Source organism: Caenorhabditis briggsae, assembly GCF_000004555.2.
Source record: "Caenorhabditis briggsae complete genome, chrIII, whole genome shotgun sequence".
Lineage (NCBI taxonomy): Eukaryota > Metazoa > Nematoda > Chromadorea > Rhabditida > Rhabditidae > Caenorhabditis > Caenorhabditis briggsae.
This window is the reverse complement of record NC_013490.2, coordinates 2808612-2879205: the sequence shown is the minus strand read 5'-3', so window position 1 is coordinate 2879205 and position 70594 is coordinate 2808612. Positions and strand designations below refer to the sequence as shown.

The 70594-nt window shown below is 36.7% G+C and overlaps 9 protein-coding genes across 9 annotated transcripts in view; 8 read left to right on the top strand and 1 right to left on the bottom strand.

Moving 5' to 3' along the window:
• CBG22485 overlaps positions 1-1930 on the top strand; it is a gene marked incomplete at both ends in the record, with an annotated part of 9153 nt that extends 7223 nt beyond the window's left edge. Inside the window, 3 exons of the mRNA XM_045243507.1 lie at positions 465-582; positions 804-1406; positions 1682-1930. Of these exons, the coding sequence (XP_045097582.1) occupies positions 465-582; positions 804-1406; positions 1682-1930 (970 nt within the window). The remainder of the gene's footprint in view (positions 1-464; positions 583-803; positions 1407-1681) is intronic.
• A 3192-nt stretch (positions 1931-5122) lies between these two features.
• CBG25828 lies at positions 5123-6676 on the top strand (the record flags this gene model as incomplete). The annotated part of the gene is made up of 3 exons (XM_045243505.1): positions 5123-5247; positions 6306-6392; positions 6565-6676. The coding sequence occupies 3 exons, from the start codon at positions 5123-5125 to the stop codon at positions 6674-6676; spliced, it is 324 nt and encodes a 107-aa protein (XP_045100522.1).
• Positions 6677-17662: 10986 nt separating this feature from the next.
• Cbr-klf-1 lies at positions 17663-23977 on the top strand (the record flags this gene model as incomplete). The annotated part of the gene is made up of 8 exons (XM_045243504.1): positions 17663-17918; positions 18093-18265; positions 19949-20147; positions 20713-20802; positions 21367-21675; positions 22506-22979; positions 23383-23472; positions 23892-23977. The coding sequence occupies 8 exons, from the start codon at positions 17663-17665 to the stop codon at positions 23975-23977; spliced, it is 1677 nt and encodes a 558-aa protein (XP_045097581.1).
• A 2260-nt stretch (positions 23978-26237) lies between these two features.
• Positions 26238-29780, top strand: CBG25827 (the record flags this gene model as incomplete). The annotated part of the gene is made up of 3 exons (XM_045243503.1): positions 26238-26339; positions 29390-29569; positions 29619-29780. The coding sequence occupies 3 exons, from the start codon at positions 26238-26240 to the stop codon at positions 29778-29780; spliced, it is 444 nt and encodes a 147-aa protein (XP_045100521.1).
• Positions 29781-30403: 623 nt separating this feature from the next.
• On the bottom strand, positions 30404-31889 carry CBG22480 (the record flags this gene model as incomplete). Its single annotated transcript, XM_045243502.1, has 2 exons — positions 30404-30811; positions 31887-31889. 2 exons carry the CDS (start codon positions 31887-31889, stop codon positions 30404-30406), a joined length of 411 nt encoding a protein of 136 aa, XP_045097580.1.
• A 314-nt stretch (positions 31890-32203) lies between these two features.
• CBG22479 lies at positions 32204-33204 on the top strand (the record flags this gene model as incomplete). The annotated part of the gene is made up of 2 exons (XM_002641019.1): positions 32204-32303; positions 32945-33204. The coding sequence occupies 2 exons, from the start codon at positions 32204-32206 to the stop codon at positions 33202-33204; spliced, it is 360 nt and encodes a 119-aa protein (XP_002641065.1).
• Positions 33205-34813: 1609 nt separating this feature from the next.
• CBG22476 lies at positions 34814-46389 on the top strand (the record flags this gene model as incomplete). The annotated part of the gene is made up of 9 exons (XM_045243501.1): positions 34814-34886; positions 34931-35164; positions 35233-35357; positions 36801-37057; positions 41526-41606; positions 44018-44183; positions 44906-45074; positions 45130-45184; positions 46308-46389. 9 exons carry the CDS (start codon positions 34814-34816, stop codon positions 46387-46389), a joined length of 1242 nt encoding a protein of 413 aa, XP_045097579.1.
• A 10273-nt stretch (positions 46390-56662) lies between these two features.
• Positions 56663-61666, top strand: CBG22475 (the record flags this gene model as incomplete). The annotated part of the gene is made up of 6 exons (XM_002641017.1): positions 56663-56811; positions 57734-58098; positions 59168-59398; positions 60159-60840; positions 61419-61503; positions 61574-61666. 6 exons carry the CDS (start codon positions 56663-56665, stop codon positions 61664-61666), a joined length of 1605 nt encoding a protein of 534 aa, XP_002641063.1.
• Positions 61667-62366: 700 nt separating this feature from the next.
• The window catches only part of CBG22474, a gene marked incomplete at both ends in the record, with an annotated part of 13934 nt that continues 5706 nt past the window's right edge, over positions 62367-70594 (top strand). The window contains 9 exons of the mRNA XM_045243500.1: positions 62367-62453; positions 62636-62869; positions 63582-63865; positions 64932-65085; positions 66637-66727; positions 66780-66916; positions 68399-69505; positions 69688-70163; positions 70380-70553. Coding sequence (XP_045097578.1) covers positions 62367-62453; positions 62636-62869; positions 63582-63865; positions 64932-65085; positions 66637-66727; positions 66780-66916; positions 68399-69505; positions 69688-70163; positions 70380-70553 — 2744 coding nt within the window. The remainder of the gene's footprint in view (positions 62454-62635; positions 62870-63581; positions 63866-64931; positions 65086-66636; positions 66728-66779; positions 66917-68398; positions 69506-69687; positions 70164-70379; positions 70554-70594) is intronic.

Sequence of the window (70594 nt, the reverse complement as noted above, 5' to 3'; positions counted from 1 at the left end):
CTTTTGTGCTGAGCATGTTTTAGGGCTTCTAGACACTTCTAAATGTCATTTTCAGGTTTTTCTGAAATTTTGAAAATCTAAAATTGCGAAAAAAAAACTTTTTTTTCATTTTTTTGGTCTTTTTGGGGGTTAAAATACGCTAAAATGAGCCCAAACGACTCAAAACAAAGAAAAAACCATCAAAATCGAGAAAATACTCGATTTTCAAACAATTGTCTACATGGCCTAGTGGGTTTTTGGACAGCAAAACTTACGAATCTCAACACCGGGGTTCGATTCCACTCGGTGCTAAACTCTTTTTGCTTTTGTGCTGAGCATGTTTTAGGGGTTCTCGGCGCTTCTGAATGTCGTTTTCAGATTTTTCTGAAATTTTGAAAATTCGAAAAAAAAAATTTTTTTCAAGTTTTTTTTTAGCTCAAAAATCACGGAAATCATGACTGAAATTTTTATTGTTGTGCTTCCAGAATCAAAAAACGTGAATCCATCGATCATCAACTCCATCAGAATCAGAATCAGAGTCTTCTGAAGGACGACGAAACGCCGCCAGTTGATCCGATTCAATATCCGACCGAAGATGCTAAGGTAACGCGCAATTTAGTCTGATTTCTAGGCTTTTTAGGCCAACATTAGGCTTTTTTATAGACGAAATTCCAGTCGAACAGATAGGAATTTCTTACTGGAAATGACCCAAAAAAAACGCTTTTGAGATTGCTCAGCCTTAAAATTCTCATTTTTGGCTCCAAAATTGCTCAAAATTGCCCCCCCCCCCCCGAAGTTCTTTCTAACCGAAACGCCAGTTTCAGAAGATGTCGACGGCGTCAGACTCGGCTCAATCCGAAATGAACAAATCGACGTCATCTGAAGCAGCTCCAGCCGCCGCCGCCACGTCATCAGCATCATCGTCACATCATCAGAATTCTTATCCACGTGGCGCTCGAGGACGTCCATCGCTGAAGCCGTACACGGCACGAGGTCACCATCACGGACATCATCATCATCAACTTCAGAAGTCGGCGACGATGGGACAAATCGAGAAGACGACGACGACGTCTTCTAAGGATTCTGGAGCCGCTGGAGATACGGTAGCTGCTGCTGCTACTGCTGAGAAAGGAGGAGCAAGCTCCGCGCACAATCAATCGGGCCATCAGAAGAGAAGATACGCTGATCGTGGTGGATACAGAAGATCATCGATTTCTGGAGGCTCAGAATCTGGAAAAACTGAAAAATCGACGTCGTCGGTGACAACAACGACGACCACGACGACGGCTTCACGTGGCAATTATCAGCAGAGACGTGGAGGAGGAAGAGCGGGCGGAGCTTCCCGAGGGGCCTATTCAAGCAGAAAGAGTCAGGATGGTGGGGAGAAGACGATAATTGAGGAGGAGAAGAAGGAGAATAATCAGAAGGTAGGGGGATCAGATTGCTCAGCTTAAAATTCTTTTTTTGGGGGGGGGGGGGGGATTTTCGGCTGGAAATTTGGCTGAAAATGAAACTGGAAGCTCGATGTTCGACTAAAAATGAGCTTAAATGACCTAAAATGAGTCTAGAAATTTGGAATTTTGGCTGAAAATGAGCCTAGAAGGCCGATTGCTCAGCTTAAAAAGCAATGTTTTTTTGTCATGAACAGTTGTCATTTTTTGGCGATTTTTCACGACGTTTTTTCAAATGTTTCAACGTTCAGGATGACAAAACAACGACGACGTCAACTAGCACCGCAAAGCCGCCTTCAGAATCCGCAGAAGCATCAAAACCGACGACGACGACGACGTCGTCATCTGGAGACGCGTCAGCTGCTCAGCAGGACGCTCTACAGACGCCGTCTACACCGAAAAAGAACAAGAAGGACAAGAAGAAGGAGAAGAAGAAGGAGGCGAAACAGACGCCACTCGGGAATAACAAGTTTTCGGCGTTGCTCAATGTTGATGCTTAGAATTTGTTGAGAAATTTCCAGATTTTTCTAGAAAATTTGAGCTTTTTTGAGGTTTTTTGAGTCAAAATGGCTGAAAAATGACGATTTTTGCCCCCTTTTTTAAACTAAAAACCGCTAAAAATGCACCAAATTGACCAAAAATAGTCGAATTGCTCAGCTTTAAATTTTCAACCGAAATTGTTGGATTTTTCTTGATTTTTCTAAAAATGCCTGGAATTTTCCATTTTTTGCCTATTTGGTTTATGGGGTCTCTAGCCCTCATTTTTTTGGCTGAAAATCTGGAAAAATCTGAAACTTTTAAGCCGAAAATCTGGAATTTTTTTTTGCAAGTTTTCGGCTGAAAACCTGGAAATTTTGACCCAAAAACCCTTGGCTGAATTTTTCGCTGAATTGTTTTGAAAATTTTTTTTCAGATTTTTGGGCTGAAAATTTCAGATTTTCAGCCCTATTTTTCTGTATAGGCACTGATTAATTATTTTTTTTTCATCATTTTTGAGGGATTTTTCCCTAAAAAAAGTGCAATTTTCCATTTTTTTTTTGTGTTTTCGTGTTAAATGTACTAGCTCCGCCCACTCTTGGCTCCGCCCACCCCACATTTTTTGTCCCACACAGAAGAATTCCACAGTTTTTGTTCGTTCTCAGGTCAATCGATTTTTGTAGTTCCAGAACAATGTTTTTTTTTAGTTTTTCAGATGTTTTGGAAATTCTGGAAATCTGGAAATTTTGGAATTTTCAAAAAAAAAATTTTTTTTTGGAAATTTCGAATTTTTCGATTTCTGGAAAATTCTGAAAATTTGAAAAAAATTTTTTTTGAAACCCAAACATTATTATTATTATTGTCCTAATTTCTCTAATCTCTCTTCTCTCTCTCTCTCTCCATCATTCTCAACCTCCTCCAATTAATCGTAATTAAAGCGAGTATATATTCTAAAGCCCCGCCCCCTTTTTTGTTAAAAAATCGTCGTTCCAAAAAAGTCGAAAAATTCTGCCTCCTCACCTTTTTCTGATTTTTTTCTCAAGCCCCCTCTTAAGCCCCGCCCCCTTTTATGAATGTTCCTCTTAAATTATGGTACCTCTCCAATTGTATGTGTTTATTTACGCGTTTCTTTTGTTTTTTTGGTAGATATGAATATGGTGTGACGATTGTCGCTTTTTTGAATTCTTGGGGACATCTGGATGGATAGACAGACAGACAGAGTTTTTGAAAAAATTCAAATTTTTGAAAGTTCGAAAAATTCTGAAAATTGGCAATGAAATTCAAAAATTCAGAAATTCAGGAGTTCAGAAAATTCAGGAATTCAGAAAATTTAGAAATTCAGAAATTCAAAAGATCTGAAACTCAGAAATTCAAAAATCCAAAAAATCAGAAATTCAGAAATTTAGAAATTCAGAAATTCAAAAATTCAGAAATTCAGAAATTCAGAAATTCAGAAATTTAGAAATTCAGAAATTCAAAAATCCAGAAATTCAGAAATTCAGAAAATCCAAAAGATCAGAAATTCAGAAAATTGAAATTTTTAGAATTTCATTCTGAATTTCAAAAGTATCTCGTTTAGAGAATTTTTCAACCTCCAATTTGAATTTTTAAAAAATATTGATTTTGAAGAAAGGTACAGCTAATTTAGGGACTCTTTAATTTTAAAAAATTCAAAAAAAAACTTTTTTTGGAATTTTTCATATTTTCGTGATTTTTTTTTAATTTTTCAATTTAGTCAAATTTGCTGATATTGACAAAAATCTCATTTTCGAACAAGAAAACTGAAAAATGTCTAGAATTTTGAAAAAAAATATATTTTTCAAAATTTTTCACAAAAAAATGTTTTTTGGGACTTATATGTTATATTGTTTCGTAGAACTTTTCATGATCTACATTTCCCAATTTGAATTTTCTCAAAATATTGATTTTGAAGAAAGTTACAGCTAATTTTAGTGACTCGAATCTTGTAAACGAGGTCAGGTAAGCTCAAGGGCTCGAGCTGGACCCCTGATAACTGATAATATGTAGAATTTTACACCATTTTGTAGAGCTTCTTAAGATCTACATTTTCCAGTTTGAATTGTTGAAAAATATTGAGTTTGAAGAAAGTTACAGCTAATTTTAGTGACTCGAATCTTGTAAACGAGGTCAGGTAAGCTCAAGGGCTCGAGCTGGACCCCTGATAACTGATAATATGTAGAATTTTACACCATTTTGTAGAGCTTCTTAAGATCTACATTTTCCAGTTTGAATTGTTAAAAAATATTGAGTTTGAAGAAAGTTACAGCTAATTTTAGTGACTCGAATCTTGTAGTTCCATGAAACGAGGTCAGGTAAGCTCAAGCGCTCGAGCTGAACCCCTGATAACTGATAATATGTAGAATTTTACACCATTTTGTAGAGCTCCTAAAGATCTACATTTTCCAATTTGATTTGTTGAAAAATATTGAGTTTGAAGAAAGTTACAGCTAATTTTAGTGACTCGAATCTTGTAAACGAGGTCAGGTAAGCTCAAGGGCTCGAGCTGGACCCCTGATAACTGATAATATGTAGAATTTTACACCATTTTGTAGAGCTTCTTAAGATCTACATTTTCCAGTTTGAATTGTTAAAAAATATTGAGTTTGAAGAAAGTTACAGCTAATTTTAGTGACTCGAATCTTGTAGTTCCATGAAACGAGGTCAGGTAAGCTCAAGCGCTCGAGCTGAACCCCTGATAACTGATAATATGTAGAATTTTACACCATTTTGTAGAGCTCCTAAAGATCTACATTTTCCAATTTGATTTGTTGAAAAATATTGAGTTTGAAGAAAGTTACAGCGACTTTGGTAACAGGAAAAGTTTGGAATTTTCGAAAAAAACATTTTTTTTTGAAAAATTTTTTGAGCCCTATTTTTCCGATCCTATAAACTTTCAAAAAAAAACACACACACACACACAGTAACAATCAAAATCCAGTCTCCTCTTTTACCCTCATATATAACTCTATTATGATGACACATACACATACACATACTGCCATAAACAGAGAATTCCCGACTCCGCCCACTTAATCTTCGTCCCGCCGAAATAAAAAAAAGAAGAGAGAAACAACCGGATACCGGAGTCGATCAACTGAAACGAAACAAAGAATTCATCTTTTTTTTTTAGTTGATCTACTTTTTCCCCGAAATAGAATCCCCCCCGCATTTTTCGATCATTCGACTATTGCGCAATGCTAAAATCTGTCCTAATTTTCCTTCTGGGTACAGTATCCCTGGTACACTGTACCCCTTCGGTATGGTCATGCCCGTTTATCAATCCAATGGGACAAATGGGAATGGGACCCGTTGGTGAGGAGTGAGTTCTTCTTCTTCTTTTTTTTTCAAATTCTGAAAAGAGCGTTTTTCCATAAAACGCGCCTGAAGCGCCCCAGCCAGTTGGACTTTCCACATGAAAATGTCATTTTTGAACTTTTCAAGTTACGAGCTTCAAAATGAGCCTAAACACGACTAGAATCCTTTAATCTTGAGAATTGAGGTTAGAGACGCAGTGTGTCTCGCTTCTCTGCGCTCTAGCCTTTAACTTAAAGGTGCCATAACTTTGTTGGTTTTTGTCTGACTTTGATAACATTTGAAGCAATCGATTTGGCTAAATAAGAGCTTTAAAATGAGTATAAACATGACAAGATTTGACAAAGTTTGAAATTTCATGTGAATTACGACTTTAAAGGCGCATAGAGTCGGAAATTTCATAATGCAGCGAATCTAGTCGTGTTTAGGCTCATTTTGAAGCTCTGAACTAGGGAAATTGAGAAATTTGATTTAGACAGTTTTAGCACAAAAATGAGCCAAGGTACGGTAGAATGGAAAACTCGCGAAATTTTGAAAAATCAAAAACTACTGTAACCCGATCAGTAGGTTTTGAAATGGATTGAATCTAACATTTTTGAACATTTCAAGTCATGAGCTTCGAAATGACTATAAACACGACTAGGTCTTATTAATTTTGAAATTTTGCGTTTTTTTTTGGGTCCCGCCACGAAAAGTGGCAAATCTCAAAATTGAGCTAACCTTGTTGTGTTTGAGCTCATTTTGAAGCTCTTTTCCAGCCAAATCGATTACTGTAATTTTCAACAAGATATGACAAAAACTAGCACAGTTACGGTAGTTTTAAGAAAAGAAAGCTAGAGTGCAGAGAAGCAAGGCACACTGCGTCTCTAACAAAAAGTGGGCGGAGCCTAATGGTGTGGGGGCTCATTTTGAAGCTCTTAACTTGAAGAGTTCGAAAATCGAGTTCTCGTCCAGAAAATTCAAACGGCTGGGGCGCTTTTGGCGCGTTTTATGGAAACCAATTTCTCATTTGGAGCGATTAAAGACATTTTTTCAACTTTTTCTCTGAAAATCTGTTATTTTCAGCTGCCCGACAGACTCATTCATTCATTACTACTCGTGCTGTGATGATAATCCATTCCAGTGCTGTTTTCACTTCGAAACCTGGGCAATGTAAGTTTTTGAAAATTTTTGAAAAAAAAATTTTTCAAAAATTTTTCTAGAAGATTCCAAAATGTCTATTCGTGACATAATTCTATTAAAATGGTCACATATGACCAAACATGGAATTTATATATATTCTTTTGAAAAATACCAAAATTTCAACAACATTAAAAATTTTCAGCGTAATCTTCGGAATCGTCGGTATTACTGTAATTGTTGGAAGTCTGTTTGTGGCTGGAAAGTTACTCATGACTCCGAATTATTCGAAAAATCCGCCAAATGGAAGAGTTTGAGATTTCGAACCTAAACAATTGTATTTATTATTTTTACTTTTTATGTGAAATTGGATAAAATTATGTACAAATCATGTTTTTTATCTATTTTGTTGTGTTTTTAGCTTCAAAATGAGCCCAAACACGACCACTTTCTGTCAACATTTGAATTTCGATCAGTGCGTTGCGGTCGCGTCGCGGTCGCGACGCGGTTGGCAGGTCAAAACTCAAAATTGCGCTAGCCTAGTCCTGTTTAGACTCATTGTAAAGCTCATAACTTGAGGAAATGAGAAAATCACTTTTTAGAGGTCTAGCACAAAAATGAGCCAAGATACGGTAGAATGGCAAATTAAACAAGTTTTGTTTTTGGAAAAAGTTTGGAAAAGTTTTAGAATGCAACGTTCGTTTTGATTCCATTTGATTTGCCTCGTCAAGAGCTTCAAAATGAGCCCAAACACGACTAGGCTCCGCCCACTTTGGGGTTAGCAACGCGGTGTGTCTCCTTTCTCTGGCACTCTAGCCTTCATTTTCTTAAAACTACCGTAACTTCCTTAGTTTGCATGCAATTCTGTTAAAAATAAGTGCACTAAGTTTGACTGTGGCAGAGCTTCAAAATGAGTATAATCATGACCTACTTTCAAAATAGCAAATTTTTTGGACCCCTATGCACCTTTAATGTCGAAAATTGAAAATGGGCGGAGCCTAGTCATGTTTATACTCGTTTCAAAACTAATTGGGAGACAAATTCATTGCTCTAGTTTCTGACAGATTCGAACAATTACTAAGTGAGTTACTGTAGATTTTAAAGGCTAGAGTGCAGAGAAGCGAGACACTCTGCGTCTCTGACCAAAGTGGGCGGAGCCTAGGCGTGTTTAGGCTCATTTTGAAGCACACTTCCAGCCAGATGGATTGCTTATATTTCCAACAGAACTGGTCAAAAACTAACAAAGTTACGGTACTTTTAAGCAAAACGGCTAGAGTGCAGAGAAGCCAGACACACTGCGTCTCTAACCTCAATTCTCAAGGTTAAAGGATTCTAGTCGTGTTTAGGCTCATTTTGAAGCTCTTAACCTGCAAAGTTCAAAAATGAAGGTTTCATAAGGAAAATTCGCGTGGCTGGGGCGTCTTTGGCGCGGTTTGTGGACTAACATTATTTTGAAATTTGGGCTCTAAATTTCACATTTTTAGCTTATTTTTTTTCATTTTTCTTATCTAAACCCCCCAAAATGACTAGTGTCCTTCTCTCAATCATTAAAAGTAGTGATCAGAGAGCGAATTAACCGTTTTTGGAGGGTGGGGAGACTGAAAGAAACGTGTTCTAATCACCAAAAAGAAGAGATAGTATGGGATTTGAGGAGAGTGGCTAGAGAAAAAAGAAAGAGACGCCCATTCGTTCGTTCTTGGTCGTTTCCGGTGGGAAGAGACGATTAGGAGAATGAAGTTTCTGAGAGATTAAGTAAATCAAATGAAAATTTGAAGGAAAACATGACTAAAATACGGAAATTCAGATTTAAAACGTTTTCAAATTGGAAAATTCGAATTTTGCTCGTTTAGAGCTTCAAAATGAGCCTAAACTTGACTAGATTCGCTTTCAATTTCGGCATCTTATGCGCCTTTAAAATTTTGAAAATTCAAAATTGGAAAACTAAGCGGGAAACGCGCCAAAAACGCCCCAGCCATTTGAGTTTTTGGACATGAAACATATTTCTGAACTTCTGAGGTTGAGAGCTTCAAAATGAGCACCCACACGACTAGGCTCGTCCACTTTTAGGTTAGAGACGCAGTGTGTCTCGCATCTCTGCATTCTAGGCTCACTGAAACGCGCCTAAAGCGCCCCAGCCAGTTGGACTTTCCACATGAAAATGCCATTTTTGAACTTTTCAAGTTACGAGCTTCAAAATGAGCCTAAACACGACTAGAATCCTTCAACCTTGAGAATTGAGGTAAGAGACGCAGTGTGTCTCGCTTCTCTGCGCTCTAGCCTTTAACTTAAAGGTGCCATAACTTTGTTGGTTTTAGGCCAATTTGGCTGAAAAATGGAACAATCGACTTGACTAAAAAAGAGCTTCGACACAACTGGATTTGAAGATTTTCTTGGAATTTTTGGTCCAAAAAATCGAAAAGTTGAAAATTTTCATTCTACCGTACCTTGGCTCATTTTTGTGCTACAGCTGTGAAACTCAAAATTTTGAATCTTTCAAATTATGAGCTTCAAAATGAGCTTAAACACGACTAGGCTAGCTCAACTTTGAATTTTGACAAGTGCGTTGCGGTCGCGTCGCGATTGGTGGGTCAAAATTCAAAATTGAGCTATCCTAGTCGTGTTTAAGCTTATTTTGAAGCTCATAAGCTGAAAAAATCAAAAATCTAGAAATCAAATGATTTCGAGAACAACTGACCGTATTACGGTAGTTTTTGATTTTTTGACAAAGTTCCAAATTTTTGAAATTGAGCCAATCTAGTCATGTTTAGGCTCATTTTGAAGCTCTCAACAAGCTGAGTCCAAATTTATTGATTTCAAAAAGATTCCAAAAACACTATACATCTAGTGATCCCCTTGTTTTCTTGATCAACCACCATCAAGTGATCAGCTAATCGAACATATCATTTTTTTTCCGTCTATTTTTATATATTATTTTGTATTTCTCGTCCTGGTCGTCCACATGACCCAACCCCACCAAAAAATGTTCTTTTCAAAAAAAACTACCGTATTCCCTAAATTCCGCGACTTCCCAATCTCCTCTAGAATGATCGACGATCAAGGTATTCGAAGAAAAAAAAACGACTGATGGCTGGGGTGAAAACGAACGGGATTACTGTAGACGGGGCGATTTTTGGGTGTGGTCAGGCGGGGAGGTTATCAGAGACGCAACCAAATTCCGCAATTTATCATAATGGATGGGCGTCGCCCCCCATTCTTCCTCATATGTTTATATTTTGACCTACAAAATGATCCGATTCCCCCGTTCACTTTTCTTCTTTTTTTTTCTTTGGTCCATAACTCTTTTCTTTGAACCTCAAATTTTTTGAATTTAAGTCAGATCGATTTGTCTTTTTAAGAGCTTCAAAATGAACCAAAATACCACTAGGTTAGCTTGCGATTTTGAGCTCGCATGCGCCTTTAAACTTTCCGAAATTTTAGCCATTCGAAAATTGACCATAACCTTCTTCAAACTTCTCAGTTTTAGCATAAAACTTAGCTCATTTGATTTGTCATGATTCGAGTTTCAAAATGAGCCTAAACACGACTAGGCTCCGCCCACTTTGAGGTTAGAGACACAGTGTGTCTCGCTTCTCTGCGCTCTCGCCATCTTTTCTTCAAACTACCGTAACTTCCTTAGTTTGAGCCTTATTTCTTTGAAAATATAAGCAATAAATTTGACTGTTCTAGAGCTTCAAAATGAGTATAATCATGACCTACTTTCAAAAAAAAATTTTGGACTCACATGCGCTTTTAAACCCAAAAAATGAAAATGGGCGGAGCCTAGTCGTGTTTATACTTATTTTGAAGCTCAAAACGAGACAAATTCAATGCCCTAGTTTTTGATGAATTTGAACAGAAACTAAAGAAGTTACGGCGCTTTTAAGTTAAAGGCTAGAGTGCAGAAAAGCGAGACACACTGCGTCTCTAACCTCAATTCTCAAGTTTGAAGGATTCTAGTCGTGTTTAGGCTCATTTTGAAGCTTTTAATTTAGTGAATCCAAAAATTTAATATTTATCCGATTTCAAAAACAACGGACAGGGTTACGGTAGTTTTTCAAAAATTTTTATTACTGTTTTTCGCTGACTTGCTTATACTCATTTTGAAGCTCCGAAATTTTGGACTCAGCAGCGTGTCTCGCTTCTCTGAACTTGAACCTTTCGCTTGCAAGTACTGTAACTCTGTCGGTTTTAGTTCAATTTTATTGAAAATTATAGCATTCGAATTGGCTGAAAAAAAACTTTGAAACGAGCTTAAACACTACTAGATTTGGTCGATTACGAAATTTTCGACCCGTCATGTGCCTTTAAAGTCAAAATTTCAAACTACCGTATCCTGGCTCATTTTTGAGCTAGATTTTCGAAAACTAGATTTTTGATTTTATCAAGTTTAGAGCTTCAAAATGAGCCTGAACATGACTAGAATTGTTCCATTTTGAAAAATGGGTGAGAGACGCAGCGTGTTCTCTGCACTCTAACTTTTAGCTTTAAAGCTTTGTAACTTTTTTAGTCTCTGTCCGATTTTTTTGAAAATTTGAGCAATCAATCAAGTTGAAAAAGAGCTTCAAAATGAGCCTGAACATGACAAAATTTGGCAAAAGTTTGATTTTTCAAAATCTTAAAAATTTCATCTTACCGTATCTTGACTTATTCTTGTGCAGTAACTGTGAAAAAAACAAATTCAAGTTCCTCAAGTTCAGAGCTTCAAAATGAGCCTAAACACGACAATATTTGCTCCATTTTAAAATTTCTTCGAAATTTCCGACCCCTATGCGCCTTTAAAGTCGAAACTTCACATTTTACCAACTATGGTCATGTTTATACTTATTTTGAAGCTTATAACCTGACAAATTCCAAAATCTAGGAATTGACTTATTTCAAAACCAACTGATTGAATTACTGTAGTTTTTTTAATATTTTTTTCTTCAAAATCGAACACCCCCTTTGAACATCCATATCACCAAATAGCCTGCTAGAAAATCCGTCTCTTATCCATCAATTTATCACCTAACCCACAAAAAATGTTATCATAGTGTTATCATAGAATCTTCTAGAACCCAAAAGAGAGATAGTCATAAATCAATCACCTAGCTACGCGATTCTATCCCAGAAATTTCAAAAAAAAAATTTTTTTTTGGAAGCTTAAATCCTGTTCTAGACCTTTAAAAACTACTTGGTGATAAAACTGCGACATTTCCGAACTGTGACGTTTCAGATCTGTAAACTTCTTATTCCTAAATGTTCCTAATCTTTTTCTATAATAATAGTAATCACTTAAAACTGGCCTCCTTCCATGTTTTCAATGATTGCCAGTATAGCTGATCATTGATTTTTTTACAAAACAAAAAGTCTAAACTTTCTGATATAGTTTTTGTTTTCAATAAAACGCCAAAAGCGCTCCAGCCGCTCTGATTTCTCAGACCAGAACTTTCTTTTCAGCTATACCACTTTCCAAAGTTTTAGCCATTCGAAAATTGACCATATTCTTCTTCAAACTTCTCAGTTTTAGCATAAAACTTAGTTCATTTGATTTGTCATGATTCGAGTTTCAAAATGAGCTTAAACACGGCTAGTCTAGCTCGATTTCGAATTTTGCAATCCCAACAGCGACGCGACCGCAACGCACTGGTCAAAATTCAAAATTCAGCAAGACTACTCGTGTTTATACTCATTTTGAAGCTCTCGAAAGGTCAAATCCATTTTTCTAACTTTCAGAAGAAAAGAGCGACAACTAAGAAAGTTACGGTAGTTTGAAAGTCTAGAGTGCACAGAAGCCAGACACACTGCGTCTCTGACTAAAGTGTGCGGAGAGTGGGCGGAGCCTAGTCGTGTTTATACTCGTTTTGAAGTTCTCGACGCGGGAATTTCAACTTTTCAAACCTTGAAATGCGACAATTTCGAATTAAAGCAATTTTGCAGTTTTGGGATTACAGATTTTTGGTTCGAAACCAAAAATTGAAAAAAAAAAGTCTAGCCACTCATGTTCCCCGTCCACTTTTCCAAGAAAACACAAAAAAAAGCAAGAAACAAATAGAAGCTCTCATTTTTCTCTGCGTCTCTCTCTCTCTTTCTATTTGTCAAAGCTCTTATCACTACAACTGATAGATAGATACCACGAAACATTCCAATCAGCAGCAGGAACTTTTTTTTATCTCGCAATTTTTTTAGAAAAATAGGTTTTTTCCACTGGGAAGTTAATTTTCCTGAAAAAATTAGCAAAAAAATTCAAAAAAAAAAAATTTTTTTTTCAATTTTTTTAAAAAGCTGTCTAACTAACCTCAATTCTCAAGGTTGAAGGATTCTAGTCGTGTTTAGGCTCATTTTGAAGCTTTTAATTTAGTGAATCCAAAAATTCAATATTTATCCGATTTCAAAAACAACTGACAGGGTTACGGTAGTTTTTCAAAATTTTTTATTACTGTTTTTCGCTGACTTGCTTATACTCATTTTGAAGCTCCGAACATGCAAAATTTGATTTTTTTTAAACCGTTTTTTATGGCCTAGAAACTACGAAACAAGCACATTTTCCAAGAAACCCCACCCAACTACCGCCACCTGGCACTCGAAATCGGGTCACACCCTTTTTTGTGTCCAAAAAATTCAGAAAAAATTATTTTCTTAATCTAAAGAATTTCCCTTTTTTTATCACCAATTTTTTTTATTTCCCCCTGTCCATCTGGGCTGCTTAACAGTCATTAAAATGTTCGAGAAAAGATAAAAAGAGAGAAGCAGAGAGAGAGGAAGAGAGACTATAAAAATTTTTGTGTGTCCACCTATTTAAACCGATCAATGTCTCGATTTAGTGATTTTAGATGCTTTATATTTTGAGAAATTCAAATTTCCCGCGTTCAGAGCTTCAAAATGAGTATAAACATACACCCCACCAAATGTGGTCAGAGACGCAGTGTGTCTCGCTTCTCTGCACTCTAGCCTTTTAAAATCTACCGTAACTTTGTTTATTTCAGCTCTGTTTTTCTGAAAATAAATGCATTCGATTTGTCGTGTTAGTAGCTTCAAAGTGAATATAAACATGACTAGGCTCCGCCCACTTTCAGTATTCGGGTTTAAAGGCGCATGAGGGGGTCAAAATTCAAAGTTCAGACAAACTAGTCGTGTTTGGGCTCGTTTTGAAGCTCTTAATGTGAAAATTTCAAAAAATTCACATTCAAAAATTGGATAATTTACAAAAAACATTGGCAAAATCAACTGAAAAAAATGATCCACTGAAAAATTGAGAAAATTTTGATTTTCTGGAATTTTCGAATATTTTTGATTATTTTTCAGCTGAAATTCTGGGTGTGGAGAAAACAAATGCTGGATGAGAATGTGTGAAATCGAATTTCGCACAAGTTTTCAGTTGAAAACTTTTCGGTAGCTCATAGCCACAACGGGTGCTGGGGAAAAGGTATCCTATCTTGAAAGGCGCATATCTCCAAAATCGTGAAAATTAGAAAAAAGATGTTAATTACAAAAATGTGTAAAATGAAGTTTTGCACAATTTTCAATTAACAAACTTTTGATAGCTACGGTAGTTTTTGAGATATGCGCCTTTAAAGTTTCCGCGCGCTCATAGGGACAATGGGATGTGCTATCTTTAAAGTCACATATCTCAAAGACCATCAATGCTAGAACAAAGAAATAAATTACAAAAGTATGTAAAATTAAATTTTACATAAATTCTCTGTTGACAACTTTTTGTTAGCTACTGTAGTTTTCGAGATATGCGCTTTCAAACAGCGGGTGGGTCAGCGCCTAGGAAAAGAGGGCATACCGTTTTTTGAAGGAGCATATCTCAAAAACTACAGTAGCTACTAAAAAACTGTCAATTCGAAAAATGAAGCTCTATTTCTGTTTAGTATATTCTAAATGTGTCCGCGTCTCTCACTCTCTCTCCTTCCCAACCACACCCATCTTATCTCAAAACCGCAGTCATTTTTCTTCATCTTCTTGATTCCTCCCCACACCGCCGACGTCTTCTCTCCAGAAGAGGAAAACGAATAAAACCGCATCATCATCATCATCATCATTAGATCTTCTCCTTCTTCTTTCAATTTTTTTTCTCTTGTTCCCGTCCATTTCTTCTTCTTCTTCTTTCCCCGATTTCTTGTGTTCTGTGTGTGTGTGTGTGTATTTTCTATTTGTATGGTCTATCTAGGCTCCGCCCACTTTTCCCCACGGGAGGAGGAAGACACACCCTGTTCTTCTTCTTCTTTTTCTTCTTCTTCTTTTTTCCCTGTATATGTGTTTTTACTCTCTTTTCTCTCTTTTTTTTCACCCGTTTTGTCTGACTGTTTTTCTACGCTTCTAGGGGGGTAGAGAATTTCGAAATTCGAAATTTGAGCCATTCTCGCTAATTTTAGACTTTCGAAACATTGATTTTCGAGTTTAGCTTGAAAAAATAGTCTAGAAATGATTTTGAGAATTCGAAAAGTTTGAATTTTTCCAGAAAATTTTGGAATCAAAAATTTTCGAAATTGTCGAAACTTCTCATTTTTCCCCCAAACTTTTCCAGCCAATTTCAGCTTTTTTCAAATGCTAAAACACTGATTTTTTTTGATATTTTCAGCCAAATTCAGCCTGAAAATGTTATTTTTCCAAAAAATTGAATTTTTCAGGTTTTTTTTATCACAAAAATTTCAAAAATATCAAAATTTTTCTATTTTTAGTTTTTCTTCAATTTTTCATATTTTTCACACAATCACATGTTAGTGGAAGTCATATGATAAGTTTTATCATTTTTAGTACTTTGACTTTTCATATGGACACACAGACACACAGATAGACATTTTGATGTTTGTTTTTCAAATTTTTGAAACCCCCACTGAAAATTTAGGTTTTCAAAGATTTCTATTATTTTCATTGAATTGATTTTGTTTTCAGCTTCAAAATGAGCCCAAACACGGCTACATTTGCTCAATTTTAAATGTTGACCCCCTCATGCGCCTTTAAACTCAAAAACTGAACGTGGGCGGAGCCTAGTCATGTTTATACTCATTTTGAAGCTCCTAATTGGGCAAATTGAATGCTTTAATTTTTATAGACTTTGAGCAAAAACTAAGCAAGTTACGGTAGTTTGAAAGGCTAGAGTGCAGAGAAACGAGACACACGGCGTCTCTGACACTAAAGTAAGCGGAGCCTAGGCATGTGGGGGCTCATTTTGAAGCTTAGAAAACGATGGATTCCAAAATGTAGCTTTCAAAAAAAAATCTGCTCATACACTTAGCTAGATACGGAAGTTTCTAGTTTTCGAAAAAAAAAATTGTTCGAAAAATTTTTTTTTCCAGAAAACCGAAAAATTTTCCAATAGTTGAAATTTTCGCGTTTTTTTTCTCTGCATTTCTCTCTCTCTCGTTCTATTGGAACGCCCAAATGGGATCTAATTTCGATTCGGTTCATCAATTTTTTCCCAAAAATTCTTTTTTTTTCAAAAAATTTTCTTAACAAAGAAAAAGAAAAGGTCATGAGAAGTTGTAAAAAAAAGGAAAAGATAAGCGTAGAAACCTTTTTTCGCTGTTAAGAAGAACTAGAAAATTCTCTAGACAAGAAAAAGAAGGGTGTCTTCTTATTTGATGTGATAGTTAGAGACTACAACGACCTACAAAAGCATTCAAACGTTGATTGCTCAGCATAAAATTTTTACTGTATACTAAACAAAACCCGTGCTTCATTTTTGTAGTTTACAACTTTTTTCTAAATATCACTCAAAATGAGATATATCGATTTTTTGCTAGCCAACCAATCACCAATGTGTCATCATGTGATGATATCTTCTCCTTTTTCCTTTTCAACGCTCCCCCACCCCCCCAAAATCGGTTCTTCTTGTTCTTATTTTCTTTTAATTGATTCCCTTCTCCTCATTTCCCTGTTCTCAGCTGACAATCAGTGGTTCTCTTCTGTTTTCTCTGCGTCTCTCACACTCTAGATTCTCTTTCACCTTAAAATTTCGCACAATTTTGTAGTTTGGAGCATATCTCAAGAACCATTAAAGCTATTAAAAAATAGCAAACTACAAAAATATGCGAAATTTTAAGCGGAGCAATTTTGTTGTTGACAAGTTTTTGCTAGCTTTGCTAGTTTTTGAGATATGCGCCTTTAAAGATGGCGCGCCTTCTCTCCCCTTTTCCTTGGAGACTGTAAGCGCGCGCCATATTTAAAGGTGCATATCTCAAATAGTACTGTAGCTATCGAAAAATTGAAAATACAAAGCTGTGTGAAATTTTAAGCTAAGCAATGTTGTAGTTGACAATGTTCAGCTAACTTTTCTAGTTTTCGAGATATGCGCTTTTTTCCAAAGGGGCGTTTAAAGAGGGACTATTTGCCTCGCTTCTCTCCTACACTTGTCATTTTTCTTCGCTTATCAAGTTTTTCCCTCTCTCTCCTTGTGTTTTATCATCTGAATTTTTTATTTTTTTTTCTGTCTTGCTAGTTTCCATGAACAGAATTTTTTTAGGGGGTGAACCACGCCCAATAATTTTTCTAGAAAATCTTTTAATCTAGGTCTTAAAATGTCATTTCACCTAGAATTCGACGTTTTTCGCAATTTTCTTCCCATTTGTAACCCTAATTTGAACCCCCCCCCTCGATTTATTGTTAGTCTGGGTCATGCGCCTTTAAATTTTGAGAATTTTGAGGTTTTGAAAATTTTCAAACTACCGTAACTCGGCTCACTATTCAGCAAACTTTTTGAAAACAAATTTCTTGAAGTCAGCTTATCAATAGCTTCAAAATGAGTATAAACAAGCCTAGGTTTGGTCGACTTTAAATTTGAATGCAGCGTTGCGGTCGCGTCGCGGTTCGGTAGGTAAAAATTCAAAGTGCAGCTAAACTAGTCGTTTTAAACTTATTTTGAAGCTCTTCTTAAGCAAAATTCAAATATTGCAAATTCAGTAAGATTGGACAAAAATGAAGAAAGTTATGAAAGTTCCAAAAAACTTCTGAAAATCTTTAAGCTACCGTAACTCGGCTAACTATCAAGCAAATTTTGAAAAACATAATTTTTTGAATTTAGCACGTCAAGGACTTCAAAATGAGTTTAAACACGACTAGTTTAGCTGCACTTTGAGTTTTGATCCACCAAACCGCGACGCGACCGCAACGCATAGGTCAAAATCAAAAGTGCAGCTAAACTAGTCGTGTTTAAGCTTATTTTGAAGCTCTTTAAAAGCTGAATTCAGATTTCGTAATTTCAATGAGCTTTTGCTAAGATGAAAAAAGTTATAAAGGTTTTAAGTTTTCAAAATTTTCGAAAAATTCTCATTTTCTCCTATTTTTCCTCAAAAATCTTTGAAGAATCCCAATTTTTTCAGATGTTTGGGCCATCAGCCTCCACATCCTCTTCCTCCACCCTTCAATTCAATGCCACGTCATCGTCCTCAACGATGACATCATCTGGCATGGCTCCGCCCCTTTTTGCCACGTCGTCATCGTTACGAGAGCCACGCCTCGTTCACATACCAAACAAACCGCTTCTGTCAATTGACCCATCGGCGAGAGCAGACTCACACGTCTATTTATCACCTTCTTTCATTCAATCAGGTATGTTGTTACCAGAAGCAGTGGCAGGTATGTCTCTTATCATATCAGATAGTAGAATTGTCTTAAAATAATTGAATTTTGATTGTGAAGAGCTTCAAAATGAGTATAAACATGACTAGATTTGATCAAATTTGTCATATCCGATAGCAGAGTGTTCTAGAAGATTTCCAGAAAATTCCAGCCAAAGGTACTGATTTTCAGCCGCCTCCTCATCAGTTTCATCGTCTGAAAATGATGATGCTAATCAGAGGATACATGAAGCCACAAGAAGTTTTAATCAGTTTGGATCTCAAGTTTATGAAACGATTCGAGAGCTTTCCAACACTTCAAACGCCTATGAGAGGTTGAAGGCAAACTCGTCTAGACGGAAAATGGTGGGTTTTTGAGTTTGGAGACTTTGAAGTTTGAATCAGGCGCGTTGAGAGCTTCAAAATGAGCTCAAACACGACTAGTTTTGGTAAACTTTGAATTTTGACCCATGCGTTGCGGTCGCGTCGCGGTTGGTAGGGCAAAATTCAAAAAGCAGCTGAACTAGTCGTGTTTAGGCTCATTTTAAAGCTCTCAACTTCAGAAACTTGAAAATATAAAGTTCAACAAGTTTCCATCAAAAATAAGCAAGAAAGGAAGTTTCTAAATGTTGAATTTTTCAAGGATTTGAAATATAACTCAAGTAATTCACAAACTAGACAATTTTCTGAGTTTTGCAACTTTTAAATTTGAACTTGACACGTTTAGAGCTTCAAAATGAGCATAAACACGACTACTCTAGCTTGATTTTGAGTTTCGACCCATCCGTTGCGGTCGCGTCGCGGTTTGGTAGAAAATTATTCAAAATTGAGCTAGACTAGTCGTGTTTGGGTTCATTTTAAAGCTCATTATTTAACAAGCTCGGTAATAAACATTTGAAAAAGTTAGCATGAAAACTAAGCGAGATACGGTAGTTTCTAATTTTCAAGAAATTAAAATTTTTGCATTTCAAGTAATTCATGAACTAGACGAATGGTTTCGGGTCATTTCTAGACTTGTTTAGGTTCATTTTGAAGCTCGTAAAAACAAAAAATCCAAAATTTTACTTTAACTCATTTCAAGTGAAAAACTAACAGAGATACAACACGTTAAAGTTTAGTGCTGAAAATTTCCAAAAGCTTGAAAGTGCGATAACTTTGTTCATCTCGAACCAAATAGGTTGAAATCAATTTTTTCAAATTTCTTACGTTGAGAGCTTTAAAATGAGCCCAAACACGCCTAGTCAAGCACAATCTTGAATTTCGACCGATGCGTTGCGGTCGCGTCGCGGTTTGCTAGACCAACATTCAAAGTGCACCTAAACTAGTCGTGTTTGGGCTCATTTTAAAGCTCTAAACGAGTTAAATTCAAATTTGATTGTGTTATCTGCAGATTTGGGATTTCTATTCCGAATTTTTCAGAAAAAAGTTTTTTCCAAAATCTCTATGTTGCACTTTTCATTACCACATTCCTTTTTTCCCGTCTTTGAACAAGACAAAAAAAGCGAACCGATTAATCAGAAGACGTTTTAAGGGGGGCGACCACAGAAACGATCCGGTCTTTTCTCTAACCCACTCCCTCTTATCAATCACTCTCTCATTTGGGGACAACGCCCAATGTTCTCTGTATTCCCTGCGTCTCTCTATCTCTTTTCTCTCTTTTTTCTTCGCGAAACATTAAGAAAGGACGGGTAACTAAAACCACACCCAAAAATGAAAAGATAAGGGAACGAAAAAAGTTATGAAATAGGGGTCAGATAGGGGATTACTGTAATGATGGATTATTGAAACTACCGTAACCCGGGTAATTTTGAAAATAGGGCTTTGAAAGTTAGATAACTAAGTTTGACACATCAAGAGCTTTCAAATGAGCCTAAACATGACTTGTCTAGCTTAACTTTGAATTTTGATCTACCAACCGCGACGCGACCGCAACGCACTGGCCAAAATTCAAAAGTGAGCAAACCTAGCCATGTTTAGGTTCATTTTGAAGCTCTCAACGCGCCAAATTGAGCTTTTCATGTTTCAAAACTCTGGTTTCCGTCATTTCAGAGATTCGCCCAAGATAGTGGAACAACATCAACCTCAAGTTCATCGTCACTTTTCGATCGACATGCCGCCGAGTTCTCAGCATTTACGCCCTATCGTAATCCCACTTATGACTCGACACAGAGCCTATTCCAACCATCAACGTCATCGATGAACGATCGATTAGAACAGATTCGAAACGAATTCATGGAAGAGCATAAACGTGAGAGCTAACGTAACCGGGGAAAAACTGAAAATATTTGTCTGAAACTTTGATTGTTGTGTCTGTGGCGCCGAGAGCTTCAAAATAAGTATAATCATGACTATGTTAGCTTAATTTTGAATTTTGACGTATTCGCTACGGCCGCGTCGCGGTTTGGTTGGTCGAAATTTGAATTGCAGCTAAACTAGTCGTGTTTAGGCTCATTTTGAAGCTCTAAACGAGTTAAATTCAAATTTGATTGTGTTATCTGCAGATTTGGGATTTTTATTCTGATTTTTTCAGAAAAACGTTTATTCCAAAATCTCTATGTTGCACTCTTCGTTACCACATTCCTTTTTTCCCGTCTTTGAACAAGACAAAAAAAGCGAATCGATTAACCAGAAGACGTTTTAAGGGGAGAGACGACCACCGACACGATCGTTGAGAACTAAAGATTACTGTAGTTTGGAGAACAAATTTCAAAATTGTTTGCCAAGCAACTCATATTATCAGAAAAAACGAAAACGCCTTAAGAAGTACAGTAATCTCTTATCAGCCACAGAAACAAATAAATATTTAATTTTAGCAAAAATTCCAGAATCACTCATGTCACTTTCCGGATTCAACACACCTACCACAGCTCTTGGTGCCGCCTTTCAGGATTTGAACATGAAAAGTGAGTTTTTCGGGACAAAAAAAACCGAATTTCAAGATACATATAAACTAAAAATTCGAATTTGGCGCGCTAAGAGCTTTAAAATGAGCCCAAACATGGCTAGTCTAGCTCAATTTTGAATTTTGACCCATGCGTTGCGGTTGCGTCGCGGTTGGTAAGTCAAAATTTCACGCTTGAGCAAATCTAGCAGAGTTTGGGCTTATTTTGAAGCTCGTTACATGACAAGTTAAAAAAATGTAAGAATTATATGTTTAGCTGGAAAATGAGCCAAGATACTGTAGTTTCAAAATCTTGGTCAAAAAATTAGCAAAGTTAGAAACTACCGTACCTCGCTTAGTTTTCGAGCAATCTTCTCGAAATTTGAATTTTTCATTTTTTCGTGTGAAGAGCTTTAAAATAAGTTTAAACACAACTAGGCTAGGTCAATTTTAAACTTTGATCTACCAAACCGCGACGCGACCGCAGCGCATGGGTCAAAATTCAAAGTGCAGCTAAACTAGTCGTGTTTAGGCTCGTTTTGAAGCTCTCGCTCTAACAAACTCAGATTTCTTATTTTCGTTTCAGGCGCGTTTGCCCCTGTTCGCCGATCGGGTCTAGATCATCGAAGAGGTGCCGGTGGCCATTTCATTTCTGATATTCTCAAAGAAGAGCCAATAGGCTCTAGAAACCTCGACGGCCTAAATGTGATCAGAAATGTGCCAATACGATTAATCCATTCCACTTCTAACTTTGATATTGCTTCTTCAAGTTCTGGAGATTCTGGACATCAAGGGGCGAACGATGATCATGAGAGTATTGTTGTGGAGGATGCCGATATGGATAGTCCAACTAGTCCGTTGGTTAAAAAATCTGCGCGAGGATTTGATTTGAGAGGTCAGTCTTTTAAAAATGTGGGAAAAATGAGCCAAAAATCAGGTCATCCGCTCAGACGGGATAGGGAGCCTTTTAAGTCTATCGTAATCTTTACCCAATTCCCAAATGAGCCATGAAATAACAATTTTCTGTTTTATCATGTCCAGAGCTTCAAAATGAGCCCAAACACGACTAGGTTCTATGAAAAACGGCTAGAGACGTAGTGTGTCTCGCTTCTCTGCACTCTAACCTTTAGCGTTAAAACTACCGTATCTCGCTTAGTTTTAAGCCAATATTTTTGAAAGTTGCATTCTCGAATTCAAAGCATTTAGAACATCAAAACGCGCCTAAACATGAATAGTCTTGCTCAATTTTGAATGTTCACCTCCCATCCGCAGCGCGACCGCAACGCACTAGTCAAAATTAAAAATTGAGCAATACTATTCGTGTTTAGGCTTATTTTAAAGCTCTTAACAGGCCAAATTGATTGCTCAATTTTTTAAACAAAGTTGAGCAAAAAACTAAGCAAGTTACGGTAGTTTTAAGGAAGCTAGAGCGCAGAGAAACGAGACACACTGCGTCTCTAACCTTGAAACTCAACGTGTGCGGAGCCTAGGCGCGTGGGGGTTCAATTTGAAGCTCTCAGGCTGAAGGATTTGAAAATCAAGCTCAAGTTTTACATTATTCAAACTGGTCTAAGTTACGGTAGATTTCAGAATCTCCATATTCTCACACACTTTGTCTTTAACCCGGTTTTATGGAATCTTTTATACTTACTTTGAAGCGTTTTTCACCCCCAAATTCGAAATTCTCTTTGAAATAATAATAGTAATAATAATAATAATCTTCAGATCCGCTAACAATCAACACGGAGAGCATCTCATCAACATCGGACCTTCCCAGCTCCCTCTCTTCCTCCGTAAACTCCTTCGTTTATCAGAATCATGATCCATTGGATTTTCAAAAAGTGATCGAGCAGTTAACAGCGGATTCCAGTCGTGCTGTAATGCCAGATTTCACAGGAATGGTTGATCCGGCGAACATCTTAACGCAGATAGATCTGGTGAAGAAGCAAATGAGCGAAATGGAAAAACTGATGTCAGAAGCGCAAGGAGAGCTGGAAATGCGAAGAAGTCAGTCGAATTTGAATCTACACGTGGATTCGTGTCAAGATGACTCGTCGAATTGTGAGGCAAGCCCAAGTTCGAGCTATAATGATGAGCCGGCTTCGAAGAGACTCCATCAGTGCACACATCCACAGTGCGGCAAGGTGTACACCAAAAGCAGTCATTTAAAGGCGCATTATCGAACACATACAGGTGAGAGTCTTATATTTTTAGAAAGAAGGGAAAATTTCTAATGAAATGGTTTTTAAAATTATAAGAATCGGTTGAAAATGATCAAAGTTAGAGGAATTTGAAAAAAAAATGATTTTTTAAAAAAATTTTGCGAGGTTCCTTATGAAAAAGAGCAATTTAAAGGCACATAACTTAATTTCAACACATCAAATTATATATTTTTAAAAAGAAGAAAACATTTCTGATGAAATCGTGTTAAAATATTGAAAATTGGTTGAAAATAATGAAAGTTAGAAGGTTTTGAAAAAAAATTCCAAAAAAATTTTTTTTTGGAATTTTTTCCATTTTTTATACTTTTTGGCTATAAGATATGGAATTTACTACAATTTGCACGTAATATCAAATTTCAACCTTACGATTTAATTTCCAGGCGAAAAACCGTACGAATGCAGTTGGCCTGGATGTGATTGGCGGTTCGCGAGATCTGACGAACTTACAAGGCACTATAGGAAGCATACAGGTGAGAATTTGGAAATTTTGGAAAAATATTTGAATTGAGCAGGATTAGAGCTTCAAATCGAGTATAAAAATCATAGGTTTTCCTTTAACAATTTTTCGAAAAAAATAATTTTTGGATTTTTTTTCTGAAAAATTTTGAAAATCTACCGTAACCTGGAGGAAACTTGAAAACTAGCGATAAAACATGTACTTCTGAATTTGCCATGTTAAGAGCTTCAAAATGAGCATAATCATGACTATAATTGGTGAAATTCGAAATTTCGACTTTAAAGGCGCATAGCGGTCCAAAATTTGAAAGTTGATCAAAACTAGTCATTTTTATACTTATTTTAAAGCTCTTAACGCGCTGAATTCAAAAATTAAATTAATTTTTCTCTAAACCAAACAGAAAATGAATTTTTCGAACTTTTCCATTTTCAGGAGACCGCCCATTCAAATGCACGCAGTGCTCGCGAGCCTTCTCGAGGAGTGACCATCTGAGTCTTCACATGAAAAGACATTTTTGAATTTTCGAATTCCCCGCCAAACCTCTCCCTTTTGATTTACGGGTCTTCCGGTGCTTTTTTTCCAGAAAAAAATGTTAGTCACATTTTTCATTTGTGACGAACCTAGTCCCTGAATTCGAGACGAAACATTTTTTGTGATTTTTTATTGATATTTTGCCCTGAAAACGAGTAATTTTTGTGTTGAAATTACGGTCAAAAAATGAAATTGGTTGTGCTCAAAAAGAATAAATTTAATTGTTTTTTTTTGGGATTTTTTGAGATTTTAGGGTTTTTGGTTTCTTGGTTTTCAGGTTTTTAGGAATTCAGAAACTCGGAAATTCGAAAATTACACTTTCCGATTTTCCGAATTTTCATTTTCAAGTCTTTTTGAAAGAATATCCGGTTTTCAGTTTTCCGTTTTTATTCAGAATTTCAGATTTCAAGATTTTTCAGATTTTCAATATTTTAAGATTTTTCAGAATAAAATATAATATGATTTCCTGTCCCACGGAATTTATCCATCCATCCTTGTCACTTACACATGTTTCGTCTTCTTCTTCTTCTTTTTATCCGTGTACATTTATATGTACATGCTCTTACTACTCTATTATGCACACCTCATCTTTTTTTGCTCTTCTATTCTCTGCGTCTCTCTTTCAATTTTTTTTTAGGATAATCCTTTCTTGATACCCTAGAAGTCACATTTTCCACTCTAGTTTTCAGAATATTAGAGCAAAAACTAAGCAGGACCTAATTAAAAATGATTCCTGAGCCTTTGAACTGAGTATTACTGTAGCTATTTTTATTCCCATTCCATTTTTCTTGTTTTTAGCTTCAAAATGAGCCTAAACACGGCTAGGTTTGCTCAATTTTGAATTTTGACCTCCCAACCGCGACGCCACCGCAACGCACTGGTCAAATTTGAAAATCAATCAAAACTAGTTGTGTTTGGGTTTATTTTGAAGCTCTTAGCAAAACAAATCGAATGCTCTAGTTTTCAAAGAATTTGGCAAAAACTAAGAAAGTTAAGATAGTTTGTAAGCAGACTAGAGTGCAGAGAAGCGAGACACACTGCGTCTCTGACATTCCGATATGAATGAAATATTTTCAAACTCAGCTCATTTTTAGCTTCAAAATGAGCCCAAACACGACTAGTCTAGCGTAATTTTGAATTTTGACCTACCAACCGCGACGCGACCGCAACGAACTGATCAAAATTCAAAGTTGAGCAATCCTAGTCGTGTTTAGACTAATTTTGAAGCTCGAAACAAGAGAAATTCTGCAAAATGAATATTTTTCGAACATTTCTTGAGAAAATTTGGTTGTGCCGAAAAATTAAAATTTCGAAAGAAAGTGAAACTTCCTGTTTTGCACAGAAAACTTTACAAATTCGATATTTCTAAATTAAACATATATTTTCGTACTTCTCATGTTTTGAGCTTCAAAATGAGCCCAAACACGGCTAGGTTTGCTCAATTTTGAATTTTGACCTCCCAACCGCGACGCGACCGGAACGCACTGGTCAAATCTGAATATCGATCAAAACTAGTCGTGTTTGGGTTTATTTTGAAGCTCTTAGCAAAGCAAATCGAATGCTCTCGTTTTCAAAGAAATTGAGCAAAAACTAAGAAAGTTACGGTAGTTTGAAAAGTCTAGTGTGCAGTGAAGTGAGACACACTGCGTCTCTGACCCTCAAAGTGGGCGGAGCAGGGCTCTATTTGGAGTCGTTTTGAAGCTCTAGACGCGGTGAGTTTAAATATTTTAGACTCAAAAAACGGAAGTTCGATAAAATTGGTTTTAGAGAGGATTTTTGTTTTAAAAAAAATTTCGCCTGCAAATTTGTCAAATATTTTCTTGAAATTTTTTTTTTTCAATTGCAAAATTTTTTCAGTGCAAAATTTTCGAAAATTTCAAATTTTTTGGATTTTCTGAAATTTTGAGAATTCTCGACGTTTTTTTTGTTAATTTTGAAATTTTTGGGATTTTTAGATTTTTCCGTTTTTGAACTTCTGAATCTCATTGCTCATTCTTAATTTTTATAAATTTTCAGATAATGCTTCTCTTCTCTCCACTATTCACATTCTTCTGTCTATTTCTTACTGTACTCCTAATCGACACCACCCCCACAAATTTCAATTTCCATCGAGACCCGAAAAATTCAAAAAATCCCGAAATTTGCGATTTTGGACATCTCGGCTACTCATTTTTGCTCGTTTTCGTCCTTTTTTGTCTAATATCATTTGTCAGGAGACAATTTATACTGAAAAAACCGCCCAAACACATGTCAATGTACCAGAAAAATCTGAAAATTGGAATTTTCGGATTACTCTTTTGTGCCATGGTCCAAAGATGTGCATGGTTTTATATGAAGGGAAAGCTTGAGGTGAGGTTCGGGGGGTTGGAAAGTGGGAAAAATTAAATTCAGCAGGAAAAGAGCTTTAAAATGAGCTCAAACACGACTAGGCTCCGCCTACTGAGGCTAAAGACGCAGTGTGTCTCGTTTCGCTGCACTCTAGCCTCCGTAAAACTACCGTAACTTGCTTAGTTTCTGTTTAATTTTGTGAAAAAATTTGAGCAATCGATTTGACTTGTTATGAGCTTCAAAATGAACCTAAACATGACTAGATTTGATTAATTTTGAAATTTTTCGTTTTTCGCGGTGGGACCCAAAATTTTTCGAAAACTTCGGAATTTCCCAAATATAGTCATGATTATATTCATTTTGCAGCTCTTTACTCAAAAAATTCAAAAATATTAATTTCAGTGTATTTGTCTGAAAATGAACCAAGTCACAAGGCTTTCAAGTTTCAGCACCAAAATTAAAGTTACTGTATCTCGGTTAATTTTTTTGTCATGATGTAATAAATATTAAATTCAAGTTTCCAAAGTTATGAGCTTCAAGATGAGCATGAACACGACTGGATTTGGTCAACTTTAAAATTTTCCATGGTGGGACCCAAAAAAGCCAAAATTTTGAAACTCTTCAAAACATATTCATGATTATACTCATTTTGAAGCGCGTTCTTTGAGAAATCCAAAAATATTATTATCAGCAGTTTTGCATTAAAATAAGCAGAGTTAATGCCGCGTTCAATGTTGATTTCCAGGAAAAATTTCCTGGAAAAACGCTGCCCAAAGCTGCCAATTTTTTCCAGGTTTTCCAGCTACTGTCGCAACGAGTGTTACCGTAGTTTGTCTCGTTCGTTTCGAGACCACCGACCTCGCACGATTTACGGGCTTTTTTTAACGCAATTTTTCAACGTTTTTTAACGTTTTTCAGCCATAATTGACTGTGTTTTGCTGGAAATTTTTCGAGAAAATATGGATTCCGATGAAGAAAATGTGGAAGAGATCAAAGACATTTATGAGTAGCTTGTATTTCTGATGAATTATTCTTTTTCGGTTTGTAGGTGACATCGTCACACGGTTGTGACAACAGTTATCCGAAAAAGGAAAGAGTTCAAAAAGAGAAAAGTTAGAAAAAAGGAAAAAAGGCTGAAAATCAAAGCAAAAAAGAGATACAACTTCGAAAAATTGAAAAGCTTCAACAAACATTGTCAGTGTTTTAATGAAATTCCAGAAGCTGTGGAGGTGTGAAATGAGTGCAATGTACAATAACTTTAAAGGTGGGGGGACAGGAGATTTTTCGTAGTTTTTTTGTAGCTAGAGTATGCATTCTACCTTCACGGTGTACAACGCTTAATGTCACTCTGCGTCACCTGTCGTCCTCGCCTTTATGTATGCAATCGGGCGTCCGCTTTCTCTTTGCCCGCGGGGCTCAGTCGGTAGCGGCGCCGCACCGTCAACACTCGCCTCGACAAGTTCAACTCCTCGAGGGGCATCTTTGAGCGGAATTTCGAGAACATTATTCTTCTCATGTCTCCCCACCTTTAATGCCATACTCCAACTGTTGTACACGCTTCGCCAAACGGAGCTCCGGTCTACGGTCAGCCTGCTTATACTCAACCCTGCGTTCTACAACCAGGAAGAACTGTCGTAGTTCAAAACGGAGGAGGATCTCGTGCAAAGTTTGTTACTATACGAGTTCCCTTGATATCACTTTTTTCAGCGATTGCTGTGCGGGTGCATGCTGTATGGCTATTCTAAGATTAACTCTTTCTCTGTTCTCTACACAATTTAATAAAAGCTTTGAGCTTATTCTTATGAAATGAAAAATACATTGAAAAAACAATTGAAAACAGGTTGTCGAGTAACAGATAGAACCATGTACAGAATAGTAGTTGAAAGTGTATTAAACGGGAGACATCAGACGATTTGGACTCATCTGATCTACGAGCTTCTCTTGGTTCTTTTCCATAGCATGCAATCACTCCATTTACCGATGTCCATCTTTCGTTGAGTGATTTTGATACGGAGCTAGAAATTAGTTGTATCACAATTAGACATTTTTGAACATCATTATTTCTAAGAATCGGTGTTTTAGAAAATAAACGAAACGAGAAGTTGAACGAGTTTTATTAATTAAAGGTGGGGGGGGGGGGACATGAAAAAAATAATGTTCTCGAAATTCCATTTAAATATGCCCCTCGAGGAGTTGAACTTGTCGAGGCGAGTGTTGAAGGTGCGGCGCCGCTACCGACTGAGCTACGCGGGCAAAGAGAAAGCGCACGCCCGATTGCATACATAAAGGCGAGGACGACAGCTGTACGCAGAGTGACATTAAGCGTTGTACACCGTGACGGTAGAATGCATACTCTAGCTACAAAAAAACTACGAAAAATCTCCTGTCCCCCCACCTTTAATTTGCCGGATTAACCGAGATACAGTAACTTTAATTTTGGTGCTGAAACTTGAAAGCCTTGTGAATTGGTTCATTTTCAGACAAATACACTGAAATTAATATTTTTGAATTTTTTGAGTAAAGAGCTGCAAAATGAATATAATCATGACTATATTTGGAAAATTCCGAAATTTTCGAAAAATTTTGGGTCCCACCGCGAAAAACGAAAAATTTCAAAATTAATCAAATCTAGTCATGTTTAGGTTCATTTTGAAGCTCATAACAAGTCAAATCGATTGCTCAAATTTTTTCACAAAATTCAACAGAAACTAAGCAGCGTTTTTCCAGGAAATTTTTCCTGGAAATCAACTTTGAACGCGGCATAAAGCAATTTCAAGTTTCTGTGTATTTTCAGCACCAACATTAAAACTACAGTTTCTTGTTCATTTTTGAGTCAGATTAATATAAATTACAGATTTGGGTTTTTAAAATAATGAGATTCAAAATGAGCCCAAACACGATGAGTTTTGGTCAAGTTTGAATTTTTAACCTTGCATTGCGGTCGCGTCGCGGGTGATGGGTCAGAAGTCAAATTTCAGCTAGGCTAGTCATGATTATACTCATTTTGAAGCTCTCAACGCGCTGAATTCAAATTTCCAGTCATTTACAACTTTTAAGCAAAGTAATTCCAGATCGGGTTCCCTATTCTCTGCATCTCCGACACATTTTCCATGTTATCGATTTTGATTTTTCTTCTGGAAGGTTCCACAGCATGCGATGTTCGCTACAAGCGTTGGAAGGAATATTCAGTGTTTACTGTAGTTTTTACAGTAATCAGCACTTATACATTGCTCAGGTTTATCGGAGATTATGTAAGTTTTTGGAAATTTTGAAAAACATTTTTCCAAAAAATTTTTCCAGTACGACCTAATGTTTCACCTGGCCTACAGTATTACTGTAGCCGTCCACATCATTGATGTCCACGTGTTATCATGCAATCAGATTCGAGTGAATCTGATGGTCCCGGTGCCCAAAAAACCCCAGGAAAATCAATTGATTTTGGGAGAGTCTTTCATGGTTTAAAAATGTTACTGTTTTTTGAATAAATTCGTCTATGGGGACATCCGGATTTACAGATAAACAGAAAATCATGAAGATAGAGAAAAAGAGCTTTAAAATGAGCCCAAACACGGCTAGGCTCCGCCCACTTTGATTTTTTGGACTTTAAAGGCGCATGGGGGGTGCGAATTTTTTATAGTGGCCGGGGCCTAGTCGTGTTTATACTCGTTTTAAAGCCTACAAGATGGGCAATCGATATATCTACTTTTCGTGAAGTTTGAAACAAAAAGAGCAATATGAGTAAAATGATTTATTCAAGATATCAACCACAATTCAGAAATCAAAATTCGATATTTCCAAATAAAACATACATTTTCGAATTTCTCATGTTTTGAGCTTCAAAATGAGCCCAAACACGACTAGTCTAGCTTAATTTTGAATGTTGACTTAGCAACCGCGACGCGACCGCAACGCACTGGTCAAAATTCAAAGTTGAGCAATCCTGGTCGTGTTTGTGCTCATTTTGAAGCTAAAAACACGACACATCCAATGAAATTAGATGCTACGGACCGAAATCAATGCGAAAAGGGAGATGAGTAGAATGATTTATTCAGGATAAAAAGCACAATTCAGAAATCGTAAGAAATTCATTTAGGGCAGTTGGCCTCCCGGATGCATACATTTTCATGTCTCACAAACCCCTTGGAACATTGACAGACATTTGGTTTGCACAATTTGATACAAGGAGGGTCCGGTTGAGCACAAATTGGCTCACAATGGGTTCCACACTCGAAAAACTCCTCATCCTCTCCACATTTCTTATCACAATCATTGATTCGAACACATTTCCCATTCGATTCATTACGGACGAATTGAGGCAGACATTGACATTTGTTTGGAATGCATACTTGAGGACATGGTTGGTTAGAAGCATTGGGATTGGAACAAGAGGGTTCACACGCAGATCCACAGGACTTGAAGATTTCATTTGGTCCACATTCAGATGGTGTAGCAGCGCAGAAGGCGAGGAGGGGTAGAAGAAGAAGAAGAAAATTCTGAAAAAAATTAATTTTGGATTCCATTTCCACGTTCAGTTTGGTCTAATTATTAAGCCGCTCCTGCACTTGCACTTTAAGCTCAATTATCTCGGTTACCAATAGAGTTATCAAGAGGTTGTCAACTAGTGAATTATGTATCATATTATCACCATTATTTTACTAGTTGACCTATTTTTAATATCACTTACAGTAACCGAGATAATTGAGTTCAATTGCATGTTTCGAATTGGTTCCAATTGTTACTAACAAGCAGAAACGAAGACAAATATTCGTATTTTGAATAAGTTTTGGCTTTTTCAGTTGCTCTTGATTCCGAACATGTAATTCTGAGTCAAGATTCATATTAGAAATGTTAAGTTTATATAGATTGCTCATGCCTAATTCTGAACCAAAGTTAACCGATTTTTGAGTGATCCGTTATCTTTGAGCTGATTTATCTCATTTTCCGTGAATGATATCAAAAAGTGATCAATTAACAAAATAATTGTGTTGTCATCATGAACGTTTTGTTAGTTGATTATTTTTCTGTATCTTTCACAGAAAATGAAGTAAATTGGGTCAAAGTTAAGAGGTCGGAAGCGTACCTCATCCGGGAACCGCCCACTTTAAGACAACTTATCTCGGTTTCTATGAGAGATATCAAAAATTAATCTACTGATAAAATGTTGCTGATATTATGATAAACAATTTATCAGTTGACAACTTTTTGATATCATTTGAAGGAACCGAGATAATTGAGCTTAGAGTATGCTTATAGGGTGGGCTTCTATTTTTACAATACTGTAGCTTGATGATCTAGCTCAAAGATTGGAGATTACTGTAGCTACCGTAAAACCTCTAATAGAACGACACCCGGATCGTCCACTTTGAGCCTATATATCCTACTTCTTTTGAAAGATATCAAAAAGTGGTTAACTAGTAAAATGTTTATCAGGTTATCAGCAACATTTTACCAGTTAGCCACTTTTTGATATCTTTCACAGAAAATGAGATATATAGGCTCAAAGTGGACGATCCGGGTGTCGTTCTATTAGAGGTTTTACGGTAACTAAAGAAAACCATAAACACTTACCATGGCGCTATAGACAAGAGGAATGAATTAATTTCAATGTTAACCTCTTTATTCTTTTATACTGATCCTATCATGGGATCTCTTGCTCATTCTTATTGGAAAATCACAAGATCACATGTATGCCATCTGATCCTCCTCAGAGTTCATGTAAGATCATAAGTTCAAAATTACTCATTTTCCCTTTTTTCTTATCATTTCCACCTTATCACCTGATCAGATGTTTCATAAAATCCTAAGTTTCATTAGTAATGAGCAAGAGATCTTATGATAAGATTAGTATAAAAGCCCTGGGGGTTTCATCAGCCTTATCAGCAATCATGGTATTCCAGAAGCTTCTTCTTCCTCTCCTTCTACCCCTCCTCGCCTTCTGCGCTGCTACACCATCTGAATGTGGACCAAATGAAATCTTCAAGTCCTGTGGGTCTGCGTGTGAACCCTCTTGTTCAAATCCCGATGCTTCTAATCAACCATGTCCCCAGGTATGCGTTCCAAAGCATTTTTGAATTCAAATGTTGAATTTACCTCAGTGAGAGCTTCGAAATGAGCTCAAACACGAGTAGATTTGATCAAAATTTTAATTTTTTGGACCCCTTTTCAAAGAGACCCCCTCTCAAAAGTGGCATTTTTCAAAATCTAGTAATGTTTAGGCTGACTTTGAAGCTCTAAAAATGAAGCTACAAGTTTCAGGTGTGCATCCCAAACAAATATCAATGTCTGAATTGCCCGCGGTATGTCCGGGGTATCAGGTTCCTGTGATAAAATAGAAGAAAATCAACAAGAAATGTAACAAAATCGGTTTATTATGAACAAGTTAGAAAGAAACAACAAATAAAAGCTTAGAATTCAAGCAAACTCACTTGAAATCCTTAAAAGAGTCCCTAGAACAACCACGAGCCAAATCCAAGCTCGCAATCACTCAAAAACTAAATTTAAACTGTGCGCGCGCCGAGCGGGATAGCGGAGTGTCGTTGCGTGGTTAGAGGGAACCTTTAGAAGGGGTTGGAGGGTAGCTGCACCAGGCAACTTCTGCCTTAATTCTAACCAACCATGTCCTCAAGTATGCATTCCAAACAAATGTCAATGTCTGCCTCAATTCGTCCGTAATGAATCGAATGGGAAATGTGTTCGAATCAATGATTGTGATAAGAAATGTGGAGAGGATGAGGAGTTTTTCGAGTGTGGAACCCATTGTGAGCCAATTTGTGCTCAACCGGACCCTCCTTGTATCAAATTGTGCAAACCAAATGTCTGTCAATGTTCCAAGGGATTCGTGAAACATGAAAATGTATGCATCCAGGAGGCCAACTGCCCTAAATGAATTTTTTACGATTTCTGAATTGTGCTTTTTATCCTGAATAAATCATTCTACTCATCTCCCTTTTCGCATTGATTTCGGTCAGTACCACCTAATTTCATTGGATGTGTCGTGTTTTTAGCTTCAAAATGAGCCAAAACACGACTAGGATTGCTCAATTTCAAATTTCGACCAGTGCGTTGCGGTCGCGTCGCGGTTGGTAGGTCAACATTCAAAATTGAGCTAGACTAGGCGTGTTTAGGCTCATTTTGAAGCTCAAAACATGAGAAATTCGAAAATGTATGTTTTATTTGGAAATATCGAATTTTGAAAGTTTTCTGGGCAAAACGAGAAGTTTCACTTTTTTCCGAAATTTTCATTTTTGGGCATAGCCTATTTTTTTTTTTAGAAACGTTTGAAAAATATCAATTTTGCTGAATTTCTCTTGTCCGAGCTTCAAAATGAGCCCAAACACGACTAGGATTGCACAACTTTGAGTTTTGACCAGTGCGTTGCGGTCGCGTCGCGGTTGGTAGGTCAACATTCAAAATTAAGCTAGACTAGTCGTGTTTGGGCTCATTTTGAAGCTCAAAACATGTGAAAATCGAAAATGTATGACCGATCTCAAAATTACAAGAAGTGAACGATATTTGGACGAAACCAAGAAATTAAATCTTTCCGAATAATTTTCTCCTTCTAACAGATGCCTATCTAGAACTTTTCTGGCTAATTTCTGTAAAAAATGAAAATCAGATTATTCTTTTTTTTTGTTTTTGTTAGTTAGAATTGCAGAAAAAGATAATAAGGGAGAGAGAGAGAGAAAGAGAGAGAGAGAGAGAGAGAGAGAGAGAGAGAGGCATAGAGACGCGGAGAAGCGGGAGAAATGTCTGGAAAAGGGAAAAGGGACTCTTATGACCCTTGCTTACACTTCTCCGTTTCTTCGTCGTCCAATTTTTTTTCTCTTTTCTGTCTGCGTCTCGTTTGTTGTCTCTACTCCCTCTCTATTATTTTTTTTTCTCGATTCCCCTTTTTTCCGGCCGTTTCATATACATTTTTTATAGTTCTTCTTCCTTTTTCTTCTGTTATTTTGTTCAAAAAAAAAGAAAATTTTGAAATTTTCATCCCTAAAACTTTTTCAGTCTGAAAAAAAAATTTTCAGTCTGAAAGTTTTTGTGTTTTTTCATGAAATTTTCAAGCCATTTTTAGTGGAAATTATTGATTTTTTTCAGATTATTTTAGATTAAACAATTCCATTTTCTTCATTTTTTAAACTTTTTTTTCTGCAAATTATGAAAATCATTTCTATTGCAATTGGGGTTTTCTGAAAGTTCTTCTGGTCATAACTTTCAATATTTGAATTTTCAAGTTTCGAAATTAGGAATTTAGGATTTCCGACGTTAATGGCTTCAAAATGAGCCCAAACACGACTAGATTTGCTCAACTTTGAATTTTGATCTACAAAGCCGCGACGCGACCGCAACGCGTTGGCCAAATTTTGAAATCAACCAAAACTAGTCGTGATTAAGCTTATTTTGAAGCTCTCGACGAGCTGAGCAATGATTTGATAGTTATATCGAATTTTGACGAATTTTCAAAAAAAAAATTTCAAAATACAAATTTCAGAATTTCGGGAATGGACAAAATTGTGACACTCAAATCATTGAAAGAATTGGCAATTTTGAAATCTGCAGAGGCTTTTCAAAAATGTGAGTTTTTGAAAAAAATTGTTTTTTTGAAAAAATTTTTTCAGCTCAAATCCAAATTCCAGCCGGAAAACTAACAAACGAGGAAAATAATGAACTTTTCGAGCAAATTCCAGCCCATTTTTCTGCGGAAAATTCGGATCGAATGATTGAAAATTTCAACCTAACCCGCTTAATATTGAATTCAAGAGACTTGAAACCGGATTTACTGAAAATTTCCCATTCGATGAATTTGGAGGATTTCGAATTAAATTTGAAAAAAGAGGTTACACCATTTGGAGGTAATTTGAAAAAAATCTTTTGGAATTTTTTGAAAAAAAAATTTTTTCAAAAATTTAAAAACTTTCAGGCGTAACAAAATTCGATCTACCAACTGCACTTTTGCAGTGTTTGAATCCAGAAACTCGACAAAAATTGAGAACGCTGAAAATCGAGGCATCAACGCATCGATTTGTTCGAGGATGGGCACAACAGGTAGAAATATTTTCAAAAGTTCAAAACTTTAGAAATCTAATTGTCTGAATATTTATACTAAAAATTTCCTACAATTCCCTTTTTTTCAGAACTCTTCTAGCTTCATTTTGAGCCGAGTTATGCGCCTTTAAAGTTTGCAGGGCGAGAGAGAGGAGACGCAGAGGGAAGAGGAGACTCTAGCTTCTCTGCGTCTCTCATTTTGCGAAATTGAGCATAACTCGCTTTGAAATGGAGCTAGAAGAGTTTTGAAAACGCAGAAATGTAGGAAAATGAATGGCAAATATTTTGATATAACATTCAAAAAAGTTTCGAGAAAAAGGAAAATTTTGGAATTTTAGAAAAAAATTTTTTTTTTAAGATTTAAAAATTTCCGATATTTAAATTTTGAATTTTTTATAAACTCAATTTTCACATTCTTCAAAATTGAAGGTATTGTAATCAAAGGGAAAACTTCTCCAAAAAATGTGGAAATTTTCAATTTTCATTTTCTAATTTTTAAAAAATTTTTATATTCAAAAGAATCTTCAGAAAATTTCCTGCCATTCCCTTTTTTCAAAACTCTTCTAGCTCTATTTTGAGCCGAGTTATGCGCCTTTAAAGTTTGCAGGGCGAGAGAGGGGAGACGCAGAGGGGAAAAGAGACTCTAGCTTCTCTGCGTCTCTCATTTTGCGAAATTGAGCATAACTCGCTTCAAAATAGGGCTAGAAAAGTTTTGAAAAAAGGGAATTGTAGGAAATTTTATGATGATTCTTTTGAATACAAAATCCTCAAAAATACCTAATTTTTCATCACCGTTTTGTCCAGCTGCAGTTTCTGGTCTTTTGTACAAATTTTTGAGCAATTCGATTTGTACTTTTTGCATTAAAAAGAATCCCCATGAAATTTCCCACACCTCTATCTTTTTAAAACTGTTCTAGCTTCATTTTGAGCCGAGTTATGCGCCTTTAAAGTTTGCAGGGCGAGAGAGGGGAGACGCAGAGGGGAAAGGAGACTCTAGCTTCTCTGCGTCTCTCATTTTGCGAAATCGACCATAACTCGGGTCAAAATAGGGCTAGAAGAGTTTTGAAAACACAGAAATGTAGGAAATTGAATGACAAAAACTTTGATATAACATTTGACAGAAATTTTGAAATTCTCCAAAAAAAATTTTTTGGTATTTTCTGAGAGTTTTGTGTTCAAAACAATTCTCATAATATTTCCTATGTTTCTGTGTTTTCAAAACTCTCGTGGCTCTATTTTGAAGCGAGTTATGCTCAATTGTGCAAAATGAGAGACGCAGAGAAGCTAGAGTCTCCTTTCCCCTCTGCGTCTCCTCTCTCTCGCTCTTCAAACTTTAAAGGCGCATAACTTGGCCTAAAATCGTAGGATTTTATCGATTTTTGGCTCATTTTGAATGGCAAAACTAGCTTAACAATTCTATAGAAAAGTTTTGGCTCATTTCAGCTCTGTCAACTCGTCCCCAATCTTCAATCTCTATCGATTCACGATTTTCCGATTGCGAAATATGAATTTCGGACGATTTGCAGCTCTTTGAAATTTTTGACTACACTGGAAATCTCAAGAATGGAAATACCGACATTAAATGGCATTTCAAAATTGCAAAACTTGAAAAATCTCATCATGAACAGCATCAATTGTCTGAATTTCGAAGATTTGTTCAATTTGAGAAATCTCGAATATTTGGACCTCTCGGCACTGAGGTAAACATTAAAAATTTTGAAAAAAAAAGACAATTTTTTTTCAGATTAACTTCATTCAGAGGGGTGCGCGATAAGAGTTTCAAATGTCCTGAAGAAAGTCTGCCATTATTAAAAGTTTTGGATATCACAAGATGCGGGGATTGGGTGAAACAAGAAGACTTGAACACTTTTGTGGAAACACATCCGAAACTTCACACAATCGGATCTCTATGTAAGTTCTTGAGTGAAATTGATTCCAAATTTGGATTCAGCAAAAAATTTGGGTCACGACGCAACTTTTCGCGAGACTCTAGCATCAATTTGAAGGTTTTTGGTGTTTGCGTACCCTAAAACCCAACATTCTACGACATTCTCGTTTTTTTGGTTTTAGAAATGAGAATTTGACAAAGTTGAAGCGAAATTTGAATTCAGCGCGAAATTTAGGTCTAAATGCGATTGTTTACGAGTCTCTAGCTCCATTTTGAAGAGCTCCGGTGTTTGCGTACCCCAAAACCCAACATTTTACGACAATTTCTCTGAATTCTTTAAAAACTTGCTCCCAGAGGTAAACAATTACGCTAAGCACGATTCTGATGTGCAAAATGTGCTAGGACTATCCTAAAGTTCAAAAAATCGCAATTCGGTGTTTACGTACCCCAAAATATCACTAGTTCTTGACCGTTAGAAATGGGAAATTGTTAAAGATAACTAAACATTTGGATTCAGCGCAAAATTTAGGTCTAGAGCCAACTTTTTTCTAGTCTCTAGCATCACTTTGAAGGTTTTCGGTGTTTGCGTACCCGAAAACCCAACAGTTTACGACAATTTTTCAGAACTCTCTGAAAACTTGCTATCGGATGTAATAAACTACGCGGAGCACGTTTCTGATGTGCAAAATGTGCTAGGACTATCCGGAAGTTCAAAAATCGCAATTTGTTGTTTGCGTAACTAAAAAAGAAGGTTACTAAAAATTTGGATTCAGCGCATCACATAAGGGTCCCCCCTTATGTGTTTTTTGAAAATTTCGAAACTAGTGAAATGACGGGCCCGCCGGGCCGGGCCGGGCCGGGCCTCCGAAATTCCGGAAAAAGCTCGGCCCAAAAAAAAATGTTGGTCTCGACGCAACTTTTTTCGAGTCTCTAGCATCATTTTGAAGGTTTTCGGTGTTTGCGTACCCCAAAACCCAATATTTTACGACATTTTCTCAGAATTTCCTAAAAACTTGCACCCAGGGGTAAACTATTACGCTAAGAACGATTCTAAAATGCAAAATTCGCTACGACAAACCGGAAGTTCAAAAATCGAAATTTGGTGTTTGCGTACCCCAAAAAAATTACTAATTTTTGACCGATAGGAATGTGAAATTGACAAAAGTAACTGAAAATTTGGATTCTGCGCAAAATTTTGGTCGAGATGCAACTTTTTTCGAGTCACTAGCATCATTTTGAAGGTTTTTGGTGTTTGCGTACCACGAAACCCAACATTTTACGACAATTTCTTAAAATGATCGGAAAACATGCTCCCAGGGGTAAAAAACGCCGTTGAACACGATTCTGAAACGCAAAACGAGCTAGGACTAACCGGAAGTTTGAAAATCAACACATTTCAGACAACAAGCGGTTATTTGCTCCCAACAAAATCGAAGATCGAAAAATCGTATTTCTGACTTGTGTAAATCTGGAAAAATCGTTGGATTCGCTGAAATATTATATGAGTTTCTCAAAAGCCGATGTAGTCTCAGAGTTGCTCAATATAATTCTTAAATTTCTCCGAAATAATTATGATGAACAATCGAAAAACACAATTCAAAAGTGTTTTACAATTATGATCGACGGATTGCTCAGAAAACACAGTGGCACTAAAGAAAATCCTTTAGAGGATTCTCGACGCCAAATTGTCGACTGCTTGTTTGAAATTTTGAGGTGAGTAGATAATTTTTTATTCAATTTATTTTTTAAAATTATCATTTGACTAGTTCTCCCCTTTAAAATGAGCTCAAAATCAATAAAATGCGATGATTTTGAGCCAAGTTATGCGCCTTTAAAGTTTGTACGGCGAGAGAGGGTAGACGCAGAGAGAAGAGGAGACTCTAGCTTCTCTGCGTCTCTCATTTTGCACAATTGAGCATAACTCGCTTTAAAATAAAGCTAGAAGAGTTTTGAAAACACAGAAATATAGGAAATTTTATGAGAGTTGTTTTGAACACAAAACCCATGAATATAAAAGAAACATTTTTGTTCAGGAATTTCAAAAATGTTCTGGCAAATATTATATCAAAATTTTTGTCATCTAATTCTCTACATTTCTGTGTTTTCAAAACTCTCGTGGCTCTATTTTAAAGCGAGTTATGCTCAATTTTGTCAAATGACGCAGAGAAGCTAGAGTCTCCTCTTCTCTCTGCGTCTACCCTCTCTCGCCGTACAAACTTTAAAGGCGCATAACTCGGCTTAAAATGGAGCTAGACAAATTTTGAAAACAGGAAGTTGTAGGTAATTTCATGAGGATTCCTTTGAATACAAAACATATTTGGAAATTTGGAAAGAAATCCGAAAAATCTCGAAAAAGGGAAAATTTGGAAAATTACGAAATTTTTTCGAAAAAAAAAGTACCGACAAATTTGATTGATAGAAGAAGATCTTAAATTCTGAATGTTTTGAAAAAGTTTATAATTCAAAATCTGTCTGAAAAAAATCTGAAAAATTGAACTTGAAAAAATGCCTCCAAATGAATTTTGTTTTGGAAATCTCAAATTTTTTGTGAAATTTTATATCAAAATTTTTGTCATCCAATTTCCTACATTTCTGTGTTTTTAAAATTTCTCTAGCTCTATTTTAAAGCGAGTTATGCGCGATTCCGCAAAATGAGAGACGCAGAGAAGCTAGAGTCTCCTCTTCTCTCTGCGTCTCCTTATCTCTCGCCTTTCAAACTTTAAAGGCGCATAACTTGACTCAAAATTGAGCTAGAAGAGTTTAAGAAAAAGGGAGATGTAGGGAATTTTACGAGGATTTTAACGAATACAAAGATTACAGATCGGATCGCTCAAAAATGTTTAGCACAGAGCAGAAACGGGAGCTACTCAAGACCCTGATGTATGACGAGATCGCGCGTTGTTTGGAATTTCTTCAATTAGAGGACATCCTTTTAAATTCGATGGACCATATGGAGCAAATTTGTAACCATTCGGCACGGTTGATAGCGAAATTTAAGGGAAATATTGATAAAGGATAGTTAAAGCTGATTTTGAGGAGTGCCGAAAAATTGGGAGACGATGGGCTGCGAAGGATGTGTCGGACACATCCAGGATTTCGAAAATCGATAATGCTTCATGTTCATGGTGAACATCCATCGTATTATGAGGAGTATTATTGGTGGAGTTTAAGTGATTCCAGCGAAATACGATTATTGGAATCCATTGAAATGGCTGGAATCCTGACTCGTTTGATCTACAATCACCAGCGCGAAGTCAATGCATTCATTCATGTTTTAACGAATCGTGCGAAATTTGAATTTCGGAGGCCGGAATTACGAAGGGCGATTCTGAGAGAGCTACGCACAACGGTCATTGATATGGGACACTCGTTTGAGTACATTTTTAGCGAGAAGATTTTTTCAACTTGGTTGTGAGTTTTATTTAAATTATAAAGCTAGTTTTGTCTTTCAAAATGAGCCAAAAATCGAAAAAATTGGATGACTTTGAGCCAAGTTATGCGCCTTTAAAGTTTGAAAGGCGAGAGTTAAGGAGACGCAGAGAGAAGAGGAAACTCTAGCTTCTCTGCGTCTCTCCTTTTGCGAAATTGAGCATAACTCGCTTCAAAATAGAGCTAGAAGAGTTTTGAAAACGCAGAAATGTAGGGAATCAGATGACAAAAATTTTGATATAATATTTAACAAAAAAAATCGAAGAAAAGGAAAATTTTGGAATTTTAGAAAAATTATATTTTTTTGAAAAATTTCCGATATTTAAATTTTAAGTTTTTTATAAACTCAGTTTTCACATTCTTCAAAATTTAAGGTATTGTAATCAACTTTGTGAAAACATCTTCAAAAAATTCTAGAAAATTTTCAATTTTCGTTTTTTAAATTTTTTTTGAGATTTTCGAAAAATCAGATTTTTATGATTGTTTATTCAAAAGAATCCCCAGAAAAATTCCTATATTTCTGTGTTTTCAAAACTCTTCTAGCTTTATTTTAAAGCGAGTTATGCTCAATTGTGCAAAATGAGAGACGCAGAGAAGCTAGAGTCTCCTTTCCCCTCTGCGTCTCCCCTCTCTCGCCCTGCAAACTTTAAAGGCGCATAAGTTGGCTCAAAATCGACGCATTTCATTGATTTTTGGCTCATTTTGAAGGGCAAAACTAGCTCAACACTAGTATTCACTTTTCAAAATTTCGAATTTCGACAATTTCAAAAAAAAACTTTTGTGAACATTTTTTTTTAATTTCCTTCTTCAAATTTTTGAGTTTTAGAATTATTAAAAATGCGATTTTCCAGGTCCATGTTCCACTCCGACGATGATCTTGATTTGTCCCGCCAAGCAGTCGAGGTGTACGTCACATTTATGTTCCATGAAACGTATGTGCCAGGTACGGTAGCGGCGGGGAGATCCAACGAATTGTTGACGAAATTCGATTATCGATTGATAACCTTGTGGGAGCTGATGGAAAAATCGATGATATTGTGTCCCGACTGATAGAGGAGCCTCAGGTCCCTCAGAAGGCAAAACAATGGGCGATTTGGATCAAAACTCATAGAGATATGGCGGAAGACGTCGTGGAGCCGGGAAAGAAGAAGAGAAAATTGACAAATTGATATAATTTTTGACTTTTTTTCTAGTTCAAACATTATTCTCTTGCCAAAAAACTATGCGGGCAAAAAGATAACTTGCAAGTTAGGCTCCGCCCACTTTTCCGGAGCCTCTGTGATTGATTTTTGTGTGTTGTATACTGTAATAAAACGAAATACCTATTTTTCAAATTTTTAGGAAACTTGTATTTTCGAACTTATCATGTTGAGAGCTTTAAAATAAGCCTAAACACGACTAGAATTGCTCAATTTCAAATTTTGACCAGTGCGTTGCGGTCGCGTCGCGGTTGATAGGTCAAAATTCAAAATTGAGCTAGAAAAAAATTGAGCTAGTCGTGTTTAGGCTCATTCTGAAGCTCTAAACATGGCAAGATAAAATATATAAAGTTCATTTAAAACAATTTCTAAACATGAAAGTTTTCAGGGAAAAATCAAAAATTTCAATTTTTCAAACATTTCCTTTTTGGTCATAACTAACTCCCATTATGAAAAATTGCATTGAAACTCAGATTTTTGGGTTTATCGCTTTTTAAGCTTTAAAATGAATCCAAACACGACTAGTCTAGCTCAATTTTGACTTTCGACCAGTGCGTTGCGTTCGCGTCGCGGTTGGCAGGTGAAAACTCAAAATTAAGCTAGACTAGTCGTGTTTAGGCTCATTATAAAGCTCTAAACATGACAAATTTAAAAATATGATTTTGATCAAAAAATTATGGGAAACGTCAGTTTTATGGACGATCCCAAAAATTTCCAAAAACTTCCAAAAAATTCATTTTTGGTCATTACTCGATTTTTTTTCTCAAAATTTTGCAATAAAACTAGATTCATTTAATTTTTCATGCTTAGAGCTTCAAAATGAGCTCAAACACGACTAAGATTGCCCAGTTTTGAAATTTCCATTTTTAGAGAGGGGCCCCCCTTTTTAGAGAGGGGGCCCCCCTCGTGTTTGGGCTCATTTTGAAGCTCTAAGCGTGACAAATTTGAAAATATAAATTTCATTCAATAATTCTGAAAATCCCAAGAGTTATGGGTCGTCAAAAAGAGCAGGTGTTTACACCTGCTCCGCCTCATAGGCGTATTATTAGCGAAATACATTTGAAAAAATAAAATCGTATATTTTTAGGCTTCTAATTGCTGTTTACGCTTTCTTCATTTTTCGAGAAAAGCGAGAGAGAGAGAGAGAATTTCTCTCTTTCTCTAACCAACACTATTTCTCAGTTTCCATGGAAACCCCCTTCTTGCTCCACCTGCTTCGGTTTTCCCGCGTCTTCTTCTTCTTCGATTTTCCTCTTTTTTGGATTTTTGGAGCCAAAAATCCATTTTCTCACGGTAACACATACACATTATCTTGTTCATGTGCTAAACTGAACATAGAAAAATATGAAAATATAGAAAAATTAAGATCGAACAAGTTCCCATGTACTTTTTTGAGAATTTAAAAAATCCCAAAAATTCCAAAAAAACGTTTTTTTTTGGATTTTTTTTCAAATTTAGAGGATCTGAGATACGCTGAAACTAAAATATACAAATTTATCATGTTTTGAGCTTCAAAATGAGTATAAACTCGACTAGGCATTTTTGATTTTTCGATTTTAAAGGCGCATAATGGTTCATAAAATTTTGTGAAAGTCAATTTTTGGAAAAGTAAGTCGTGTTTAGGCTCTTTTTAAAGCTCAAAACGCGCTGAATTTAGTTTTGAGCTTTAAAATAAACCTAAACACGACTAGTCTAGCTCAATTTTAAATTTAGACTTACCAACCGCGACGCAACCGCAACGCACTGTTCAAATTTCAAAATTGACCTAGTCTATGCATGCTTAGAGTCATTCTAACACTTTTAACAAGCTAAGTATGACCATATAGGTTTCATGCTGAAATTTCGAAAGATTAGAGTGTCCTGGGCAAAACCAAAAAATTGAATTTTTCCGAATTTTTAAATTAGGCACATAACTATCTTAGGCTCCGAAAATTTTGAAATTAACGTCTTTTTCCAAATTTGTTATGATTAGAGCTTTAAAATAAGCCTAAACACGACTACTCTAGCTTTATTTTGAATTTCGACCTAAAAACCGCTACGCGACCGCTACGCACTGGTCGAAATTCAAAATTACGCTAGAATTGTCGTGTTTGGGCTCATTTTGAAGTTCTAAACACGACAAGTCTGAATATCAGCATTTCCAGTGTCACTCTGTCTTCCTCCGCCACCGCCGCCGCTTCTTCTGACGCCGTCATGCCGGATGGTGACTGTGTAGCCACGTGGAACGTTCCATTGCACGCTAAAGTTCATCGAATTGAATTCGAGCATGGAACAACCACTGGTAAACGTGTCATTCGTGTCGATGGGAAGGTGAGGAACTTTTTTCTAGGAGAGAAGTGCTATATCCATTTTTGACTTTTTTTTTGTAAATGTTCCAAAGCTCGTAACTTTCCTAAAACTCGAAGTTAGAGGTTCAAACATTTATTTTCAAATTTGTCTTGTTTAGAGCTTCAAAATAAGTATAAACTCGACTAGTCTAGCTCAATTTTGAATTTTGACCCTCCAACCGCGACGCGACCGCAACGCACATGTTGAAATTCAAAATCGAGCTAGACTTGTCCTGTTTGGGCTCAATTTAAAGCTCTCAACCAGATAAATTCGATTAGAAAAACTTTTTTCAATTTTTTTGAGAACAACTCCAGTTGTGATCAAAAATCGAACTTTTGGAAAAATTGAAAAATTTCGATTTTTCTTGAAAACTTGAAATTTTTCCAAAATTTCGAGAACAAATTCATATTTCTAAAATAAGCACGTTTAGAGCTTCAAAATGAGCTAAAGCACGACAAGTCTAGCTCAATTTTGAGTTTTGACCTACCAACCGCGACGCGGACGCAACGCGCAGGTCAAAATTTAAAATCAAGCTAGACTAGTCGTGTTTGGGCTCGTTTTGAAGCTAAAAACGCGATAAATTTAAAAATAAATGTTTGGAGTCGAAATTCAAAGCGATTCGTAAGTTATGAGGTTCTCAAATTTTCCAGGAAATCCTTCGCCGCGACTGGATGTTCAAATTGGTCGGAAAAGAACCGTTTAAGCTTGGCGACATGAAGTGCAACATCAACGTTGAGGCTCTTGGGACGTTTGCCTATGAGTACTCGTTGGATGTCAACGGAAAAACGTTCAACAAGTTCAAAGAGGAGCAAAACAAGAAATTGCACAGCTGGGAGACCACTATTGCTGGCAACGACTGGAGAGTGGTTTTGGGTACTGTAAATTTTTTTTTGAAATTTCAGAAATTACAGTAACCCTCAATTTTCAGACAAGGAAACCATGGAGATCTGGGCCAATGGGTGCAATATCAACACTGCGGTACAGTAATCCGGATTACTGAAAATTTTCTTTAAAAAAATTTTTTTTTTGAAATTTTAAAATTTTTCAAATTTTCAGGGCGAATTCGTTGACAACGGTACTGTAACCCATTTCGAGTTGGGCAAGACTCCGTGCCGTATCGAGGCACGGAGTAGTGGAAACAAAAAGTGAGCTCTACAGTAATCCAAAAACTACAGTCACGCTAATTTTTCGAGCTACAGTGTCCCCCACTAACCCCAAGCTTTTGAGCTACAGTAACCCCAAAATCTCAAACTACAGTAATCCTCATTCCCAAAAACCCCAATTTTCTAGCTCTCAGCTAGATGATAATTAGTTGATATTATCGCAAAATGTCAAAAAACAAAATTTTTGACATTTTTCAAATTTTCTGAGAATTCTGAAAGTTTATGGAAAACTTTGAAACTCTGAAAATGACGAATCTTGTGTTTAGGGGAAGTTTTTTTTTGCCTAGAGCTAGATAATGGCACTAAAAAGGGTCAAACGATGGACCAAACATCAAAATACCTATTTTGAAACTTATAGTTTTGAATTTGTCACGTTGAGAGCTTCAAAATAAGCCTAAACACGACTAGTCTAGCTCAATTTTGAATGTTGACCAGTGCGTTGCGGTCGCGTCGCGGTTGGTAGGTCAAAAATTCAAAATGAAGCTAGACTAGTCGTGTTTAGGCTTATTTTGAAGTTTTCAAAAAGGATAATTCAGAAATCGTGTTTTTATTCGAAACTCCCGAAGCATAACAGTCTTATGTCCAAATTGATATCACCAGAAAATCCAAAAAAAAACTTAAAAATTCGCTCATAACTCTCTTACTTTCCCTTTTTTTTGAAAGAAGTTTTTATTTTTAAATTCGTTGTGTTTAGAGCTCCAAAATAAGCCTAAACACGACTAGTTTTCCTCAATTTTTAATTTTGACCAATGCGTTGCGGTCGCGTCGCGGTTGGTAGGCCAAAATTCAAAATTGAGCTAGACTAGTCGTGTTTAGGCTCATTTTGAAGCTCTAAACAAGACAAATTCAAAAATGCAAGTCTCAAAATAGGATTTTCGAATAAATTTTTGGAAATTTCCAAAAAAAAACATTTCTGAAAAAATTGTTTTTTTGTTTTTTGCAGAACCGGCGTGATCCACACATTGTTCATCAACGGAACCCAAATCCCATCCATGGCTGAATTGGCGGCCGTCGCATCGTCGTAAGCCGGGACAATTATCCCCATCTCTTTCGGAAAAGAAGAAACTTTTCTGTTTGTCTGTCTGTCTCTCTGCGCCTCTCTCCCTCTCTCTCTCTCTCTCTCTTTTGACACCTTTTCGGCATATATATTTATAACTATCGTATATCCCCTCCAGGCCACTTGATATTTGTCATTTGTCCCTCTTTTTCACTCTTTTATTCCTCTAAAATTCATATTTTCCTAATAAAGCATCATATTTGAAGTTGTAAAACCTGAAAATTCCAGATTTTTAAACAATTTTAGTCTAGAAAACTGATTTTTTTGAAAAAAAATTTTTTTTTATCTGTTATCAAGTTTCTTTTTCGGTTTCGATTAGGACATAGATAATTGACACGGATGACCAGATGACCCAAATTTCTCTCTTTTTTCCATTTGATATGATATCAACTACGCGAAAACTCTTGTCATTTTTGTTCAGCGCAGTTTTTGCTATTTTCCCCCATTTTTTTGCCATTTGTAAGCCTTATAACTTTGTTGAAACCTGATTTAACAAGCTGAAAACTGTATGTTCAGATTTATCTTGTTTTTAGCTTAAAAATGAGCCCCAACACGACTAGTCTAGCTTAATTTTGAATTTTGACCTAACAACCGCAACGCGACCGCAACGCACTGGTCAAAATTCAAAATAGAGCTAGACTAGTCGTGTTTAGGTTCATTTTGAAGCTAAAAATGCAAAAAATGCAAATATATAAGTTCTATTTCGAAATTCATACAAACTTTCGATTTACATGCCTGAAAATCGTGATTTTTCAATTTCCTGGTAAATTCCTCTCGCCTTTTCTGATATAATCTGTGAACTAAACTCGATGAAACTTGAAATTCTGTATTTCTCATGTTTTTTGCTTCAAAATGAGCCCAAACACGACTAGTCTAGCTCAATCTTGAATTTTGACCTGCCAACCGCAACGCGAGCGCAACGCACTGGCCAAAATTCAAAATTAAGCTAGACGAGTCGTGTTTGAGCTCATTTTGAAGCTAAAAATGCAATAAATGCAAATATTCAAGTTAAATAAAAATATCGATCAAAATAACAATGTTGAGGGAAAAATTTTCAAATAACGAAAACATTTTTTCTACCTTTTCAAAAAAATTCTATCGAATTAGTTGTGTAAACTTCAAATAGACTACATTTTTGAATTTGCTTTGTTTTAAGCTTCAAAATGAGCCTAAACACGACTAGGATAGCTTAGTTTTAAATTTTTCACCAGTGCGCTGCGGTCGCGGAGCGGTTGGTGGGTCAAAATTCAAAATTGGGCTAAACGGGTTGTGTTTAGGCTCATTTTAAAGCTAAAAACGAGATAAATCCAAATATTCAATTTTAAACAAAATATCAATGAAAATAACAAAGTTAGGGTAAAAAGAAAAAATTTTCAAAAATTTTCGAATTTCGAAAAATGTCGTTTTTTGATTGAATGTTTGCTGTATGCCTTGTCGCAAGTTACATATTTGAGTTTCTCATGTTTTTAGCTTCAAAATGAGCCCGAACACGACTAGTCTACATTATTTTTGAATGTTTACCTAAAAACCGCGACGCGACCGCAGCGCACTGGTCAAAATTCAAAATCGAGCAAAACTGGTCGTGTGTAGGCTCATTTTGAAGCTAAAAACACAATAAATTCAAAAATACATGTTTAAACTTGCAAATTCAAAAAATAAAAAATATATGGGTCTGAAAACTTTGAGAATTTTGGGAATTTTTCACAACTCCACTATATCTTTGCCCCTAAATTTGTTATCACCACCCCCGAAGCTGAAAAACCACTCAATATATATCAATTGACCAACAATCAATGCAAAATCCCACTTCACACAGTAAGATTGCTCATCCTCCGTTTTTTCCCCTGCCAAGTGCTCTCTCTCCGTAAGGTTCAACCGGAATGCTCTCTATCTCTCTTATCAGTTGAAAAAAAAAGATAAGAGGGATACTATAGGACTGGATAGTAGTAGGTTTTCAAGTTGTTCATGAAAAATTTTCTTGTATAAAAATTCCGAGGAACAGCTGACACGAATTTTTTCCTCCTTTCATTCTAGCAAAATGTGTTTTTTCAAGGACCATAACTTTAGAAAAACTGAAATTTTGAAAATGTTTATCAGAAATTTGAGTTTGTCTCGTTTAGAGCTTCAAAATGAGTACAAACACGGCTAGAATCGGTGCAATTTAAAATTTCGGGGGTCCATGCGCCTTTAAAGTCGAAAATTCAAAATCAACCAATCCTAGTTGTGTTTAGGCTCATTTTGAAGCTCTTAATTAGCCAAATCGATTGGTATCATTTTCATCAAAATTGATATAAAACCAACAAAGTTACGGTACTTTTAAGAAAATAAAGGTAAGAGTGCAGAGAAGCGAGACACACTGCGTCTCTGTCCTCAAAACTCAAAATTGAAGGATTCCAGTCGAGTTTAGGCTCATTTTGAAGCTCTATGCGTGTCAAATCTCCAAGTATAAGTTTTAGTTCAAAAAAAAAATCAAAATTAAGAAAGTTATGGGACAAAATTGATTTTTCAAGTTTTTGAAAGGTTTACAATTTTGGCCATAACTCTCTTTATATTTTCGAACTTCGAGAGTATTTTAATGTTTTTGAATTTAGCTTGTTTAGAGCTTCAAAATGAGCCTAAACACGACTAGGCTCCGCCCATTTTGATTTTTCGAATTTAAAGGCGCATGGACCCCCAAAATTTCAAATTTAACCAAATCTAGGCATGTTTAGGCTCATTTTGAAGCTCTAAACATCACAAATTCAGTGACAAACTTTATTTTCAATTAGCAGTCATTTTCAGCAAGATATGCGCCTTTAAGTTTTGGTAATCTTCTTCTGTCAATACTTTTGTCCTTTTTTCCGGTCTATTACCACTCTTCCTAGTGCCATCCACTTTCACTTTTTCTCCGTGAAAAATTTTATGTGGATAGCAAAAACACACATTTTGGAATAGGGGATATATATGTCAACATCGTCTTCTTTACAAGACCTTCTCTTTTTCACTAGAATTGGGGTTTTTTTTTTGGATTGTTTTTGTTGTTTTTGGTCCAAAAAGTTACTTTAAGCTGTTAAAATTTTGCCTTTTTTGAATTTTTTTGTTTTCAATTTGCCATTTTTGAATTTTTCGTGTTATGCGCTTTGAAATGAGCCTAAACACGGCTAAGTTTGCTTGCTTTTGAAGTTTCTGGGGTCCATGCGCCTTTAAATTCGAAAAATTGAAATGGGCGGAGCCTAGTCATGTTTAAGCTCATTTTGAAGCGAATAACTAGCCTAATTGATTGCTTAAATTTTTATCCTAATTGGATAAAAACTAAGCAAGTTACGGTAGTTTGAAAAGGCTAGAGTGCAGAGAAGCGAGGTACACAGACAAAAGTGGGCGGAGCCTAGTTATAATTATACTCATTTTGAAGCTCCTCTCGTGGCAAATTTAAAAATATCGTTTGTATCAAGTTTGAACAAAAATCAGCAAAGTTATGAAGAATTTCTTTTTTTTTCTGGAAAAAATTCTGCCTGAAACTTCCAGAATCGCAGTTTTTCCCATTTTTTTTCGCAAGTATATTTCCCAAGTTTTTGTTACAGATGATTTTTAAGTTTGTCGTGTTAAGAGCTTCAAAATGAGCCTAAACACGGCTATTTTTGCTTGTTTTTGAAGTTTCTGGGGTCCATGCGCCTTTAAAGTCGAAAAATCAAAATGGGCGGAGCTTAGTCGTGTTTGTACTCATTTTGAAGCTCTCAATGAGCTAAATCGTGCGCTATAATTTGTAATGAAATCGGACAAAAACTAAGTAAGTTAGGGTAGTTTGAAAAGGCTAGAGTGCAGAGAAGCGAGACACACTGCGCGTCTCAAATCCCAAAGTGGGCGGAGCCTAGTTGTGCTTAGGCTCATTTCGAAGCTCTAAATCAGCCAAATTGATTGCTATATTTTTCAATAAAATTTGACCGAAACCGATGAAGTTACGGTAGTTTGAAAAAGGCTAGAGTGCAGAGAAGCGAGGTACACTGACAAAAGTGGGCGGAGTATCTCACCAAAGTGGGCGGAACCTAGTCGTGTTTATACTCATTTTGAAGCTTTGACGTGGCAAATTCGAAAATGTAGCTTTCTTTGTTGTGAAACTAAAAAAAAATTTGTTGTGAAACTAGAAAAGTTATAATGGGTTTTCTACTTTTCGGAGGTATAAAATCAGTTCCAGCGCCCTTTGAACAGCATTTTTTCCTAATTTTTTGCAATTTCTCAATTTCTATTCTTATCACATCTTCTTCTTCTTCTTCTTATTCACTACCGCATTCTTCCTCTTCTTCTTCTTCTTTTCCCGATTCCAGAGGCCAAGGCCATTCACTTTCACCCATTCGATTCATCTTTTTCTCTCTTCTTCTTCTCTGCGTCTCTTCATTTTCTATACTCTCTCACTTTTTGACAGCGAGGGGACGGTGTTCGATGATGTTTAGTGTTATTGTTTGGGTCATACACAAGACCGACCACCTGAATTCTCCTTTTTCCACGTCATCTGAATTTTTTAAAATACTTATTTTTTGGAATTTTGTCTTCTGGAAATCTAGTTTTTTGAATTTTGAACTTAATTATTGAATTTGGCTTGACGAGAGCTTCAAAATGAGCCAAAACACGACTAGGCTCCGCCCATTTCGAAATTTGCACTTTAAAGGCGCATGGACCCTCGGAAAATCGAATTCCACCTAATCTAGCCATGTTTAGGCTCATTTTAAAGCAAAACATGAGACGAATTTTAAAAAATTAAAAATATTTGAGCTTGCACCAAAAGCAACCGAGTTACGGTAGTTTTACTGTTGAACCCTATCAACTTTAAAGGCGCATATCTCTTTAAAAACGGACGTCACTAAAAATATTTATAAATTTTTAGATTCCTCATGTTTGGAGTTTTAAAATGAGCCTAAACATGCTTAGAATTGGTTAAATTTGAAATTTCGGCTATAAAGGCTCATGGACCCTTGAAATTTCAAAGTCAACCAAAGCTAGGCATGTTTAGGCTTATTTTAAAGCTCTGAACATCGTCAATTTCATATATATTAATTTTCACAGAAAATATTCAAAATGAAAGGAGTTATGACGAAAATTGTACCTTTCAAAAAAAATTTTTTTTTGAAATTCTAAAAATCTCAAGTATTTGGAAAATTCCGCCAATACAAATAATTCAATTCAATTTTTGACGTTTTAAGCTTCAAAATAAGCCTAAACACGGCTAGAATCCCTTAACTTTGAGTTTTGAGGTCAGAGACGCAGTGTGTATCGCTTCTCTGCACTCTAGCCTACATTTTCTTAAAACTACCGTAACTTTATCAGTTTTGTTCTGATTTTTATAAAATCACTAACGATCAATTTAGCTGACTAAGAGCTTCAAAATGAGCCCAAACACGATTAGGCTCCGCCCATTTTGATTTTTCGACTTTAAAGGCGCATGGACCCTCGAAATTTCAAAATCAACCAAAGCAAGTCGTGTTTAGGCTCATTTTGAAGCTAGTAACATCACAAATTTGGTAAAATGACTATTAATTTTTTTTCGGGTTTCTAGGCCGCCAGACCCCAATTTCTTTGGAAAACCGGTTATTTTTCAAGTACCCTCAATTGAACACAATATTTATTAGGATTGATGACGTTATTTTCATTTTTCTATTAAAAAAACAATTTTTAGTCATCTGATTTTGGATTTTTTTTTTCGTTTCGGGTTGAAAAATTCCAAAAAAGAGAGATTCGTCGAAGCGATAAGTTTACCGGTTCACCTGTTTCTCTCTCTTTTTCTCTAACCACTCTCTCACTTTCACACACTCTCTCGCTCTCTCTTTTTTGTTGATCACAGGTTCTCCGGTATATTTCCTTGTTTGTTAGAGAGAGAAAAATGTAACCAACAGGGTATTCGATTTTCCAATTCAAATTTTTTTCGATATTGATTGATTTTTTGGCTGTAACTTCTTAAATTTTTATTCAAAATTTTTGAAATTTCTATATTTGAATTGAACGCATTTCGAGCTTCAAAATAAGCCCAAACATGACTAGTCTGGCTCAGTTTTGAAGTTTGATCTACCAACCGCGACACAACCGCAACGCACTGGTCGAAATTCAAAATTGAGCTAGACTAGTCGTGTTTAGGCTCATTCAAGAGCTCGCAGCTTCACAAATTTGAAAATATTCATTTCTTAGAAAAATTCGCAAAACTATTGAGTTCTGCTTGAAAATCGTGATTTCTAAAAATTTGAGTTTTCTGAAATTTTTTCCTAATTCTTTCAGATTTTTTTAAACTCAATGGAACGTAAAATTTTGTATTTCTCATGTTTTTTGCTTCAAAATGAGCCCAGTCACGACTAATCTAGCTCAATTTTATAAATTTTGACCTGCCAACCGCGACGCGACCGCAGCGCACTGTTCAAAATTCAAAATTGAGCTAGACTAGTCGTGATTGGGCTTATTTTGAAGCTCTAAACCTAATAAATTTGAAAATTCCATCTTCTTCTCAAAATACGTCTGAACTAACAATATATAAATCGAAAAATCGAAAATTTTAATTTTCCTGTAAATTTGCTTTTTGTTTTTTTTTTTTGGATGATTCGTCAACGAAATTTGATGAAACTACATTTTTTGGATTTTCCATTTTTTTTAGCTTTGAAATAAACCTAAACACGACTAGTCTAGCTCAATTTTGAATTTTGACCTACCAGCCGCGACGCGACCGCAGCGCACTGTTCAAAATTCAAAATTGAGCTAGACTAGTCGTGTTTAGGCTCTTTTTGAAGCTCTTAACGAGCTGATTTCAAATGTTTGATTTAGACTCAAAAATATGCAGTCCCTAACAAATTCTGGCTTTTTGGAACTATTCAAAGTTCGATTTTCGATCATCTATAGTTTTTTCCCAGAAACGGAATCAAATTGCCAAGTTTCGTTTTTACAACCTAAAAAAGTTTTCCCATTTTCTCATAGTTTTCAGTTTCATTTCTGCCACCACCAACATTTTCCCGTTTCTCCAGGAATTTCTTACCATAAATGGTGGAGAAAGGTGGGTTTTAATAGTTGCCACTTTTTTCTTCTTCTTCTTTGAAGCTTAAAGCGGATAATAGCTAGCTATAGATGACACACTTTGTAAGCTGTACATTTTCGGAGAAAACATTCAAAAAAAAGTTGCATTTGGTTCTTTTTAGTAATTAATAATTTCCAGAATCACAATTCCTTTAAAACCGTTTTTCTGCTTTTACTCTGAAAACAAATCCATATTTTTTCTGCTTTTATTTTTTTCAGCGTTTTCTGAGCTTCAAAATGAGCCCAAACACGACTAGGCTTCGCCCACTTAGGGGTTAGAGCACACATTATTGTCCCTTCTAATATGCTCTGCTATCCTAAATATTTAAACTACTGTTGCATATTTTCATTCTTTTAAATACTTCTAGGACTTTACGCTATTTATGTGCCTCTTTGATGCCTAGAGCTTGAAACTGAGCTTGACCACAACTAATCTAGCTCAAGTTTGAATTTCCACCATTGCGTTGCGGAGTCGAAAGGTCGGAACAATTCAAATTGCACCGATTCTAGCCATCTTTATACTCATCTCACCGCTCGTGACAAGTCCTCCGCCCTGCTTGTACTTTCAACAAAATTGGTTAACACTTAAGCCAGTTTCGGTAGTCGAATAAAAGAGAAGCTAGAGTGCAGAGAGGCGAGACACACTGCGTCTCTAATCAAAAGTGGGCGGAGCCTAGTCGTGTTTATACTCATTTTGAAGCTCTAAACAAGACAAATCTATTGGTTATAATGTTTTTGAATTCTGACAAAAACTAAAAAAGTTACGGTCATTTGAAAAAGAGCTATAGTCTTTGGGTTAAATTATGCGCCTTTAAAGTATTTCTGAAAATTTCTGGTACATTTTTTCTGGGTTTTTGATCAACAATATATAACCCCATTTTCTCGTATTTTTCCCTCCATTGCCTCCAAAAAGGAATCCCTATTCTTTTCCCGATCTTTCCTTATCAGTTCCGCCAAATCTCCCTTTCTCCAGAATACTACTATTACTGATAATCGTCTTCTTCTTCTTCTTCTTTTCCAAAAGAAGGACACTCCTTCTTCTTCTTCACGAAGACATTACAATCGTATAGATACATATATATTATAACTACTATATCGTCATCCTGGATCTCTCTCTCTCTCTCTCTCTCTCTCTCTCTCTCTCTCTCTCTCTCTCTCTCTCTCTCTCTCTCTCTCTCTCTTTTTCTCTCTCGTTTTATGTCTCACATTCCTTGAGATTCCTTCCTCTACCATCTCATCCAACCAACTGACCAACTACTATTTGACTAATAATAATCCAACCAACTAGTTCCAATGTTCCCCGTTTGAAACAAACCAACTTTTTGAAACTGTCATAACTTTTTCCAAAATTTTGAAAACTAGAAACTAGATGACAATCAAATTTCCGAATTCGCCAAGAGTTTCACTTCAAAATGAGCCGAAACAAGACTAGGCTTCGCTCATTTTGAGGTGCTCCTAACTAGTTTTAGTTTCTATGTTCCTTTTTGGAACCGAAAACTTAAAACGTCCATAACTTTTTTCAGAAATTCCAAAATTTTTTGAAACTAAAATTTTCGAATTTTTCAAATTTTGAGCTTCAAAATGAGGCTAAAGACAACTAGGAATGCTCAACTTTGAATTTTGACAAGCGTGCTACGGTCGCGTCGCGGTTGGTATGTCAAAACTCAAAATTAAGCTAGACTAGTCATGTTTAGGTTCATTTTGAAACTCAAAACGTTACAAATTTGGATATCTAACATCCAAGCAGCTATTTCTCAAGTTCAGTGAAAAAATGAGTAAAAAAGACGGTTCAAATTTTTTTAGAATTAAAATTTTTATGTCATAACTTTTGTTATTTTCCAGATTTTTAGTTGAAACCCATATTTTCGAATTTGCCGCGTTTTCAGCTTCAAAATGAGCCTAAACTTGACTAGGCTAGCTCCATTTTGAATATTTACCTACTGAACGCGACGCGACCGCAACGCACTGGTCGAAATTCAAACTTGAGCTAGATTAGTTGTGTTCGAGCTCAGTTTGAAGCTCTTTGCATCCTAGTTGCACATAACTAGCTTAATAACCTTGAAGTTTTTAAAAAATCTGAAAATTTGCAACAGAAATCAAAAATTCTAAATTGCAAGAATTTTCAAAGGGACATAACTTTGTCCAAAATGAAGCTAGCTTAAAATTTTTTATTGTTTTGAACTTGTCTTATTAAGAGCTTCAAAAAAAGCATAAACACGACTAGGCTCCGCCCATTTTGAGATTCTAGGTCAGAGACGCAGTGTGTCTCGCTTCTCTGCACTCTAACCTTTAGCTTAAAGGTACTGGAACTTTCTTAGTTTTAGTTCAATTATGCTGAAAACTACAGCAATTAATTTGGCTAATCAAGATCTTCAAAATGAGCATAAACATGTCTAGGATAACTCAATTTTCAATTTTTCGGGGTCCATGCGCCTTTGAACTTGAAAAATCAAAGTGGGCGGAGTCTAGTCGTGTTTATGCTCATTTTGAAGCTCTTGACCAGCCAAATCGAATGCTTTAACTTTCAACAAAATCCGACCAAAATTAAGGGAGTTACGGTAGTTTGAAAAGAGTGCAGAGAAGCTAGAGTGCAGAGAAGCGAGACATATTGCGTCTCTAACCCACTTGAACGGAATATAGGCTTGTTTATACTCATTTTGAAGTTCTTCACGTGTCAAATTCCAATTTTGATGTTTAAAACCTCTTTTTTTTTTGTTTTTCTGCCAAAAGGAACAACTAACAAGTACCATACCATAACTAGTTATATCCAAACACACACACACCCATCTTCATTTTCTTTCACTCTTTTTTTTTGTTTTTCCTGTTTTTCTCCTTTCTTCACTAATTTTTTTTTGCACACACTTACTTTAATTGCTTTTGTTTAAGGTAATTTGCTGCCTTTTTTGTTTTTTGCCAGAATTTCAGTATTTTATTCTCAAATTTCACCACTTTATCGCTTTTAAATTGTTTTTAATCCTTAATTTTTATATTTAGCTTGTTGAGAGCTTCAAAATAAGCCCAAACACGACTAGTCCAGCTCAATTTTGAATTTCGACCTGTGCGTTGCGGTCGCGTCGCGGTTGGTAGATCGAAATTTAAAATTGAGCAATCCTAGACGTGTTTGGGCTCATTTCAAAGCTCATTACGTTCTAAAGTTGAATTTCTTGTTATCAAATCTCAATTTTTAAATCTCAACCCAAGAAATCGTGATTTTCCAGATGCCGTTACCACTGTGCCGGTGCCGGGTACTGTACATTGGCAGTTCGGTACCAACCATCACCAAAGATGGACTTCAAGGCATTCAACAACCATTGAAAGAGAGATATCCAATTCAGGAGTCGCCGGATACCCGGGGTATTGATTCTTGGTGAGTGGAGTCCTAACTTGTGAATTTGAAAATATTTTCTTATTTTTCTAGGTTCAAATTCAAAGTTTTCGAATTGAAACTTAAAAATTCGAATTTACCGCGTTGAGAGCTTCAATGAGCCCGAACATGGCTAGTCTAGCTCAACTTTGAAATTACATCTACCAACCGCGACGCGACCGCAACGCAATGGTCGACATTCAAAATTAACAGATTCTAGTTGTGTTTGGGCTCATTTTCAAGCTCAAAACCTAACAAATTCAAATATCGAAATTTCAATCAGCAATTTTTCAAATTTAAAAGCTATATTGGCAAAACAGGGTAATTCAAAAACTTGTGAAACAATTAATTTTTGTCAGAACTCCCTTCATAATCAAGATTTTTAGTTGAAATTTATATCTTTGAATTTGTGGCGTTTTGAGCTTTAAAATGAGTCCAAACACGACTAGTCTAGCTTGATTTTGAATTTTGACCTGCGCGTTGCGGCCCCGTCCCGGTTGGTAGGTCAAAATTCAAAATTGAGATAGACTAATCGTGATTAGGCTCATTTTAAAGCTCAAAACCTAGCAAATTCGAATATCTAAAGTTCAATCAGCTATTTTTCAACTTCAGTAAGAAAATCGCTGAAAAAAGGTAATTCAAATTTTTTTAGAATTTAAAATTTTATGTCATGACTTCCTTTATTTTCCAGATTTTCAGTTGAAACTTATATTTTCGAATTTGCCCCGTTTTAAGCTTCAAAATGAGCCTAAACTTGACTAGTCTAGCCCAATGTGATTTTCGACCTCCGCGTTGCGGTTGCGTCGCGGTTGGTAGGTCAAATTTCAAAGTTGAGCAATCCTAGGCGTGTTTGGGCTCATTTCAAAGCTCTTTTTATCCCAAATTGGTCTTAAACAGACTAAAACAAGAAAAAGTTTGTTTTCAGGCTCTCCGTCTGGTCGAATGGTGTCCTTTTGGAGTATATTGAAGGCGAGAAGAAGACGGAAACCGTATTTTTCCCGATTATCACTCTGCATTATTGTGCCGCTGTTCGATATGTGAACGTTGGAGAGTTGAGTGTAGCTGGCGGCGGTGAGCAATTCATGCCACTGGATTCCCCCTTTGCCAATATCCCACATTCTCCCCATCCACCGATTTTCGCGGCCATTTTCCGGCGGACCACTGGTGTCAAGGTTCTAGAATGTCACGGATTCATTTGTACAAATGTCAAGGCTGCAAATGCGCTCGTTCGATGCATGGTCCATGCTTATACAGAAACTATGCATTTGAGAATGGATGAACGGATTCCAGGTGAGTCTTGACCCTTTAAAGGCACATAACCCTATCTAAGCTTTGTATTTTTTTTGTCTTGAAACTGGGATTTCTGACTTTGTGACGTTTTGAGCTTCAAAATGAGCTCAAACACGACTATAATCTTTTAACCTTGAGAATTGAGGTCAGAGACGCAGTGTGTCTCGCTTCTCTGCACTATAGCTTTTTTAAGAACTACCGTAACTCCCTTATTTTTTGTCAGATTTTGCAATAAACTTAAGCAATCGATTAAGCTAACTATGAGCTTTAAAATGAGCATAAACACGACTAGACTCCGCCCACTTTGATTTTTCGACTTTAAAGGCGCACAAGGGTCCGAAATTTCGAAATTCAGCCAAAATAAGCGTGTGGGTACTCATTTTGAAGCTCTTGGCGTGACAAATCAAAATCCATTTGAAAAAACAAAAAATTTTGACGTTGACGCAAGTTATGGTCATTAGGACCGTTTTTCGATACCCCATGCGCCTTTAAAGTCAAAATATAAAAATTGTGGGCCTTGTGGGTACTCATTTTAAAGCTCTTTACAAGACAAATCTAGATTTTTCCTTTAAAAACTCAAATTTGTCATGTTTAGGCTCATTTCTAGGTCACCATTGGTGTAATTCTAGGCCATATCAGTAAGACAAGCGTTATCAACCCCATAACTTCCTGTGAAATCGAAAAAACTGAAAATTCTTAAAATATTTGATTTGGCTTGTTAAGAGCTTTGAAAAAAGTCCCACTCGCCTAGGTTGACTAAAATCCAAAATTTCGGACCCCTATGCGCCTTTAAAGTCTAAAAACCAAACTGGGCGGAGTCTAGACGTGTTTAGTCTTATTTTAAAGCTCTCACCAAGGCAAATCAATTTCTCTAGTTTTCTATGAAATTGAGCAAAAACTAAAAAAGTTACGGTAGTTTGTAAGCAGACTAGAGTACAGAGATACGAGACACACTGCGTCTCTAACCTATTTTCAGTGGGACCTAGTCATGTTTATACTCATTTTGAAGCTCAAAACATGCCAAATTCAGAAATTTAAGTCCCACATCTTAAAACATTCTCATTTTCAGGTCTCAAAGCGATCAAAGAAGGAGAAGGATCCACAGGCGAACGTTCCCCCAACTCGCCATCCAGTGAAATCGAGGAGAACTCGTTTGAAGAAGACGTGCCACATGGAATCGAGGAGAAGAATATGAAGAACTGGCAAGAGAGACGACAACAGGACGGCGAGTACGATAGCGTATCGATAAGTAGCAGTTTGGTGAATCACAACAAGAATAAGAAGGCCGCTAGTGAGACTGGTGAGCGTTTATATCAATTTTGAGCGTAAAATTTGAATTCGGGAGAGTGAGGGCTTCAAAATGAGCCCAAACACTACTAGGCTAGCTCAATTTCGAGTTTTGACTAGTGCGCTGCGGTTGCGTTGCGGTTATAGATCAAAAATCAAAATTAAGCTAGACTAGTCGTGTTTGCGCTCATTTTAAAGCTCTAAATATGGCAAATTCAAAAAAAACATTTTAAGAAAAAAAATTTTAAGCAAAAGAGTTTTCAGGGAAAATAAAAATTTTTCAATTTTTCAAAAATTTCCTTTTTGGTCATAACTATCTTCCATTATGAAAAATTGCATTGAAACTCAGATTTTTGGGTTCATCGCGTTCAGAGCTACAAATTTTGTTTAAGGTAATTTGCTGCCTTTTTTGTTTTTTGCCAGAATTTCAGTATTTTATTCTCAAATTTCACCACTTTATCGCTTTTAAATTGTTTTTAATCCTTAATTTTTATATTTAGCTTGTTGAGAGCTTCAAAATAAGCCCAAACACGACTAGTCCAGCTCAATTTCAAATTTTGACCAGTGCGTTGCTGTCGCGTCGCGGTTGGTAGGTCGAAATTCAAAATTGAGCTATCCTAGTCGTGTTTAGGCTTATTTTAAAGCTCTTGACGTGGGAAGTTCAAAATTGCTGGTTTCAAAACAAAATGTTGATGTTTAGGTCGGATTATGCGCCTTTCAAGTGTCCCAATTCACTAAAAATGCGTTCATCAAACGAAAAATCGATTTTTCAGGCGGAATCCGCGGAGCACTCGTTCCATTCGAAGAGCCCATGAGACGTGCGGGATCTGACAACGATTTGTCCTATCGAGGTCCCCCATATGGTGGCAATCCTCACCCCATGCACCATGGCTACCCCATGATGGCTCCACCTCCACCATTTGGCTTCTTCCCACCACCACCGCCACGTGGCTTCGTGCCCCCACCCCATTTTATGGGTCGTATGGGACCACCACCCCATCATTTCATGGGTCCACCGCCCCCGCATTTCCCCATGGGACCACCGCCACGTGGCTTCATGCCTCCACCACACCCTATGATGTTCCGGGGACCATATCCCCCATTTTTCCCACCCCCGCCCCCGCATTTTATGCGTCCCAACTCACCACCACCTGGTGATGGACCCATTATCACTGGACCCGAATCGGTATACGGTACCATGCCACGTGGAAGAGCGTACGAGGAGCCGGCCTATGTTGGAGCCACTGGAGGATTTCCAGAAGCATCTTATCAGCCAGGGAACTACGGTGGCGATGGTTATGAGACCTATTATGACACTTTTAAGAAGAGAAATGGGACCATTAAAAAAGGAGAGTCCGCTTCCATGGCTGCGTCGGACAGTCAATGGGACCAATATGAGGCTGGGATTTATAGAAAACCACATATTAATGAGAAAGCCTTTTCGGGAACTTTAAGGTGAGTTTGATTTTTGAATTTGGGAGATTGAGAGCTTTGAAATAAGCTCAAACACGACTAGGATAGCTCAATTTTGAGTTTTGACCTACGCGTTGCGGTTGCGTCGCGGTTGGTATGTCGAAATTCAAAATTGAGCTAGCCTAGTCGTGTTTAGGCTCATTTTGAAGCTCTCAACAAGCCAAGTTTGATGCTATATACAAAATATTGAGTTTTCAATTTTCTAGGCCACACTCGGAAAATATAGGATTTTTCAAATTACCGTAACTTTCTTAGTTTTTACCGTCTTTCATTGAAATGTTCATGATTTTATTTGTCTTCTTGAGAGCTTCAAAACTAGCCTAAACACGACTAGTCTAGCTCAATTTCGAGATTTGACCTACGCGTTGCGGTCGCGTCGCGGTTGGTAGGGCAAAACTCAAAATTGAGCTAGCCTGGTCGTGTTTGGGCTTGTTTTGAAGCTAAAAACGCACTGAATTCACAAATTCCAGTGAAAATCAGAAAAAAAGCTTTCAAAAAGTTTTATATCTAAAATAATTATTTTATCTACTTTGCACAAAAAAAAACATCCATATTTCCAGATCCATGGCTGCCAAAGAGACCAGCAATGCGACTTTGAATCGATCGGAGCACGCTGAAGTCGCATCGCAAACTGTTGAAACTGAGGTATGTCTTTCTCAATAGAGCGCGAAGCCCGCGAAATTTGAATGTTTCAAAAAAATTGATTTTTTTTCAGATAACTCGTCCAGACTCCCCACCAGTCGACTATGAAGCTTTCGAGAAGCTGAAATTGAAGGAAAAACGTGCGGCGGCGCAGGCGACAAATTGATTTTTGAATTTTTGAAAAAAATCGATTATCGATTTTTTGACCTAAAACTTTTAATACATATTTTAAGCTCTGAAAACCGCCAATTACTGGTCCACTCAACAGATTTATATTTTTATTTTAAAGCATTTTTTGTCCTAAATTTTCTAAAAAAATCAATATCTTGTGCCTTCCTTTTAAGTATTTTTTGACATATATAATAATTTGCATTCCATTGAATTTTATCGATTTTTGTAATTTTTTTTTTGTAATAAATCCTTCAATTTTCCCCGAAAAAAACAGGTTTTTATCGAGAAAGTCGGCGAAAAATCCGATAAAAAACTAGTGAACCGTAGTTTTTTTTAAAGGCGCACAGCTAAAAAGTTTGTAAGGTCTCACCACGAAAAGCGAATTTTTGACTTTTAAAGCTGTTTTTCAGTGTTTTTTTTGCACTTTTTTTGCTGGAATTTTGATTTTAAATTTTTTCTCTTAATTATTCACACATTATTTTACCAGAAATATCCGAAAGTTGCAGCAAAAATCGCTTAAAACGCTGAAAATTCGTTTTAAAAAATTTGCTACCGTACTTCAAAGGCGCAACATCGCAATATTATTGGCGTCTCGCCGCGAAACTTTTTTATTCTGTTTTTCGTCGATTTTTAGCTTATTTTCAGCCGTTTTTCTTCGTTTTTTTCTGCAATTTTCTCCATTTTTCCAGCTGAAAATGGTCAAAATCGCTGATTGTAGCTTTATGCTACCGTTGCCAACGTTCCAGCCGACGCGACACTGCTGTGGATGTGTTTCAAACCGAGTAAGAAGAAAAAAGGCTAATAAAAGCTGAAGAAGCTTGAAATTATAGCTAAAAATTCAAAAAAAAAATCACGAAAAATCGATCCAGATATGTCAAAGATCCAATTTTTTGGCCAAAAAATTTTTTTTTTAAATTCAAGTTCCCGCCGAAACCGCTCCAGACCAAAATTTATCGATTTTTAGGTTTTTTTCCACCTCCTAACCGCGCTGACGATCCCCCAAATTCTGTGCATTCTCGCAATTTCCATTCCACCGATCCAGAAGAGTTTCCTGCCGAGTTTCCCAAAAATCGATAATCAATGGTGTCTGATTGTGATCGGTGCGATATCGATTTTATGGATCATATCGATTATTTTGAGTTTCATCGCACTAATCGAGAAAATTCCATATTTGATGGCACCGTTAACGTTCATTGAGGTAAATTTTGAAAAATTGTTGAAAATCCGCTAAAATCGCTGAAAATTGACTGGTAATGTCTAAAAAACACCTGAAATCACTAAAAATGAGCCTGAAAACGCTGAAAATAGACCTTAAAATGCCTAAAACCGGCTAAAAATCGCCTAAAGCGACCTAGGAGGCTTTAGGCCCTGCTTTGGCAATTTTCAGGCAATTCTAAGGCAAAAATAGTCGAAAAACAGCTTAATATCATTACAAAAACACTTCAAATTAGCCTAGAATTGGCCTAAAAGTGCCTAAAATGGCCTAATTTGGCCTAGAAGACTTTAGGCCTATTCAGGCCAGTCTAGGCCATTTCTAGCCTACTTTAGGCGTATTTTGAGTCAGTTTAGGCTCATTTAAACCTATTTTGGGTCTTTTTACGCCTATTTTAGGCCCATTTAAGGCTAGTTTGGGACATTATCGGCCTAGGTTAGGCCTAGGTTGGGTCCTTTTTAGGCTAATTTTAGGCCTAAAAAAGCTATTTTGAGCTTATTTTTAGCCTATTCAAACCGATCTCGGGTCATTTTAAGCCTAATTTTAGCTCATTTTTGACTAGTTTGGGTCATTTTAGGCCTATTTTAACCTATTTCAAGCCTATTTTAGGCTTATTTTAGGCTTATTTTAGCCTAATGTAGGCTTATTTTAAGCCTATTTTAAGCCAATTTAAGCTTGAAATTTCCATTTCTTGCAGGCGTTCTTCCTCATCTCGTCCACGTCGATGTCCGTCGCATTCGCCTGGTCCCTCTCGGCCCAAAATGAACGAAATGCGCTTTTCAACGGGATACTGTGTCTCTCCATGGCCGTTTTCCATGGATTATTCACGTTTTGTACGTATTTCGAGTGGAAAGATGGCAAAAAACGGCGAGAAGTCGAGGAATTTGTTGCTAGGCAGCGAGTTTTCGATGATGTCTGTGATGAGATGTTGAGGGAGGAGCAGGAGGCCGAAGAAGCCGCGATGCGATATGAACAACACAAGTAGGGAGCAGAAATTGGCTGAAAATAGTCGAAAATGGGCTGAAAAATGGCTGAAAATGAGCCGAAAACCGTGCCTGAAATAGCTTATAATCGTGAATAAGCCGCCTAAAATCGTGCCTAAAATCCAGAAAATTGGCTAAAAATGAGCCTAAAATTCGTGACAAACGCCCGAAATCGAGCCTAAACCTGTGAAAATTGGCTGAAAATTGGCTGGAAACGAGCCTGAAATAGCCTAAAATCGTGAAAACGAGCCTAAAATAGCCTAAAATAGTGGAAATTGGCTGAAAATGAGCCTGAAAACATGAAAAAACGCCTAAAATCCATCCTAAAATAGCTGAAATTCGTGAAAAATGAGCCAAAAACGAGCCTCGAATCGTGCCTAAAACCGTGCCTCATGAAAAAGCCTAAAACCGAGCCAAAAATCCAGAAAAAATGGTTGAAGATGGGCCTAAAATCGTGAAAATTGGCTGAAAATTGGCTGAAATTGAGCCTAAAACCGTGCCCATAATCATGGAAAACGCCTAAAACCGAGCCTGAAATCATTAAAAGGCCAAAAATCGAGCCTAAAACAGCCTAAAAATAATAATTTTAGGTTAATTTTCAGCGATTTTCAGTCTATTTTCAGCCTAAAATGACCCAGTTTTAGTTGTTTTTGGATCATTTCAAGTCAATTTTAACGATTTTCAGCTTATTTCCAGTCATTTTCAGCTATAAATAACCCAATTTTTGCGGTTTTGGACAATTTTCAGCCACAAACGACCCGTTTTTTGAACCATTTTCAGCCAGAAGTGACCCATTTTTAGTCGTTTTCAGCTGTTGTTTCAGCCAAAAATGTCCGATTTTTTCTTCAATTATTAGCCTATTTTAAGCCAAAAATAACCCAAATTTTGAATGTTTTTGGATCATTTTCAGCTAAAAATGCCTCAATTTTAGCCATTTTTAGTCAATTTAGAGCCAAAAATAACCCAATTTTATCTGTGTTTTTGGACCATGTCAGGTCCCAATTTTCAGCGATTTTCAGCCTATTTTCAGTCATTTTCAGCCAAAAACTCCCCAAAATTTCCAGACACTACCGCCATCATCAACTGACACGCTACACAGACGAATCTGGCGGCTCGCTGTCCGAGTACTCGGTCTCAATTTGCTCATCGGAAATGAGAGTACTGTACAATGAGAGTACGATACTACAGTACCACCATCAACAACACCACCCAGCTACAGTATACTATCCAAATGACACGTATCCTCAATATTTGCCACGTCATCATGCAGCATACGACGAGAGGGATGATAATGATAATGTGTACATTTAGGCCCATTTTAGGTCATTTTTAGGCCCATTTAGACCCCAAAAACCCCATTTTTGACCCATTCTAAGGCTTTTAAAATTGATTTTCAGCCATTTATGACCCCAAAATCTCGATTTTCTCATTTTTTGGCCTGTTTTGACCCTTTTTAATGCCATTTTCCCCATTTTTTTTTGTTTTTTCAACCCCCAAGAATTGCTTTTTTGCCCATTTTCAGCTAACTTTCAGCCTAAAAATCGCCGATTTTAGCATTTTTTGACCAGATTTCAGCCAATTTTCAGCCAAAAGAATCGATTTTTATCTCTTTTTGGCCAATTTTTGACGATGTCAGACGTTTAATGGATAATTTTTAGCTCAAAAACCGTATTTTCCGATCATTTTTTGCTGAAAATCGGCCATTTTTAAGCATTTTGTAGTCCACTTTTCATGATTTTTTGGCTGAAAATCGGCATTTTTTGGCCCATTTTTTCGCATTTTCTGTGAAAAATCTCAAGTGAAAAAATCTTCCCCTATTGACCGGAAAAAAAACTATAATTTTTGATTTTTCATATTTTTTTCTGAAAATTTGAAAATTTTGAAAAAAACTTCTTTTGAAAATTTTCTGATTTTTTTTTGAATTTCGAGGAATATTTTCAGCGAAATTTCTGATTTTTTAATTGATTTTATCGATTTTAAGGCTGAAAAATTGATTTTTTGAAGTTTTTCAGCCAAAAATTCGAAATTTGAATTTTTTGATTTTTTTTTTGAAATTTTCAGTATCGCAGTTAAATTTTGCGTTTCTCTAGTTAATTTTGAGAGCGAAATCTCGAAAATTTTGCGTCGGAAAAGTTGGATGTTCAAAATTTTCAGCCAAAAATTCGAAATTCGAATTTTTATAAGAATTTTCGATTTTTTTTGGTTTTTTCAGCAAAAATTAACAATTTTAAGCAATTTCCGACAACTAAAACCATGATTTTGAGGGCGAAAACTTCAAATTTCATCATTTTTCGAATTTTTGGCATTTTTATGTTTTTTTTTTTATTTTTAGCATTTTTTTTTGAATTTTTAGATTTTCAGCATTTTTTTGCAATTGTTACAGCAAAATTCCACAACTTTCATCGTAATTTCGGCCCTGAAACTCTGAAAATCCCTGAGAAAAACCTGCTTAAATAAAAAGAAAGAAAACCCAACTCGCGCGCCGCACACTTGCGAAAACCCCTGCCGCAGGCTTGCCGAAAAGTGGGCGGAGCTTCCCAACATACACGTGTCGCACCCGGATCACCCGATTTTCAACCGTTTTTCACTGATTTTTTTGGTTTTTTTCTGAAAATTTCCAATAAAAATTGATTAATTACCCTAATTACAGATAATTATCCATAATTAGCCGGTCAAAAACCGAATGGAACCGTCCAAATGGTCAGGTGTCATTTTAGTGAGTTTTTCGCCGTTTTTAGGGTCAAATTTCGCGAAAAACTCGATTTTCAGGCTCTCATCGTCCTATTTCATGCCGGTTACACTGCTAAACAGGCCGTAGTCTCTCGAAAATCAAAATTATGCGGGAATACCGAGTGTGAAGGTGATTTTTCGGGATTTTTCGATTTTTAGCCAATTTTTTGGATTTTTTCCAGAAATTCTATTCAAAGCACGCGTCAAACGGGTGATGGGCGTCAATAACGATCCGAATTTTCTGAATTTGGCCGAAAACGCGATCATTTCGGTGGTGGCGGTGAAGTTCAGCGATCGACCCGATATTATGGAGGGAAAAGTGGGTTTTATCGATTTTTAGAGGGTTTGAAGTGTGAAAAATCGGAAAAATCACGAAATTTTGGTCTAGAAAGTCTGAGAAATGACTGAAAATGCGGTTTTTTAACCTTGAAAAAATTTTGAAAAATCAAAAAAAAAAATTTTTTTCGTTCGAAAATTTTAATTTTCAACTCGATTTTTGTCGTTTTTGAAGCTCAAAATTGTGATAAAAACCAATTTTCCATCTTAAAATCTCGAAAAATTGTCATTTTTCGTCATTCTAGGACTATTTTAAGCCATTTCCAGTTTTAACACAAAAAATCCGATTTTCAGCCATTCTAAAGGCATTTTCAGCCCATTTTAGTCCAAAAAATTGGAATTATCATGAAATTTCGGTCTTGAAAGTTGGAAAATGGCTGAAAATCCATTTTTGGCAAATTTCAAATTTAAAAAAATTCTATTTGTGGTGAAAATCCGACTTTTTGATTTGAAAATATCGGATTCTCAGGCATATTTAGCTATTTTGGAGCATTTTCAGTCGTTTTATAGACAATTTCAGCCCAATTTTAACCCTGAAAATCTGAAAAATCGCGAAATTTTGGTTTAAAAAAGTTTAAAAATAGCTGAAAATCCATTTTTGGCAATTTTCAAAAACTCAATTTTTGGTGAAAATTGACTTTTTGGCTCGAGAAATTGGACTTTACAGGCATTTTTAGCTATTTTGGAGCATTTTCAGTCATTCTAGAAGCATTTTCAGCCAATTTTAACCCCCAAACTTGGGGAAATCACGAAGTTTTTGTCTAATAACGTTGAAAAATTACTGAAAATCTATTTTTAGTAAATTTCAATATTTTCAAAAAATTCAATTTTTAGTTAAAAATTGACTTTTTGGCTCGAAAATTTCGAATTTTCTGAAAAATTAAATTTTTAGTGAAAATTTTTGATTTGAAAAATATGATTTTTTGCGATATTAGAGGCATTCTAGGGTCATTTTCAGCCCATTTTGACCTTAGTTTACCCCGAAAAGCCCTGAAATTCGCTCAAAAATAGATTTTTTAGGACCAAAAATCTGAAAAATCACAAAATTTCGTTCTAGAAAGTCTGAAAATCCATTTTCGGCAAATTTCAAATTTTTAGGTAAAAATGGACTTTTCGGCTCGAAAAATATCAGATTCCAGGCATTTTTAGCTATTTTGTAGCATTTTCAGTCGTTTTATAGACAATTTCAGCCCATTTCAACCCCGAAAATTGGGAAAGTCACGAAATTTTGGTTTTAAAAAGTTTAAAAATAGCTGAAAATCCATTTTTGGCAATTTTCAAAATTTTCTGAAAAATTAAATTTTTAGTGAAAATCCGACTTTTTGATTTGAAAATTTCGATTTCAGCCCTTTTTAGTGATACTTATACGCCAAAAAATCCGATTTTTTAGCATTTCCTAGCTATTCTAGAGGCATTTTCAGCCAAGCTTTTCATCACCCAAACCTCTCAAAATTCCCATTTTCAGCTAAACGGCGAGGGGCCCTCGGGTTTCTTCTACGTCGGCGCCATCGACATCCTGCCATTCGCCGAATTTCTACGCTCAGCGATCGACGAGAAGAAGGAGATGCTGATGATATCACAGAATCCATCAGACACTGGTGATAAGCGAATCGTTGGATTCGTTCACTCGGAAACCGACCTGGTCCGCGATTATAACGCTAAAAACGCGCAGGCAGCGGCTGAAAATGGTCTTCCAGCCCCAGAACCGCTTCCAATTCCCGAGCCGGCGCATTCTGGAGGTCATGGGCACAGTCATGGTGGTCATGGACACTCTCACGGGGGTCATGGGCACAGTCATGGGGCGCCGAAGGCTCAAGAAGTGCCAGAAACCCGGAAAATTCCTTCTGAAAACGCTCCAGAAGTCGTGAAAATGCCAGATTTGACTCCAGAAGTGGCTGAAAAAGCAGCTCCAGAAGCAGCTCTAAACCTCCAAAATGTGCTCGGCAACGCCCAGAATGCTCAAAATGCTCCAAAAATTGCCCTGCCCGATATGGAGCAGGAAATTGATCGAATGATCAGAGAAGAGGAGGAAAGGATGGCAAAAGCCCTGGAAAAATCAGAGAAATCCCCGGAAGAGCCGCTGATTTTGAGCTCACAGCCGATTGCTCAGCCTAACGAGGCATCTACAGTAACCCAGAAAGTCGAGGAGCAGGCTACAGTTACCCAGGAGCCCATTGCTCAAGATAATGCAGTAACCCAGAAGATCGAGGAGCCCGCTGTTCAGCCTACAGAGCCCATTGCTCAGCCTGCAGAGGCTCCAGAGCCCATTGCTCAGCACGCTACAGTAACCCCAGCTCCAGAAATCTCTCCAGAAGCCGTCCCACCTCCGCCAATAGCTCAGTACATCCCGCCCACAACTACAGTACCCCCACCAATTGCTCAGGAGCCAGAAGCTACAGTACCCCCAGTTGTCGAGCAGCCAGCTACCACTACAGTATCCCCGATAGCTGAGCATCCAACTACAGTACCCCCAACGGTTGCTCAGCAGCCAGAAGAGCCAACTACAGTAGTACCACCACCAGCGACGATTCCAGAAGCTCAATCGCTTCCAGTGGGACAGGACGAGCTTACGGTAGGTCGTTTTTTTTTAAAGCTGGGCAATCCTAAATTAGCAAATTTAGAGTCAAAATGCTCTGAAAATGGAGATTTTTGAGCCAAAATACTCGAAAAAATGGCTGGAAATGGTCCAAAATTGACTGAAAATCGAGATTTTCCCTTTTTTTATTCTGAGCAATATCCCCCCTGTTTTTCAAGGGCACCTGCTACAAAGAGAATTGTGATGGATTGCAGACACCAACGCCTCCAGAAGCCGTCACGACGCCTCCAGAAGCTGCTCCAGAATCCCACCACGCGCACGCGCACGACGTCCACGGACACAGTCATTCAGAAGACGTCGCTCCAGAAGTTCCAGAAGCAACTACAGTACCCCCTGCATCTCCAGAAGAGGAGGAATTCTTGAAATGGGAAGAAGAACGACGTAAAAAACGAGAAGCCGCCCCCGCTGAGCCCTATGAGGACGCCCAGGGACACCAATTCCTTCCGCCCACGCCGCCACCAACGTCTTCTGGAATTCTGGAGGTGATTCGAAGCTCGTTGGGCGTCGGAAACGTCACGGATGGCACGATTTTGATGTATATCAACTTGACGTTCGTCCTAGCCTCCTTCGTTTTCTATATTATCGTCAGAAGCTTGTCTTCTGGAGGTGATTCGACGGATATTATGGAGAGACAGTGAGTTTTAGGCTTGAGAGTGCTGAAAATGACCCCGAAATAACTGAAAATGGTGATAGAACGGCTGAAAATGAGCCTAAAACGTCTAATTTGACCGTTTTTTCCACGATTTTTGACCTGAAAATCGACGTTTTGTCTGAAATTTCATGATTTTTGACCAGAAATTCCCTCGAAATTTCAATTTTTGGCTGAAAAAGTCTAAAAATCCAATTTCAGAGCCTACTTCGAGCTGATGACGAAACACAAACAGCTTCTTCTCCAACTTCAAGCCAAAGAAGCTGAAATTAGGAATCTTCAGCAGAATGGAGTCCAACAACAACAACAACAACAGCAACAACCCCAACAACAGATGCCAAATCACGAGCCAGAGCTGTTGGCGTTGAGAGAGCAGTGAGTTGGGGCTGAAAATGGTTGAAAACAGGCTGAAATTG